The sequence below is a fragment of the Camellia sinensis genome, chromosome 6, assembly GCF_055761805.1.
Source record: "Camellia sinensis isolate YWXY chromosome 6, ASM5576180v1, whole genome shotgun sequence".
Taxonomy (NCBI): Eukaryota; Viridiplantae; Streptophyta; class Magnoliopsida; order Ericales; family Theaceae; genus Camellia; species Camellia sinensis.
This window is the reverse complement of record NC_138966.1, coordinates 185,497,039-185,569,127: the sequence shown is the minus strand read 5'-3', so window position 1 is coordinate 185,569,127 and position 72,089 is coordinate 185,497,039. Positions and strand designations below refer to the sequence as shown.

Here is a 72,089-nt window from a genome sequence, read left to right as displayed (position 1 = left end):
AAACCTGGAGGGGTGTATATGTAATTTGCCCAGTCCAATTTGATTCTAAATTTATTCATTATAGGGCTTGGGCCTGGGGATTGGGGCCCCAAAATAGGGCTAGGCTAAATTTTTAAGCCCAGTAAATGTTTGGACTCGGCTAGGTTCAAATGGTATTTCATTAAAACAAGAATGTTGTTATTAGCATCCCATCAATTATTTTGAACTTTCATTTTTTAGTTTTTTTTTATTATAATAATAACTTCAAGTGAAATTACAAAAAAAGACATTAATAATTTGATACACCCTATCTCAAAATTAAGTTTACATACTCATTACATTATGAGTTAGAGTTTATGAGGGCACTAACATCTATCACTCATCCATTTTCCCACATCTTATCTTCAAAACAAAATCTTTTAGCGGCAATATTCTGGCAACAACAGTAGTAATCATTTGTTTACAAACACTTCTCTAATAATGACAATGAGTGAAAGCGTTTTTAGTAACAACAACTCAATGAGACGAGAAGAGTACAGCAATAAAATCTTAGAAGAAATTCATAACTTCAATGATGTTCTTAACTCAAAGAAGATTGGCATTGTAAGGGTAAATTTTTTGAAATGAATGGCAAATATAATAAAAACTATTCGTTATTTTTTCAGGATTGAACTTCCAAAATTTGGGAACACAGGTCCGGAACATTGTTTATTTGTCTAGGAATAGGTAACCGGACATTTCTTATATGTTCGGGAACAAATAACCGAAGCAGTAGCAAAAAATATGCAAATAAAAGAGGTTGGATCACCCTTGGATAGTTGACCAGTGAGTGACATCCAGCCCAATTTTGCTCACACAGAGAGCAGCATACAAGTACAGTAAGGCCATGGATGAATGATAGAAAATCAACAAAAGAACCACGAAAGTGGATTGTGTTGTGTGTGAAAAGAGGTAATAGAAAGAAAAAAAAAATCAAACAGATTAACAAATTTCGTAATGAAGTAAAAAAAAAAAAATTTTAATCACCACAAATTTTTTCATTGGTTTTGGAAGGTTTCACTTTTATGGATTTTGTTAGGGATTTGAAAAAGAAATTTTTTGGGGTGTGGGGAGTGTGGGATGTGGAGGTGTGCATTTGAATAAGTGAAATGTTTTTACAATGATAATTTTGATATTATTTAAGAGGAGAAAAGAAATTTTAAAGATTTTACAATTTATAAGTGGGGGTCTAAAAAATAAAAAGTCTAAAATAATTAATAAGATACTAATAGCAGCACTCTAAAATAATTATAAGGTTGTTAACAATTTAAGGCAAAAGAAAATTAATCTTTAAAATTATTGTTAAACTCTAAAGTCCATATGAGTGTGATAGTTTAAGGGACAAATGAAATCTTTACATAAATTGTAATTCAGTGTAAATTAGAAAAACTAATTGCAATATCGTGTAAGTGCAACTGCGTTTGTGCCCTAGTTAAAAAAAAAATTTAAAAGAATTAAGGCATGTTTGGTTTAATTTTCAGAATTATTTTTAAAAAATTAAAAATTAATTTAGTAAAAGAAATAAAAAAATAAAAAAATTATTGTTTATATATAATTTTATAGTTTGGAATGCCTGAAATAATTTTTAAAAATTCAAAAAAAAAATTGATATTTGTTTTATCAAATTAGTTTCTATTTTTTTTATTTTAATTTTTTTTTTTTTGAAAAAAAAACCAAACATAGCTTGAGTCCTCTTTTTTTTTCTTTTTTTTCTTTTTTTTGGAACTACGGCTTGAGTCTTGGATCATAATTTTATAATTGTTTTTTTTAAATCTCAATTATTGGGAAAATAATTATTTTTAATTGCTTTTTTAATTTTTTTTAACAAATAAACGTATAAAAATATGGAGAAAATAATTGACTTTTTAGTAATAATTTTTTTGTGGATAAATTACAAATACACCATCTGAGGTTTGATTAAAATACCAGTCATCTCATATGATTTTGGAAATTATATTTCACCCCTGAGGTTTCTAATTTTATAACAAATCATTCATTTTATTAATAAATCATCAACTCACTTAACAGTTTTTAATGATATTATAAATATATTTCAATTAATAATTTAGGTAATTTTATTATTGTACATGAAAGAAATTATGAATTTCTTTTTATAGTTAATTTTGTTAAATAAAAAATTTTAATGAGGAGGTATTTGTAATTTTTCAAACTACATGGAACAATTTATACTTTAAACAAATCTCAAAGAGTATATTTGTAATTTATTCTAAATTTTTATTTTTACACCGTATTAGTGACTCCCCAATTAACAAGCAGTTACTAGTTATTCTTGAAATACAGTCACTTAGGGATATTTTAAAAAGATAGTTAAAAGTTGACTTTTTTATTTTTATTAGCTTTATAATTATTATTTTTTGTGAGAGAATAAGCGAGTTAAAAATTAAGAAATGACTTAATCTACTTTTTAAAATAAGCCTTAATATTTTAAGATAGTGTAATTGATAAAAATAAATAAAATTTATAATTTTATATTAAATGATTAAATAATATAAAAAAATATGTGATGATTAATCTTTGTGCTCGTTTGGTTTTTTCTCTAGGGCCAAAAACTCACAAAAATATAAAATAAAATAAAATAAAAATTATCATTCCAAAATCAAAAGTCAAAAGTCAAAAAATCGAAACAAAAAAATCAAACAATTAAAAAAATTTCTACTAAAACAATCAAAAAAAAACTAAAAAAAAAATTAAAAAATTAAGGGCAAATTACATATACCCCTCGAGATTTAGCAAAATTATAGATACCTCATGAGGTTTGAGAAATTACAGATACCCCTTGAAGGTACTATTTGCATAACAAATTAGGGGGCAAATTATTATGAAAATATAAACCTCATGAGACAATTTGTTATGAAAATATAAATCTCAAAAGAGTATTTGTAATTTCTAAAACCTTAAAAATATCTATAATTTAATTAAATCTTAAAAAATATATATATATAATTTGCCCAAAAATTAATTAAAAAAAATCATTGTCAAGCGACTCCTTCAAATATCCAACTCTTCAGCAAATTGAATAGTAATTTTTTTCAAATAAACTCTAAAATAAAATCTCCATTAAAAGTGGGACAAATACTCCTACATTTCGCGGTAGCCGTCATTCACCTTAAATTGCATAGCTGTCAGAGTATCATTATTTCTTAGTAAAAAACCTCTAATCTCCCCCTTCCTCGCGCTCCCCAATGTACGGCTGCCACTACCGGCGGCGTACGGCTATGATTAATAAAAACTGCATATCCCTACATGTATATATAGATACAGATAAAAAAATATTTAAGAGTATTAATGTTTGGAAAATGTTTGGTAGCTCAAAATTTTGTGGCTTAAATGGTTCAAATTTGTCAAAACGACGTCGTTTTACACTCAAAATCTGTCAAAACAACGTCGTTTTGAGTGATTTGAGCCATTTGAGCCACAAAATTTTGAACTACCTAACATTGTTGTTAATGTTTTAACGAAAGTTTTATTTATGTGACAATAAAATTTATTTATGAATAATTTAATATATGTGTCTTATTTTTTTATTTTATGTCAGATTATTAAACCTATTGTTAGAGTTTTAAATTTAAAATTATTAATCATTGCTCAAATATAGATATATAGAATAAAAGAAGAAATTATTGATTTATTAATTAGTGATGCTACATGTATCAATTAATATATTAATTAATGTATTAACACTAATTATAATATTGTTATTGATCTTACTCATTAATCATATTATAAATACAAAAAATCTTTTAAATTATTTTACATCATTAATTAATCTATTAGTTAATATATTAATTTGTACATATAATATTATGCTTTATTAGTCTGGGGACAACATGACACTCCATCTATAATGGGGCACTCTGGGAAGTTGGGTAAAAAATCAGTTTTTTAGCTTTTTTTTTTTTAATCAAAAAAAAGTCAGTTTTTTTATTCAAAATAATCTGATTTTTTGTTAAAAAATTATTTAAAAAGTCAAAAAATTAAGGGCTCGTTTGGTTTGATTTTCTGAAAAAATTTTGGGAAATTTTCTCTACAAATAAGTTTTCAAAAATAATCAAACCAAACAAATTTTCTCAAAAAAATTTCTCAAAACTTGTAAACCAAACAAGTTTTCCAAACAAATCTCTCTCTCACACATATCAAATCAATCACTTTTTCCAAAACTCTATCTCAAAATAATTTTCCAAAACATCTTTTAAAAAAAACTAAACCAAACATGTTTTCGTACTTTTTATCTCTAAAACACATCTCTCAAACACAAACCAAACATACCCTAAATTTTTACCAACTTCTCAAAACACTACAATATGATCAATGTAGAAAATGAAAATTTTAATTTTATATTAAATAATTTAAAATATAATAATTTGTGATCAGTTCTGAATAAACCTACGTGATAGCTTGCCTCCGTTTGACAAGTTAGGTTAGGAGGTTTTTTTGGCTATTTTAGTCACAAAAAATAAAATAATTTATTTTAATCACAAAAAATAAAACATCACATCTAATCTATAATCATTACACTCTTGTCTCACAAAAAAATCAAAAAATTCAAAAATTCAAAAAACCTTAAAATAACCAAAAAAATCAAAAAAATTAAAAAATCAACCCCTCTCCCAAAACCAAGCCTGAATCACTCAATAATTTTTCCAATGGGGGATACGCACAGCCCCGCTATCTCAACACATAGCCTCACAGCTCTTTTGCCATTGGAATTTGATACAAAAGTACACACACTGTTTGTGTCTCCCTCACTCTCACTCTCACACTCTCTCTCTCTCTCTCTCTCTCTCTCTCTCCTGAATTATTGCAAACTTTTTCACTTTACTCGATTTTCGTTTCCTAGTTAGGTCTCTCTCTCTAGTTTCCACAATGGAGCGTCTGTGATGGTCTACTTACTCTACGCCATTTTTCCTTACAACAATGATTTATTCTATTAATTTGAGAACATTAATTAACCATTAATAATGTAAAAATTTAAAAAAGAAAATTAAAATCAAAAGATCACATAGTGAAACCCATCAATTAATGCTCACGTAATATTCTTACATGAGTGATCTTAAACATTTTTCTTTTTCTTTTCCTTACTATTTTTGCTGAGGGTCCGCTGTGGTTGGTCTTTCACTCAACTTTACGTTCGTTATCAAAAAAAATAAATAAATAAATAAACGGTTTAGATTATTTAAAATAATTTAAATAAATATATTTTTTAATTTTTTATAAAAAATATTTTAAAAAATAAAAAATTAGATGTGACTTAAATAAATATATTTATTTAATTTATGTCAAATAGTACTTTGAACTTATTTATATTCATCTTGTTAAAAATTTATTTAAGATCAATTTATTTTTAAAAAAATAAAATAAGGGGAGATTTATTTATAAGTCTTTTTTCAGACACTATGATAGACTAAGTCCTGTGTAATTTCTTATAGAGTCTCAAGTCCTATTTAGATAAGAATATATTCCATAAGATCCTACATAAACGTAACGTGACGTGACACTTACATAAACGTAACGTAACGTGACACCTACATAAACGTAACGTGACACTTACATAAATGTAACGTAACATGTCACATTATGTTTCGCAAACTTAATGAGTTTTTATTTTTTAAAATTGAATGTGAAAATGTTGCTGGTTTATGTTGGTGTCACGTCACGTTACGTTACGTTACGTTTATATAGATATGATCCATGGTAACATGCAATTTTCTATATAGGAAATTGCATGTTATCATAGATCATAGGTGTCACGTTACGTTTATGCAGGTGTCACGTTTCGTTTATGTAGGTGTCATATTACGTTACGTTTATATAGATATGATCTATGGTAACGTTCAATTTTCTATATATAATTTTACTATTATTTATGATATTAACAACTAATATTTAGGGTAAATGTGCCAACAAATTTTCCACAAAATTTATGGGAACATAAATTTTTTAATAGAACTATATATAGCATAAATCACCCTAATAGGACTTATAAATAATCTTCTCTTAAATGGAATAAAATTTGGCCATTTTTGGCCATTTTTATGTTGTTCTGTACTCAAAACGACGTCGTTTTGGCCATTTGAGCTACTTTTGAGCCACAAAATTTAAATTACGTAGCATTGTCGAATTTACAAATAAATGAGAATATTTGTGGGTGCAACTTTATAATTTGTTTAAAAATGCACCCCCATTTTTGTAATAAAATATTTAGGGGTGGTTTGGCATCCCCTATATAATTCATCTTTTTATCTTTTTTTCATCGCATCACCTCTCTATTTTTCTGCACATCTTTTCATAAAAAACAAAAAATGTACTTATTTATATCATCCCAAACAATCCCTTGCTCTTTTATATAAAAATTAAAATGTTTTTCTCCCTTCTTTTTCATCCCTCCTTGTTTGCCTTTCATTTATTTATTTATTATTATTATTATTTTCTCATACTTGCCTTTCAAGGTGCAACTTGCAAGTCACAGCCTCTCAGGTGATAAATTAATGGGACAATTTGTCACTGTTTGTGGCAAAATTTTGTGGATCCAGGATCTTTGGAAAATGAAGCTATATCTTTATATCTCTAAGTGTTTAGTTTGCTTATTATTTATGCATGAGAGTGAAAGATGTTTACATATCTATCTCATTTACTACTACCAATTGTGGTGATGTGGTCCTCTCACTCTGTTGGTAATTGATTGGAAGACGACTCAACTCATGTTTCATGAGTTTGATGGTGGTATGGTGACCCCTCTAGGTGGACCCCATCAATTTTTTTAAGGGCAAATTACATATACACCCCTCAAGGTTTGGCTAAATTACAGATACCCCTGAGGTTTGAGAAATTACGAATTCCCCCCTGAATGCTATATTTGCATAAGAAATTAGGGGGTAATTTGTTATGAAATATAAACCTCAGGGAGTAAATTGTTATGAAAATACAAACCTCAGGGGGCGGGATGTAATTTCCGAAACCTCAGGGGGTATCTGTAATTTAACCAAACCTCGAGGGGTGTATATGTAATTTGCCCTTTTTTTAACCATGCCTTAAACTCTGCATTACATTGTGATTGTATTAATTATAAGAGAGACTCTCACAAAATACAGTTTTCATAATTTTTAAAATAATTTGAATTATTCATGTCACTGACAAACAAAACTCTTTAAAAAAATTCAAACGCATCAATAGTCAACACATTCGTGAGGGTTGTGAGAGTCCTCTTTTGTGGGAGTCCCAAACATTTTCCGTGATTGTATTATGATAACTCTTATTGGGCTAATTTGAAATTTTTAATCTATTTTAAGTTATATCATTTCTCTATTTTTTTATATAATTATTTTTTAAAAAAATTAAAAATTAATTTTTAACCAATTTTTTAAAGAAAAATGATTTTTTCCCACAAATTTGCCCCCCAAACAGCCCGAAATTTAGAAGAGAAAGAGAAAGAGAAGAGAGGGGAAAAGGAGGAGATGGCAGCTACGACAGCCCTCTGCCCGCCGTTACCTCCGCCCGATCGTCGCCCGTTGTCGCCTCGTCGCAGCAGCTCGTCGCAGTCCCGCCGTCGCCTCCACCTCTGCCTCGCAGCCCCCGCCTCCGCCTCCGCCCCTGCCTCTGCCTCCGTCCCCCGCCCTCGCCTCCAGCCCGATTTTGTTGGCCCCTCCAGTCCAATTCTTCTTCTTCCTCCTTCTCTTCTTCTGATTTTCTTCTTCTGAAAAAAAAAAAAAAAAAAAAAAAAAAAAAAACAACAACAACAACAACAACAACAACATTTTTAAATTCGGGAGGATTCGAGAGCCTCTCTTTCGAGCTACCAATCACTTCTTCTTTTTAAAATAACCCATTGTAATGTAATCATGATTTTCAGGTATAATGCTTGTTACACATAACATATGATGGTATGGTTGATTTCCACTAGTATAAAAACATCATTACATGACAAATAGCAAAGCTAACTTTTGTCTTAAATAGCAAATTTTAATTTTTGTTTTTATATGTTGATGACAACCCCATAATCTTTACCTTGTAGTATTTTATATGGTTCCACTGTTGTATTAATTTTTTATTTCCTTTATTTTGGATGAATTTTTTTTATTTATTTATAAATATTGATAAGGATCATATTGTTTCTTAAATCAACAACTTCTTATATGTAATACTTTCATAATGTCAATTGAAGATCGTTGTTGACCAAACTCTTGATGTGGTGGTGATAATCAAAGATTCCAATGAGAATGAACAAGAAAAGAAAGAGAAGGGGGATCAAACATCTGGTTAAGTGGATCAAAAGGAGTTCAAAATAGTAGGATTCCTTGTCCTCCACACAATTGTTTGTCCGAACGAAAGTGTTGTTTATGAAGGAAGCTCAGTGGTTCATACATTGCCTTCCATTAAATCATGCTACCCTATTGCCTTAATAGCTCTGTCCCCATCTCATCTTCATCATCATCATCTCCATCTATATTGATTAGTAACCCATTTGGAATTTGTAATTATATTCACAATCACCTCCACTATCCATTATATAATAATTGGCCCCCACATTGACAAGGATTCAACACCCAAACCATGCTCTTCCAGGACCCACTAATACACCTTGATACAGGGGGTCTTTGGATTAAGGTTTTATTAGGGTCTGATATTGTGGAAAAAAATTATTGCCAGAAGTGTTCTATGAGAAATTATAACAATCAAAAAATCAGTTGTACTGTTTTGATATTTCTCACTTAATGCTGTTCATGTTGTTAGATAAAATATTAATATAAAATTATGGAATCCATATCCACCCAATAACTTGTCAATTGTGATTATTATAGCAGAAATGCTACAAACTCAACATATTATATATGTTAAAAAATTACTCAAAATTGAAATTGTGTAGATTAGAGTTATTATTGAGAAGGACCCACAACACATCAAATTCAATCTCCACATACGCTCAATTTTTGAGTAAATTTCTAAACTTTTTTTTTTTTTTTTTTTTGAATCTATATGTTTTCTGTTATTAGAGTAATTGTGATATATGCTTGTTTTGAGAAGTAGGAAAAAAGTTAACTTATTGATTTTTTTGAAAAAAAAATGCAAAAAAGTAAAAAAGTAATGTGATCCGATAAGTCAATAAGTTCATTTTTTTTCCATGTTTCCAAAAGAAGCCATAAAGAGGATAAATTTGCAATATTCCATTTATGGGTTATTTCAAGTTATTTTTAGTAGGTTAGGAGGCATAAAATATATATGAGTCATTTTCTAGTCCAAACTCTAGCGCCAAGCTCAAGAGGTGAGGGTGGTGTTTATGATTTGATAATTGGGGATTCAATTTTGTTCATACACATAAAGTTTTATTAAATAATTAAAATAATGGAATCTTTTTCTTTAAAATAAAATTTATCATATTCTTTTAAACAATTAATGATATATTTTTTGTTCATATGCTTAACAATAAAATAAAAAAAGGTCATCTATAATTGGAAAGGATTTTAGAGGGGAGCGTAGGGGTGTCAAAAAGGAAAGGTATGGTATCTCAACCTTAGTGATGAAAATGAGGGAAAATAAGATCCTTTTGTGTCCAACCCATCCACTCATCCCCACACTTTAATCTCTTCTTTATTACTCTCTCTACCCCTTTCTCTCTTGACATTTAGCTGTGTTTGGTTTTGGGGATTTGAGGAGGGATTGAGAAAGGGAAAGGGAAAAGTTAGGTGAAATGTGAATAAAATATAACTACATTTCACATCGTTTCACACACCTTTTCCATTTCCCTTTCCAAATCCCTCCCCAAATCCTCCAACCAAACACAACATTTAATGAAAAACATTTCTCTCCTCATACTCATTTGTGTGGCTTAAATTTCTAGAAACACACTTCTTTATGTTTATTCTTTGATGGTTGAAAATTTAATTTTTTTGAAAGAAGATTCTCTACATTCCTATTATTAGATGGTTGGACAGTTCAATTCGAACCAGCAGGCATAAATCCCACTTCGATAATTGAATCGGTTAATTTTTACATACTAATCGGATAATATAATTATATTATTTGAAGATATTTATATTTCAAACTATGAATAGTTTGTTTTTTAAATTATATTTATTGTCTCTTTTAAGACAAATTTAATGAAATAATGTAACTAAAAATATGAGATCAATTTAATTTTTTATATGAATACATACCGTGACCTTAAAAATAAACAAAATGAATCATAAAAAATTGAGTCCGTGTTGAGTACATGGGCCAAACAAGATTCATCATCTTATTCTAGTGAATTAAACATAACCTTAGTTAGTGTGCTTAAAGATTAATTGCCCAAGTTCTTTTTTTCGTATTTTGGATTAGTGGATGAATGAAATGAAGCACTAAGGCTTCTTTTGCTGAAAATTTAATAGACATTCTTCCATGGACCTTTTTTTAGATGTCTTGATACCTCTTTACCATGTTTCATAATTTGTAAGCTTAATCATTCCTTTTCAGACCTTTTAAGCTTTGAACTTATAGTTTGTTTCGAAATTACGAGAGAGAACAATAAATAAATGAATAAAACATTTTTTTTAAAACAATACATTTTACGACAAACACAGTCTTAGTTAAAAAATAAATAAATATGTTAGAGAGTGTTCATACCCCGTTTGTTTGGGACTATAGAGAGGGGATTGGCTTTGATAGTGAGGTGGGACTACTATATAGGGTGTTTGTTTTGAGAGATGAGAAAGGGACTCCTAATCCCTTGATATTAGTAAAGGCCTTGGAATGAGGATTAGGAAGGAGGAGATAGAGATGGTATTAGAAAAATAGTGAGGGGATTAGAAAATTTTTTATTTTTTATTTTTTATATATTGGAAATTTTTTTTAAAATATTAATATTTAATTTTTTATATTTTTTTATTTGTTTTATTATTTTATATAAAAATAATTTAACAATTCCTACACTAACAACTATCATCAAAATAAATATAATTTTACTTAATCCCCTCACTATCAACTTCTTTACTAACAATCCAATCACTATAAACCTCTTCCATTCTACATTCAAAAACAAACGCGGCTCAGAGTTCAACACTTCCAAACTGAATCAAAGGTCAACTTGGAGACATGATAGGAAGAATCATTTGTACCCAGCCATTATATCGTTGGAATAATACAGTACATATTTTGTCTTTAGCTTCATATCTTTTCATTTATTTATTTATTTATTTATTTATTTATTCATTCTTCTTACTTTTATATCTTTAAAATAATAATCAACGACACACCTCTATAAACTTTTGTTATATAAATTATCCTTTTTCGACTTCTGTGCAATGTAATAACTTACAAAAACAATTGCACAAGAATTAAATTTTTTCTTCATAATTTTTTTTAAAAGGATTTGTTTGGTAATTAGGTTTTTTTTAGTGATTTTTTTACTTTTTACATAAGACCTGAAAAAATAAATAGAATAAATTGAGTTTTCGTATTGACTTTTTATCTATTTTAATTAATTACCAAACATAACCTCAATATATCATTTTTTTATCACTTTATATATAATTTTAAAAAATTAGTAAAATACAGTCTATTTTATACATAAGCAATGATACAAAATAATAATAATAAATTAATAACATATATTGCCTAGGAAATAGAAACCAAAAAGGAGTTGGTCTAATGCATGTATATAGATGAGTAAAGTACAAACATTCTCTAGTAAAGTTGTGTATAGCCCCATTAATTTGACCGACTAGGACACTTTTGGCCATGTAAAAAAATAATAAAATAAATAAAACCCAACATGATTAAAGAAGAAACAAAAATATTAAAATTTTAAAAAAAATTATCAATTTTTTTTTTTCAAATGCACGGGTGTGAGTTCATGCCCATATGAATGTTGTGTCAAAATTTTGATACTATTTTTTGGTATCGCAAACATTGGTCAAGAAGAAAAGCTGGTGAAAAATGATAAGGACAACATGGGAATATTGAAAGTGAAACAAGTCTGATCAGTGACATATTCATGCAGTAGAAACAAAGGGAGGTAAAAAGGACTTTTAGAGAGAAAAGCAAAAGCTGGATTGTGTGTTTTTGAAACCTTTTTGTTTGTTTTGAAGTTTATGGTTATGGAATTGAATGGAAAGAGAGAGAGGTTGACAGGGCAGAGAAGAAGAAGATATGAAGAAATCAAAAGAGATAGAGAGATATGATACGTAGACAATGGTCAGGGACGCCTCCACGCGCATTTTTGTACAAGTCCTTGTGGACCATTGGAGAGAGAAGTTATTGATTGGTTCAATAGTTGTACCTCAAATTTTATATGTATTATGATTAGTGAAAGGAGTAAGAATTGTAATTTTAAATTGAATTATTGAAAAAAAAGGAGAAACACCCTTGAGATTGGGAGCTATTATTTGCACATATATAAGGCTGTTTTACTATTTTAATATTAAAATTAACTTGATGAGATGTTTTAAAATTTATTTGTGTAAAAAAAATAATTAACATTTTTTGAATATTATTACTCCTTCCGTCCCAAAATATTAGTCCCTTATTCCATTTTTCATTGTCCCAAAATATTAGTCCCTCTTCAAAAATCAAGTACAAAAATAATATAAATTTCCTATTTTACCCTTCTTTTAAATTAATAAACAACATAAAAAGTACAATTATGCATTGATATTCTCAAAAAATGTACTATCAAAAGGATAATTTTGGAAAATCAACTTTTTTCAAATGCAATAATTATACTACCAAAAAAAGTTGGATTCCCCAAAAGGGACCATTATTTTGGGACGGAGGGAGTATCTTTTTATCAAAATAATTTTTAATAATTTACATCTCCTTTTACCACCGCTTTCTCATTCCCACAAGCCATTACTCCTCGTTTTCCCATAAACCCCCAGCTTCCTCAACACCGAATCCGGATCCTCGGCCGCCCTACCCGGCAGCCCTACCCGGCAGCCCCCCAAAACGACGTCGTTTTGGGTTTTTTTTTTTTTTTTTTTTTTTTTTTTTTTCTTTTCTTCTTCTTCGTTCTGGTTTTTCTCTTTCTTCTTCCTTCGTCGCCGTCGCAGGTCGTCGCAGGGGAGGGGAGGGTCGCCGTCGCAGGTCGTCCGATCGTCGCCTCCGCCTCGCCTCGCCTCCGCCGTCGCAGGTCGTCCAGCCGTCTGATCGTCGCCTCGCCTCCGCCTCCGGCCCGCCTCCGCCTCCTCCTCCTCCTCCCCCGGTGATAATGGCCCCCTCCAGTCCGGCCCACCGGCGGCTCCCCTCCCCTCCCCCTCTCTCTCTTCTTCCCCTCCCCTCCCCCCTCTGGTTCGTTCGAACGAATGAGGAAGAAGAAAGGAAAAAAAAAAATCAAAAAAATCAAAAAAAACCCCAAAACGACGTCGTTTTGGGGGGCTGCTGGGACGGCCGCCGACAACGGCGGCCGAGAATCCGGACTCCCTCAACACCTCCCCCTCTCGAAAACTGTAGACATATGAGGGAGACATAAAAGCACTAGGCTTCGTTTGGGAAATGCATTGGCTTTTTAATTTTTTGACTTTTTTTACTATTTTAACTTGGGCTAAAAAGTTTAGTTTGGAAATGATTTTTTGGCTTTTTTGATTTTTTTAAAAAAATAGTATAATGATTATAGATTAGATGTGATGTTTTATTTGTTGTGACTAAAATAACTTATTTTGTCTTTTGTGATTAAAATAGTCAAAAAAGTCACAAACTCATCTTCCCAAACGGTGGCTAACAAGTCGAGAAAAAATAAATAAATAAATAAATAAAGAGAAACAGGAAATGACAAGAAGGGGATGATAGGGGAGTTGGGAGTAAAGGCAGTGTGGAGTAACGATGGGGATGAGAGGTAGTGATAGTCACAAAGAAGAGATGGGAGGAAATGGCCTAGGGAGATGAGTGGTGATAGTGGCAAGGCGAGGAGAGTAGACAAGCGTGGAAATGGAAGGGGCTAAGGGTTGGGGAGCGATTAAGGCCTCGTTTGGGAACCCTCCATTTTAGTCAAAAAGCTAAAAAGTACTAAATTAGCCAAAAAGCCAACAATTCATACAAAAAAGTCAAAGATTCTCTTTTCTCTCTACTTTTTGCACATCTTTTCGTAAAAAGCCAAAAAGTCATCCCAAACATACTAGTTTTTTTTAACTCATATTTTAGCCAAATAGCCAAAAAGTTACTAAATTAGCCTGTTTCCAAACGAGGCCTAAGTGGTGGTAGAAGGTGGTGGTAAAAGAGACAATGACTGTGTTTGGGAAGTTTGTGAGTCAGGTTTTTTTTTATTTTTCACACAAAAAGACAAATTTTTTGTAAAATAAAAAAAAATAAATCTATATAAAATATTACATCCAATCTCATAATCATTTCAATTTTTCTCTCACAAACATCACATCCAACTATAAAAAAACTCAACTATCTTCCCAAACATCAAAAAAAAATTATCCAATAATATCTTACAACTAAAAAACCTACATAAAAACCCACTTCCCAAACACCCACAATGAAAGTAGATTGAGGAAGCGACTCGTTTAGTAAAAAGTCACTAAAAAAATTAAAAAGCTAACAACCCATATTAAAAAGTCAAAAATTCTTTTTTTTCTTTACTTTTTGTACATCTTTTGGTAAAAATTCAAAAAATCATTATAAACATAATAATTTTTTTAAGTACATATTTTAACCAAATAACCAAAAAATTAAACGGGCCTGAGTTAGATTTTAACAAGATAGGATGGTAATAATTTTGAAATTTCGGTCTGCCTATTAAAATAAATTTAATAATTTTAAATGAGTATTTTTAATGTAGTAAACATAAAAAATTTAAGTTAAGTTTGGCATCTTCAAAAAAAGTTAAAAAGTCACTATCCTATTTAAGTCATATCATCTTATTTAAGTCACATCACTTTTCTACCACGTCACATCAAACCCAACTCTTATTTCATAAAAAATCAAAAAGTACATTTATTTAGAACATCTCAAACAACTCCTTATTCAAAATAGAAGTGCGTGTTGACAGAAATGCCCCCTAAAAAATTTATATTTTACTTTATTCATAGGATATTTCTGTCAATTTAACAACCAATTGCCTTGCCCCCAAAAAGAAAAAATCAGATCCCCGATTCGAATCAGGCTGCCCGCACAGATAGCATGTAAATAAATATATATATATATATATATATATGTGTATATTGTTTAGTGCATACATATATCCACCGTATAATACACTGCCAAAAACAAAGTAATGGAAAGAAATAATTGAAGATCGCCATTTGTGAGCGCCTCTTTTGGGTTATGCAGGGTTCAGACGCAGACAGGACCTGTGGGAGGGTGGTCTGGACGCAGGAGGGTTATGTAGTGTTTTGAAAAGATGGCTAAAAATTATTTTTTGATTTTTTAAAATTTTTTTATGAGAAAGAGAAGTGGATTAAAAGTGAGAAGTGGCTTTTAACCTACTTTCTAAAATAGGCCTATGTGGGTGTGTGTGGGTGTTTGGGAAATTATTTTAGTAAGTTATTTTAATCTTTAGCTATTTTACGAGGTTAAAATTTTTATGTTTGGAAAGATAGTTGAATTTTTTTATAGTTAGATGTGATATTTGTGAGAAAAAAATGAAATGATTATAATTTTGATATGACATTTTGTCTTATTAATTATTTTAATCTATTTTGTCCTTTAATGCTATTTTAGTCAAAAAAAGTTTAAAAAAAACTTTATTCCCAAACATGGCCCCGTTTGATGTAGCTATTAAAACATATTATAGATTATATCTTAACAGATTATAGATTATGATTTTAATGAGAAGTTATTAATCTGTTTAATATAACCGTTAGATTATAAATTTAAATTGCTGAGTAGTGTTTGTTAAATAAGTTGTGAAGTAGTTTTTTCAATTAATTTTTATTTTTTGTTATTCACTACTTGTTTACATTTCTCATAAAAAATAATAATAATATTTTATAGTTTATTTGGGTCTTTTTCTATTTTTTTTTTAAAAAAAATAAAAAAAAAATTAAGAGTATAACAATAAATTAACATGTCCACAACATAAACTGATAATTAGAAGTAAAGGATCGACAGCTTCTCAGAATCAGCTTTTCTAGAATCAGAAACTGTTTGAAATAAATTTAACTAAATAGTTCATAATAACTTTTCAAAAGCCAAAAGTCATAAGTTCACTCAAAAAAATCCAAACAAACACTCCCATAATATGGTAGACATTGAGAGGGATGGAACTAAGATTCTATTATTAAAGGGTTAAAAGAAAACTAATTTTTTTTTACCATATACACAAAATGTATATATGCATAATATGATATATACAAATTATATATACATAAAAAAAATTAAATACAATAGAAACAATTTCTAATAAGATGAATAAAACTTTTTTGGTATAAAATATATAGAGAATTTAAGATAAAAGAATAATGACATATATATTTTTTTATACTGGGGAGTCATTTTTTTATGTATAAAATAGGGGTGGTCGTGGGTCGGTTACGGCCACAAAACTTTCAATTCGCCATCTATTTGCCAGATTGATAGATTAAAGAAAATTAACCCGCATTTGTTCGCCAATCCGATGGATATGGATTGGGCGGATTGACAGATAGATGCGAATCGGTTTGGCAGTTTAAAATTTTATAAATTTTCAATATAATTCAACTTGTGCACTTTCTAAAAAAAAAATATTACAGTCAATGACTTAAAAAGGTATTACAATCATTGCATGCCTCATCCAAAGAAAGAAAGTTTAAAACTTTGGCATATTAGAGCATCACTAGCAGTCTCCCTAAACCCACCCCTTACCTATTTTAAGGGATTAAAATCCCAAAATACACCTCCATCAGCTCTTCTGAACAACCCCCAAATATAAGTGTTGCTACAGTGACTCCCTATTTGTGGGAAGTCACTGTAACTCCCTATTTGTGGGCAGTCACTGTAACTCCCTATTTGTGGGCAGTCACTGTAACTCTCTTATATCTGATAAAAGACGTAAAAGGATGTCTTCCCGGACGTCCCCCTAGACGTCCGCCCGGATGTCCTGTGATTGCCTTATAGCTGAAGAAAAAATAAAAAAACACATAATTGCCTTGCCCAGTAGACTGCTCTGCTTTGCTGTTACTTTTCATGTGCTGCTGCTTTGCTTTCATAACAATTAAAAATATTATTTTAATAAAATAGAGAAAGAATACGGAGTTTGTTGAGGGTAGATAAAAAAGTGATTTCTAAAATAGGGAATAAATTTTTTAATAATATTTTAGGATAAAATTTAAGTAAACTGCTGGGGATGCTCTTACAATTAGAAATGGCAATCGGAACCCGACCCGACGAGGACCCGATCCCCTGACTCCGAATTGAGTGGTGATTCCTCGAAAAATACCCCCAACGGGCCGGGGTGGTAATAAAAATTAAATCCCCGATGATATACGGGCCGATGAGGGGAATACATGTTTCAGCCCCGGACCCACCCCGACCCTAATCCCCACCCCGTTTTCCCCGATGTAAAATTACTGTTTTTCCCTTGTATATATATATAACATATGTGTGTAGGGTTTGGTTAAACCAAACCTCAATCTCATTTCAGTCCCTTCTATATTCCTCGTTGTCTCTTCTCTCTCTTTCTCTCTTTTCTCTCTCTCTCTCTCTCTCTCTCTCCCTCTCTCTTCTACTCTCACTCTCGCACCTCTCCGCGACGCTGATCACCTCCTCCGTCGTCCTCCTCTGCCGTTCATCCTCCTCCGCCGATCGCCCTCCTCCGACGCCGATCGCCCTCCTCCAACGCTGATCGTCCTCCTCCGCCGTCCTCCTCTCCCGATCGTCCTCCTCCGACACAGATCTCAATTGTTTTGAAACAGATTTTGTGTATGTATACAGATTTTTTTTTTTTGTTGAAACATTTGTTTTTAAAATTTTTTTTGAACGAATACAGATCTGTTTGTGTGCATATAGATTGTTTTTTTAAAAATTTTTTTTGAACGAATACAGAACAGATCTGTTTGTGTGTATGCAGATTTTTTTTTTTATTTTTTTTGAACGAAAACAGATCTGCTGTTGAAACAAATCTATTTGTGTGTAATACATGTATGGTGGTGAAGTTGTTGTTGAACAAAACAAATCTGTTATTCTTTTTTTATCTGTTATTGATTTTTTGATCTGTTGATGATGATCTGTAATTTTTTTTTTGATCTATTGATGATGATCTGTAATTTTTTTGTTTTTGATCTCTGTTGATGATGATGAGCTTCATCTGTTTTTTTATTTATTTGTTGATCTGTTGTGTTTTTGATCTGTTGATAAGGATCGGGGAATTTCGGGGTCGGGGAAACCCGATCCCCGTTGAGGACGAGGATGGGGACTGTGATTGGTTCCCCTTCGGGGATCGGGGCCGGGGACGGGGAAGTTTTGGCCATCGGGGATCAGGGACGGGGAGGGTGATCCCCGGCCCCGCCCCGCCCCGTTGCCATTCCTACTTACAATCTTGCCTCATTCATATATTACAATCACAGTATGTCTCATCCACATAAAGTATTACAATATGTAATTATTAAAGTATAAAAACAATTCAAACTCTTTTTTAATTGAAAATACAAACAGAATATCTAAATAAATTGAAAACATAAAATCTTATAAATTACTAGGAGTACTCGGGGTTTGACAGTTCGGTTACGGTCAACTGAATCTCAAATCCGTCATCCGTTCAAAATTAGGCAGATTGAAAAAAATCAATCCGCGACTGTCCACTCGTAATCGCGCATCCGTCCAAAATGCGACGGATCAGTTCGATTCGGTCGATTTGGACAAATCAATATATTCACTACTCACTCTTAATATAAAATGATATATATATATATATATTTAAAATTTTATGACAAATAATAATTTTCACAAAAATAAAGGGTCCTCGCTCCATAATCTTTTCTTTAATTTCATCCCTGTCCACTGACCCAATGGTTCGCCGAGCCAAATGAGTTGAATCGGGACTTCCCTCCATCTTTGACCCTCTACAATGCCTATAGTTGCTCAAAAAGGCTAGGGTCCCATATTTGGGATCCTACATATACCCGAATTAGATTTAGGTAATAGAGATTAAATTAATAAAATATAAATATTATATATAAAATGAGTCTGAGTTATTGATATAAAATTTTAAATAAATTTTAAATATTTATATCTGAATCCGTAATATTACGAATAGTTGCTACTGGATTGGATTGTACAATTGGCCCAACTCTGATGTGGACTAGCCCCGCATTGGTCGTAGTAGATTGATAAATATTGAGAAGATTTGTTTGATAATTGATTATTTCAATTGATTATTTAATTTTTTATAAAAAAATTGTCAAAAAAAAATGGCATGAAGATTTATAATGATTTTTTTTAAAATTATTTTAATCAATCTCCAATTAAGAAGAATTGTTCGTGTTATGAGATTTGTCCCCTCTACCATTCTAATTTTTATTTGTCAATTTTTTTTCTTGGAAAAAATTATTTTTAAATGTTTCCATCATTATAAAATAATTAAATAAAGGAAATATGTAATTTGTCTATAATATTTTTCAAATACAAATATTTACTAAAACAATATTATATATAATATAATTTCTCATCATAGTTTTTCAGTTCTAAACATAAATAGTTTAATTTACTTTAATGTATATATACTTCAAACTTATTAATTTTTGTCCACCAGTGAAAAATATTGTCTAACATTTACCAAATATATTAACGTGCCAAACACAAAATTGTTATCATTCCATACCCCAAAGATGGGTTTTTTAGTTGTTTGGCGAAATTTATTTTTAACTTAAAAAAATCTCAAACTCAATTTTAAAAATAAAATTTTTCCCTCACTTGGAAAAAAAAAAAAAAAAAAAAAAGAGGAGAGAAGAGAAGAGATAAAAGCATAAAAATTTTAGTAATATGATTTAATCTTATGCATTGAAGTGAAAATTTTCAATCCAATCATATAATGAAGTGATCTAAATCAGCATTGCTATTCTTAAACAGAATTTGCATGGAAGACTATATTGTGCAGTACTAATTGCTATGATTGCATAGTTATAACCAACCTTATACTAATTTTCAATGGCAGAGACATTCATTCAAGGGTTGATTGGCACTTCTAATTAATTTTGAGACAAATGGAAGTGCCATGTGCCCCCACATATTGTACAATAAATCAATTTTGATAATCAATGATTGATTGACACCAAACAAGTCCCAAAATCATAAGCCCCTCAAGCGTTGCATTTTAATGAGGGAGGAGGGTATGCTTTCAAATCATTGACACGTTCACCACTACTTTTTGGAGGGTTATAGCTCTTTCTTAGGTTCCTCAAGAGCCATGACCAATCCTAATTGTGGATACAGTTCACAGGATGTGGGTCGGGTTTGTGTAGGGTCCATTTTGCCAGCTTGATTTGTTTTTCAGATATTATCTAATAGTCCTTCTAGCTTTCTTCCTTGTGTGTTCGCACATGGTGTGTGTAAATCTACTTAGAAGACTAGGCATGCTGCCGTGTGCAATTGAAATTATATTTTGAAAATTGTGGGGAAGTGCAGAGAGGAATTTGTGTGGTGCTTAAATTTTAAAAATAAATTATAGATTAAAAAAAATTACAAAAAAAATAATTGTTAAATCCAGCTTAATTAGTAATCTTGAAAGAAAATATAACCTACTGGTAATTTTTTCTTTTTAAGTATGTTTGTTTAGAATTAAAAAGTAAAAATTGTAGAAAATAAAGTAAAAAAGGAAAATGAAGTGAAAAAAATACATTTATAGGATTGTTTGAAAGGATCTAAATAAGTGTACATTTTGACGTTTTACGAAAAGATATACAAAAAAAATAAAAAAGTAATGTGACTTAAAAAAATAAAAAGATAAAAACTGTGTTATTTTAGGGAATGCCAAATAATCCATTAATTTACCCAAATATATATATATATATATATATATATAACCAATCACAATATACATACAAGTTTTTTAGGAAGAAGAATTTCTTTCTAACATTTGCTATCACTTTCATTATAATCAAGCATAGCATTAAGAAAATGACATCTCGTTTTGAGCTAAAACTACGATGATGTATCATTTGATTTACTCCAAGTAAAAATGATACCAACAGCCAAGTGAGAGGAATAATCCGGCAGCTAAAGCTAGAAATGTGGCGAAGAAAATTTATTCAATAGTATTGAAACATTACTCCATTGTATTTATTTATAATTGAGAGAATTGCATATCAATTGTGTTTAGAAAATGATGATGTCATAGTTTCAACAGAAGATGGGCCAAGCTGATCTACACTTCCAATAGCTTTGCTGGTCTTGAAGCCCACAGAACATTCCTACAAAAAGGTCCAAAGGGGGAGGTAAATCCCCTGGCGGACCTTCTGACGATCAAGTTAGAATGGGATATGTTGTCTGTGTTGAGAAAAAAAGAGGGAATAAAGAAAAACTGACCTATTGTGTGTCTAGGAAACTTTATTATATCATTTGCTCATCATTTCCTTGTCCACTCCAGATTGTCGTTTTGGTCGAAAGTTTATATTCTAACTTGTATCATTCGTGGTGAGTCTGTGTATTCCGACGTAAAGGTGTTATCGTATTTAATGTTGTGAGAACCTTATTAATGGCAGATATATGAGTGCAATAACTTTGCAGGATTTTTGTCTGCTTATGTGGCTAGACCTTTGCTTGACAGGTGTTTTAATGCTATTGGTCCTAGTCCATCATTGATTTCTCAAGACTACTGGGCCTTGATATCAAATCTGCGGACTAAACTCTTTTGTGGGCCCACCGATATCAGTAGTCCCTTATTCTTAAGTGCAACTTTAGTCCAACGAAAGGAATAAGTAAGAAGCCAATTGGGAGGAGGCCCAACCGCGAAAGGGGCCGAGTGAGAGGACCGATCGTGAGAAGGGTCGACCGCAAAGGGAGCCGAGTGGGAGGACCGATCGTGAGGAGGGCCGACCGCGAAAGGGGCCCAACGGGATGACCGATCGTGAGGAAGGCCGACCGTGAAAGAGACCAAGTGGGATGACCAATCATGAGAAAGGCTGAATAGACAATGACGGCGCACAGGGCTCGAGGAACAACGACGCACGTGATAATGTGAAGTGGAATAGACAGGGGAGAGGAAATTGGAGGGATGGGTGGATGAACGAATCGTGGACATACACGTGGGGTAATCAAGGGCAGTGGTAGGGAATGTGATGCGTTAGTAGGAAGCGAAGGGTTAGTATAAGACGTGAAAAAGGCGGGGGTTTTAACTTAGGGAAATTTTCAAACTGGCGAATTTTAACCGCGATCCTTGGAGAATAGGTAAACCCTGGGCCTTTGAAGTAATACGCTTTACTTACTTGATTGCAAAAAATCACCGTATTCCAAACCTAAGTTCCTTCGTCGTAGTGGACTCTCCCCTCTTGCAAATCGCGGAATTCCTATAGCCCAGGGTTGGCAAGGATGATGTAGTAAAGTTGGCAGAGCAGTATAGGACGGGAAGGGGTGTGGAGCGGTCGGCGGGATCCGTGTCAATGATGTTGATGGCAGCGGTCCAGCCCATTAGCCAAGTGGTGCCCGACCATTGACACATGAAGGCGGACAAATCTGTGTTAATGGTAGAAGATCTTGAGGAGATTCGGAGTAGATATCAAATTCCGAAAGAGGTGGAGTTGAGAATCCCGACAGCGAAGAAGAGGGCGTCAGATGCGCGGCCGATGGAGTTCACCTTGTACGAAGAGGCGTTGCATAGGGGCCTGAGGTTACCCCTCCTACAGTTAGTTGTGGATGTGCTAAACCGTCTAGAGGTAGTCCTAAGGCAATTGATGCCGAACGCGTAGAAGATAATATTCGCCTACGCGATCACGTGGCCACGGGTGACTGGGGGGGAAGCAATGACTGTGGATGAATTTTTTTCATGCTGTAAAGTCTCAGGACAGTAAGAGACCTGGGTGACGCTGCAAGCAGTGGCAAGGAGAGGACTGGTGGCGTGGTTGCCCTCGTTGGTGAAGAGTTGGAGGCCAAGATGATTTTATGTGTCGGCGAATGGTGGGAGGAGGGTGTACATAAGTTGGAAGATGCCCACGAAGTCGCTGGAGCTAAAGTTGGGGGTGGCGGCGTAGAGTAAAGTGAAACAGGTGAAGGAGTGAAGGGAAAATGAAGGACTGAAGTGGGACGATCTTGTCCAACCTTCAGCCCTCTTTGCCTTGAACCTGGGGCCCAAACCGAATGAATAAGACCCTACTCCAGAAGAGGTAGAAATAAGGAGGAAGCTGGAGGACAAGCTTGTGTTCGCAAAGGCCAAAAAATACAAGGAGCAACAATTAGGCCCAAAGCCAAAGTTAGTCGTGAAGAGGCCTATCTGACCATGACCAAAGCCCTTGGACGAAAAGGACTTAACCAATTTCGTGTCATTGTAAGCGCCAGTGGACCCGCTAAAAGAGAGAAGTGATAAAGAGGTGGAGTAGGTACTGAAGAGGAAGAGGAGGAGAGTGGTTGCAAAATGCGATGAAGAAGAGCCCGTGGTGAAGAAGGTAAAAGAAGGAGTGACGGAGGGGCCCTCAAAAGCAGGGGAAGAGGAAAGCAGGGTTGGGGGAGATGAGGTAGTGGATGAGCAGAAAAGGGTGACGAAGAGTGATCGGGTGACAGACTTGCCCCCCAAGGATGTGCCCTGCAAAGAAGCGCGGCCAAGGCAAGAGGTGGGTATAGGACGGTCGGGCAGAGCAGAGGAAGGTGTCGCGTTGAATACCGCCATGCACCATGTTTGCACAGTGGTTGGTTGCCTAGGAGGTGATAGAGGTGAAGCGAAAGTGGCCGCAGACCGTCTGTTGGGAATTATGGAGGATGCGGCGGTGTGAAGTGTGGCGCGATTTACAGAGGTCGACCTCCTTAGAGGGTTTTGCTCAGTGCAGATGGAAGTGGCGACACTGGCTGCAGTCCTTCTAAGCAAGGCAGTGGAAGTGGAGCTGTTGAAGGCTAAACTAGAAAAGGCAAGGGTGCAAGTCCAAAACTTAAGGGGAGAGGTAGCTGGCTTGAGAAAAACGACACGGAGTGACTATGCGAAAAGTCTGGCCTATGCTCAGAGGGCCAAAAAGATGGAGGTGTTGGCAGTGGTGCAAGGTTATTTGACCAAGCGCGCCAGGATGAGTCAGGGTGAGGTTGCGTCCCAGCTGTTAGCCGCCAAGTCTGAGTTGGAAGTGGTACGCTATAGGGTGATATCACTAGAGATTGAGCTAGCGAGCGAGCAGAAGAGGACTGACAAGGCCCAACAAGCCTGTGCTACTGCTAAGGAAAGGTTGGAAGAGGCCCTGGTGAATAATGAGGAGTTGCGTGATTCAGCCGTGAAAGATAAAGAAGATGTGGATGTACGCATCGCTGATTTGGGAAGGACCTTGAAAGAAGAGAAGGCCAAGACAACAGAGTTGGCCAGAAGGATGGAATCCAAGAAGGCTGCCTATCTAGATTTGTGTGCGGCGGCAATGGAGCAGTTTAAGTTATCCTCAGAGTTCCAAATGGTTATGGACGCAGCGGTGGCAAGAAGTTTGTCCAGAAAGGGGGATGGTGGGGCTGGACCACCGAACGTCGCCACCGCGGAGTTGGTGGAAAGGGAAACCAAAGAAGAGATAATTCGATGGTTTCAGCAGTCGGATTATTACAAACATGAGATGAGTGTGTACTGGGATAGTGGCTGGACAAGCTTCAACTATAAGGTGAATGAGCTCTTCCCAGGCACGGATTTTATAATGGTGAGGCCATAAGAGAGAGACATTGCCCAAACCCCGCTGGATGAGGGTGTTGAAAAAGAAGACCTGGTATCCAGCGAGGGCGAGGAACGGGGAGCCTAGGCCTGAGGGTTGTTCGTGTTGTAACTTGTTTATTATTATGTTTTCGTTGTTGTTTGTTTGTTTGTTTGTTTGTTTTTTTTGGCATTGTTTTGGTGTAGAGATGTAATTTCTGTAATGAGATGTATGGTTTTACAAGATGCTAATAAATAAAAATTGGAATATCTTTTGTTTTTTGTTTTGGTGTTTGTATTGTGTGAGGATGATTATGGTAAGAATGGATAAATAATTTAACTTAAGTAAAAATGGCTTTGGATAGAAATAAACTTAGATTTAACTAAGTGTGGAAATTTTGGTTGGCATGTTTGAATGGACATGTGAATAGGACCAAGCATTGTACAGTTTAACTTAGCCTGGGTGAGCTTTTCATGCTCAGTTTGACTGAGACTTTGGAGGGCTCAGTCTAGCAGAGCTCTTCATGCTCAGTCTGGCTAAGGATTTGGAGGGCTCAGTCTAGCTGAGGCTTGGTTGACTCAGTTTGGTTGAGCTCTTCGTGCTCAGTCTGACTGAGGCTTTGGAGGGCTCAGTCTAGCTGAGGCTTGGTTGACTCAGTTTGGCTGAGCTATTCGTGCTCAATCTGGCTGAGACTTTAGAGGGCTCAGTCTGGCTGAACTCTTCATGCTCTTAGTTTGGCACTCAGTCGGGCTGAGCTCTTCGTGCTCAGTCTGGCTGAGGCTTTGGAGGGCTTAGCCTGGCCGAGGTTTTGTGTACTGTTTGGATTAAGGCACAACATGGATAATGGAAATCTTGAATTATTGTCGTAGTCCTGCGATCGTAAATACATGCGTGGCATGGCAAGAGCCAAAATGGACAAATGTTCCGATCACCAAAATGAAACATACAACAATTTAAATAAAAAAAGAATCAAGAACTGCCGCTTTACTGGAAGTAACGTTTCAAGTGTTCGGCATTCCATGAATGAGGAAGGTCTCTACCCTCCATGTCTTGGAAACGGTATGTGTCTGGGCGGGGTCTTGCTTTGACGATATAAAGGCTTTCCCACCTAGCTGCTAACTTTCCCTTAGTTGTGTTTTTGGCAGCGAGAGTGGCTTTGCGTAAGACGAGGTCTCCTATTGTAAACGCCCTCAGTTGGACTCTGTGGTTATAGTGCTTCCTGACTTGCTGTTAATATAAGGCCAGTCGGACAGCAGCCGTTTCTCGCAATTTCTTAATGAGGTCTAGGTCGGCTCTCTGAAGGTTTTCCACAGGGATGACCCTCTTGATACCGTATATTAGGCGAAATGGGGTCTCCCCAGTTGGAGTCCAGGTGGTCATCCGATAGGCCTAGAGGACGTTGGGCAATTCCTCTGCCCAGAGGCCCTTGGCGGCCTCCAACTTGGTGTAGACGTCCCCGAACAGCCCGGGAGGGAAATCCCGTTCTGTTCCTTTGGGATCACTACAGTTCGGACTTAAAAGTCATGGTCCTGTATCTAATCTTGCAGAGTGCAATGCAAAACCGATGAATCACCAAAGAGTCCAAATCCGGCAAATCGTTTTTGAAAACAGATTTTTTTTTGAAAGAAGTGCCAAACATGGACTGTTTTGCCAGATACAGAGTCGCCACCTAAATATTTTATTTTGGAGAATTTAGGAAACCCTGACTCGTTTGCCTAAGGCCACGTGTCCGTCATCACCAAAATTACCTCGGCTCGGGAACTTGGGTACGATTGGGGAAGGTCACATCGTGAGCACGCCTGCTCGCCCGATCAAAGATCGGCCTCTACTAACTATGATATCGAGTTTTGAAAACACTATGCATTCTTATTCCGGTTATTAGCCTAGATTTACTATGTGATGTGCACAGCATACAAGTGTAGACTGGATCGCCCGAATTGGAACAAAACATTTCATGTTTGTTTTTGAAACCGGTTTACTACTTGCAAGTAGGCTTAAAATGCAGATTTTGCCATCCTCGAGTGGGCTTAGAAAAGATGGTTTTGCCACTAGGTAGTGGACTTAAAGCTCACAGTTAATGCATTATTCCAATTCAGATAACCCAACCTTCACCCACAAGCATTCAGGCAGTTATATCACATAAGCAGTTAGTCTCATGGTAAGCATGCTATCATGGCAGTCACTCACACGCATGTAAGGATGCTAAAGCATAAAACTTACCGAGTACTCCAAGCCAAAACAAAAGTTATGTTAGAAATCCATGCATGATCCTAACTATGCTGAAATGTCTAATGCAACACATGCAGAAATGCAACTACAATAGGCCCGGCAATTCTAAAGATGGCATGTGAAATGCTACAACTAACAAGTATTCAACTCGGAATTGTAATACAATGCAATTAGTATGATGCGCCGAGCCCGGTGCATGCAGGACAGATGAATGAATGCAAACATGTGAGTATAAGTATGCTAATTGAAACATGCCCTAATCTAACCATCACAAGCTGATAAATAAAAAGGAGAAAGACGTGGGGTTGGAAGACATACATCACACACACGCACACTTATTACAGTTGTGCCCTTGCTCAGAGGGTCCGAATAAATAACACACAACCAAAATGGATAATAACTCACAGCTAATTATTATACAATTCTAGCTAATTAACAAATCAACTAAGTAAGCAATAAACTAGCATGCAAACTATGTAGAATGGACTGCCTCGGCTCTATTTTGGATGACAATGGATGCATGCATGCTCGAGTCGCCTCGTCGGGAAATTCCATTGCGATGCCTCGTCTCGCCTTTATTTGTAATTGATTTTCGAAAGTTACACAAGGCTCCAAAAGGCTGAAACTCCACCCTGGGAGGACTGCCGACCAGCTATTCGCTTGGGAAACACCTGCCGACCACCCTTTGTGGTGAATACCAAAAAAGGTGGTCGGCCTGCCAGAAAACCTGGTCGGCCGACCACTTTCTGCCCCTAGATCCTGGTTTTCTGTAACACAAAGCAAGAGAGAGACATGGCAAGGTATTTTTAACAAATGTGTGCACGACCACACTCTTCGTCCTTACATAAGCTCAAGGGAGTGTAGACCTCAATCCTTGTGCCACCAATCACGCATCTCGATGCATGATGGTCGAGGAATCGAATTGCACGACTCAATATAAAATGAATGCACATACAAGCAAGTAAAGCCAACGACTCTATCATGGACAGTCAAGAGTGTCGGTGACCGAGAATCGAGGTACGTTTCGTCACTTGGAGTACGAAACGTCCCTCGTTTCTCGTGTTTGGACTAACTCCTACTCCAAACACAATGCAATATGCATGACATGCACAAATGCAACTAGCATGCAATCCTAATGCAATGTGGCCTAACCATGCAAACATGCAAGGATGAGATGCAAACATGCTACTAGCATACACAATGCTATGAACCATATGGCATACACAATGCGACTAACAACCTAGCATACGCAATGCAAGAAAATGAGATGGCATACACAATGCCTAAAACAACATGGCATGCACAATGCACTAACATGCAACCTAGCATACGCAATGCTATGGACTAAAATGGCATACATAATGCACGATGGACTTACACCAATATGAGTGGACCTCAGCCACACTCAAATCAGTGGCCATTTGATGGAAATGAGACAACCGAAACACAAGCAAACATGCACGGTGCAAGGGACCGATCCTAAGGCATCAAATGCCACTCTACCAAAGCATGGCAACGGATGAAAGATGGTATACAAACATGCAATTTTCAGTTCTGAAATAAGATGCTCAATGATCCCGAATCATGGAAACATGTCACCCGATGCATGAAATAGGCCCCGAAACTCAAAATTAGGCAAATGCATTGAACCACAAGTATGCAAAACAAGCATTATTTGACCATGAGGCATGAAAACAGAGCCAAGGCAGTCCTAAACATACACCAAATCAGTTCTAAGCATGGCCAAAAAGTGCTAACATAAAGGGCTAAAACAAAATGCAACATAAGCTAGTAAGCATGGTTTACATGGCATGTATATGAAGCACAAGAGAGGTCACCAAACCAGCCACAAATAGGAACATGGTATGCTAAAATATGCTCAAATAACCACTGAAATGTATCCAATGTATGCAAAAATAATGGGCTCCTTTGGAGGGCCATGAGGTAGATTACTCAACACATACAAGATAGACATGTGAAATGACAAAACCAACTCTGGAAATCAGTTTTGACAACCCTAAAACTCACCAAAAAGGCCCTGAAATGGGTCAATGAAACATGCAATGAAAGGTCCCCTTGAAAGGCCTTGAGGAGGATTGCTCCACACATGCATGAGGTACACAAAATATGGCCAAAAGGGCCCCGGGCAGAGCTAAGGCAGACCTCAAAACTCACATAATAGGGCCTGAAACAAAACTTCAAAGCATGCAAGATGGAGCCCCTTTGGAAGACCAAAAGGGCCAACAAACAAGACAAGGAGAGAGAGGGTCACCCCCCTCTGATTTTGGCTCTCAAAACAGTGTGTTAGCTACTAAAAATCCACTGGATTTCAGTGGCTAGAAGGCCAAACAAAGCATGCAACAAAGGCCTAGATGCAAGGCTCAAAACAAGAGGCAAACAAGCATACAAGGAAGTAAATGACCTCAAATAGAAAAATGCCCTTAATTAAACATCAAGAGAGGCTCAAAATAAGAATCTTTTCAATTTATGACAAATCTCGAAAATGCTCATAAGTAGGGCTAAGATATGAAGCAAAATAAGCCTACAAAGAGGGATAGGGCATACAAGGAGGTATACGACCTCAAACAGAAAAGTGTCCTTAATCAAACTTCAAGAGGAGCTCAAAATAAGACACTTTTCAGTTTATAACAAAACCTAGAAATGCTTGTAAATAGGGCTAAGTTATGAAGCAAAATAATGCAAAAAAGAGAGAAATGAGGACTTACCCTTGTAGCACAGCAATGCAGCAAGTTCTGGACCAAGAAGGTGAGTCTTCAACCTCTAAAAAACAGCTCCAAGATGATTTAATGGATGGTAGAGGTGGTAGGCTATGAGGTGTGGTGTAATGGCCAAGAACAATGAGGTATTTGAGCTTAGATGAGAGAGATATGGAGGGTGGAGTGTATATGCCTTGGCTGGTTTTTCTAACCCTTGCAAATGGAGGGGGAGTGTTGGTTTTATAGAGGAGAAGAGCCAAGACTTCTTGGAGAAGACTCAAGAGAGGATCAAAGCTTCTCAAAGAAGCTTAACCAAAATGGGTCAAGCTTCTTGAGGAAGCTAGACCAAAAAGGGCCAAGCTTTCTCAAGAAGCTTGACAAAAGAGTCAAGCTTCTCTAAGAAGCTAAGCAAAAGGGTCAAAACCAACTTAAAAAGACCAACAAAAGGTTTAAAATCTCGGACAGTGGGACTAGTGCTACACAGTTGGCACAGTTGTATTGCACTCAAGAAGGCCAAAAAGTAGAAGGCTGGCAGACCAGCCAAGGTGGTCGGCCGACCACTTCCCCCGGTCGGCCGACCAGGGGTCAAAAGGGTCAAGGTGAAATGCTGGTCGGCCATACCAGAAAGGTGGCCTTCCAGATGAGTAGAATACAGCTGTATGGTGGGAGATCAGAAAATGTGACCCAAGAGAGAGAAAAATCAGCTTTCTAGCAAGGTTCAAAAGGGTCAGAAAGACAAGCTGGTCGGCCTACCCATATTGGTGGCCTCCCAGATGAGTACAACACAATGGTGGTATAGGAGACCAGAAATTATGGCTCAAAAGTGAGGAAAACCAGCTTTCTGTCAAGAAAACCGGCTGGAGGAGAGAAAAAATAATTTTCAAAAGAATTGCTGGTCTCCCACCATCCTACCACCTTCTTAACAATGAAAATAGGGTCTATACCAAAAATGAACCCTAACCGATGCAAAACGAGGGTTCAGGGGCCAAAACACGCGGCCTGGGGCCCCGAAAACAGGCTGTTAGGTACCGGAAGTGGCGTGTGACCACGGAGGTGGTCTCTCCAGCCACAGTGTCCCTCTAGGGAGAGGAAACAAGGTGTGTGCTAAAAATCGGAGCAAACGGAAGTAGTTAAGCGGTCCCAAACCGAGGCACACGGCCGACGGCTCCGAAAATCGAAAATTGGTCTCCAAACGGAAAAAATGGCCTACGACCACGAAACGTAGCTTACGGCCACTGAGAGATGGTCTACGAGACCTCTTCCTCCCTTTGGGAAGAGAAAACAGAGAAAACAGGACCTAATTCGCAAACCAAGGCAAGGCACAAAAGGTTCCAATGCCCGGAGGCAAGGCTCTCAGCCGAGACTTTGCAACCTCAGAACGAGCACAATATGCAACATCACCGAGCGCTCAGTTGGTGACGTCTGAGTCTTAAGTTCGGTCAAAAATGGGGTGTCTATACTTGGTCTTGATGATTTTCAGCAGGGAGCGGTTAGTAACCTCCACCTGGCCGTTGGCTTGAGGATGGCCTGGGGAGGAAAAACAGGTCTTCATGTTGAGTTCTATGCAAAAATCCCTGAATTTGGTGTTGTCGAATTGTTTGCCGTTGTCAGAGATGATGGCTTGGGGAATCCCAAAACAACACACAATGGACTACTAGATGAACCTAGTGGTATTCCATTTAGTAATCTTGGCGAGAGGTTTCGCTTCGACCCATTTGGTGAAGTAATCGATGGCCACGACGGCAAACTTTACATGACCCCTGCCGGTCGGCAAGGGACCCAAGAGATCGATTTCCCATTTAGCGAAGGGACAAAGGCTGCTAAGGGTGATCAACTTCGTTGGAGGGGCGTGGGGGATGTTAGCAAACTGCTGGCATTTTTCGCATTTCATCACAAAATCAGCGACGTCCTGACTGAGTGTGGGCCAAAATGTCACGAGCCAAACCCGTCCCTATGGGTTTAGTACTGTAACCGGTCAGTAATCCAAGATTACTGAAGGCTTGCTTAACAGTAATACAGTAATACAGAGTATAGAGGCTGGCAGAAGCCAAAACAGTAATTAAGAGATGTCCAATGAGCTGTGACAGTCTGTATGCAAAAAAACTTTTCATATAATATACACATATACAATCAGTACCAAAATAGTATGTACAATATATACAATCATTTAGGATGGGGACTTAATCCCTATTTAAAATAGTACAGTACAAAAACATTCAGTCTATACAGAACATAACCAAGAAAGGGGAAAACTAAAACACCCCCAAAGCCCTAGCTTGACAGGCTCGGAACCTAGCAGTGAGGCACAGTGGTTGGCTTTGACAAAAGGGAGTCTAACCCACGCTCCTAGCTCCGGTCTGGTGCCTGAATACCTACATATATATATGAGCAGTGAGCTAAAGCCCAGTGAATAACATAATGCGTAAAGAGGTTAAGAATGAATGTCTTTTCAGTATTAAAAACAGTCAATTGATTCAGTGTATCAGTCATTCAATCATAACAATCATATGTGGTACATCCATTAGCAGAACAGTACAGTAAACAGTAGATCTTGAAAGACCGAACAGTCAATGATGACCATCATAACAGTAAACATAAGTTCCAAAACAAGAACTGACAAAGATCTCTGTAACAGTAGCAATAACAGTAACAATAGTTGCTAGGGATGCCACAATACAATTCAGAATGGAGGACAAACATTCATTCAGTTAACAGTAAACAGTTTAGAAAACAGTTCAGTTGATCAATCAAAAAATATTCATTTTCGAACATATCTTTACAACATTGTTACTCACAGAGTTTTGGGCTACAGATAAGCTAGTACGCGTCTTCGGATGCCAACCCTACACAGTTGCAGAATGAACACACACTAAGCTACACAGTTGGAAAAATAATAACTTAATCCCTAGTTTGCCTCAGTGTGGTTCTACATCAATATCCTCATTAAAATGCCTTAAACTAGGCCTAGAAATGCCTAGGATGGAATGAGGATGCAAAGATGCACTTTAAAAACATTTTCAGAATTTTTAGAAAAACAGAAGTTACGCTCGAGCATGTCTATATTCGCTCGAGCGAAAATGTAAACAAGGGTCTCCGCTCGAGCGTGAATCAATCCACTTGAGTGGACTGCAAGCTACAGTAAAAGTACTGGATGTGTGAAAATCACGCTCGATTTGGCGCTTGATACCCGCTCGAGCGTGTGACACAAGTCCTTGCTCGAGCGTCCAATACCCTGCTCGAGCGGACTGTAAAACAGTATAAAGTGCTGGATGCACAAATTTCACGCTAGAGCGCCAGTCACTCCGCTCGAGCGTGAGTCCAAAATTTGGAATTTTCAGATTTGAACCTCAAGCTCAAAAACAAGTTTCAATGTACCAAATACGATCATTTTAGGTTAATTTTTTGGAAAACATTTCAAAACTCATAATATAACATGTTTCAAAGATCAATTTGAGAAATCAAAGCCCAAAGGTAGTTCAATTAAACTCAGTTTCAAACCAATTTCCAAGAACATAACTCAAACATGACATGCATGAGTTTAAACCAATTCAAAGCTTCAATTACATGCTCTAATGAGCTGATTCTTCCAAAAACATGGTAAAATCATGAACTATACTCAAAATATGAACATGCATGTAACAAATTTCCATGAAAACAACTTTAAACTCATCAATATAGGCATGCATGCAGGATATATGCTATAATTCAACATCACAAGACCAAATCTTGACTTTAAACTCCAATATGACAAGAGCCATGCAAGAACTAACTCAATTACATGAACAAGAAGGTGAAGACTCTACCTTAAGTCTTGAATTATAGGAAGGGAAGCTCAATTTGCCAAATTCTCCTCAAAACTACTAGGTTTCCAAGCAATGCAAGATGAAGACAAGTTTCTCCTAGCCCCCTCTCTCTCTAGTCAATTGAGTCTAAGGAAATGGCTGACAAAATATTTTGCCTAAGTGTATTCAAGCCTCAATATGTGTAAGGAAGTGGGCCACTAAGTGGCAAAGTTGCAAATAAGGCCAACTCTTGTAATTTAACTTATTTTAATCTATTTAATCATACCAAATCACATTTCAAATAAATATGCCATAAAATCACATAAATTATGATTAACACATATCACTAATCAATTTTAGATTCGGCCGCCGATAAGGCCTTCAATTTGCAGTTTAAAACATAAACATGAACAGATAGTTTAACAGTCGAACAGAGATGCATTTAAACAGATACAAACAATCAATCAGTTCCAGATTTCAGTCAGTCAGTCAATTAACATGTTTAGTTTCAGTTTAGCAGTAATTAGTGGTTAATCAGTAAACAGTGGTGAGGGTTGTCACACAAAAGTAACATGTTCGAAGAATTTTATGGGCCAGAGATCATCCCCCGAAGTGATTCCTACAAACTCCCTCATGTATTTCTCTCATTACATAAGTTGCTTGGTCATTATTGAGGCATTTGAGATATGGTCATGCGAATCTCTTTTTATACAACGTGCCATTGATAATGACATAATTCGGCGACCGAGCCCTGACTTTGGCGGCTTCGAGTTTGTCTGCTGGAAGTGTTCCCTACTCGAGGAATGCGATAATGTCCTGGGCCCATGGGATAGGCTTGTCCTGAAGCAGGTGAATTTCTCGTCGATCTAGTGAGACTGCTGAATGGGTCAGGTACTCGACCCGAACGCCATGGCAGAGGTCTGATTGTTCTGTTGAGGCTAACTAGGCTATTTCGTCTGCTTAGGAGTTTTTGAACCTTGGGACATGTCGGATATGAAAGCTATTAAAGAGGCAGGTCAGAGGGAGAGCAATGTCCCTGTATAATCGCATGGTTTCTTCCATGGCATCAAACTCACTCGTTACCTGGCCGACTACCAATCGAGAGTCGTTAAGTACTTGGAGATGATCAACTCCGATATTTTTAGCCAGTCAGAGACCTGCTATGAGAGCTTCATATTTGGCTTGGTTGTTGCTTGCTGCAAATAGGAATCAGAGGGCGCATTTGAAGTATTCTCCTTCGAGGGTGGTGAGGATTAAACTAACTCCGCTACCCTCTTTGCGGGATAAATCGTTGACACAAAGAGTGTAGGAATGGGGATCTTCTTCTTTGACAGTGCCGTGTGTTGGTGAAGGGAGCGCTGGCGGGGTAAGATTTGTGAATTCCAAGATAAAGTTGGTGACAACCTAGCCTTTGATGGTTGTTCGTGGTTTGTAAGAGATGTTGTATTGGCTTAGTTCAACGGACCATTGCATGAGTCGGCCTGATGATTCTGGTTGTTGAATGATCTTTTTCAAAGGCTGATTAGTGAGAATCACAATGGAATGAGCTTGAAAATAAGGTCGGAGGCGCCTGGAGGCAATGAACAAGGCAAGAGCCATTTTTTCTAATAGAGGGTAGTTCTGTTCGGCTCCCTTGAGTGCACGACTGATGTAGTAAACTGGGCACTATACAGATCCATCTTGCCTGATGAGGGCAACACTGACAGCGGTGTAGGACACATCTAAGTAGAGAAAGAGGGTTTCACCTGGCAATGCTTGAGAGAGGAAATGGGGCTTGACCATGCATTGTTTCAGTTACTGGAAGGCCTTCTCAAACTCAGTGTTCCATTCGAAAGTCAGCCGAAGGACTTTGAAGAATGGAAGACATTTGTCAATCGCTCGTGAAATGAAGCGGTTGAGGGGGGTAACTCTATCTTTTAGCCGCTGAACTTCCTTGACCGTTCTGGGAGACCGTATTTCTATCAAGGCCTTAATCTTTTCTAGGTTGGCCTCAATACCTCTTTGGCTGACTATGAACCCCAAAAACTTACTAGACCCAATGCTGAAGGCATACTTTTCCGAATTTAGCTTCATCTGATACTAGCGCAATGTTTGGAAAGTTTCGCACAGGTCTGCCAAGTGGTCGGAGGAGAGTTTGCTCTTGACGAGCATGTCGTCGACGTAGACTTCCATATTCTGACCTATCTAGTGTTGGAAACCATGTGTTGGTAAGTGACCCTGGCGTTCTTCAAACCGAACAGCATGACACAGTAGTAATAAGTCCCCCTGTCAATGATGAAAGAGGTGTGCTCCTAGTCGGCTGCGTACATTAAGATCTGATTATAGCCGAAGAAAGTATCCATGAAGCTAAGCATTTGATGTCCCGCAGTTGCGTTGACCAATAGATTTATCTTGGAAATAGGGTAGCTGTCTTTGGGGCAGGCTTGGTTGAGGTTGGAATAGTCAACGCAGAGTCGCCGTTTTTTGTTGTTTTTGCGAACCAAGACCACGTTGGACAACCATCTTGGGTAGTCCACATTTCCGATGAACTATGCCTTCAGCAGCTTGTCCACCTTAATGGCGATGAGGTTGTTGCGTTCAGAATGAAAAATACACTGCTTTTGGCAGAACGGTCAGAATCAGAGTTCAATGCTAAGACGATGGGTAATAAAAGAGGGGTCGATACCTAGCATGTCTAAATGGGTCCAAGCAAAGACATCGTTGTGCTCGGCTAGGAGGGCTGTGAGATCGGCCTTGGCCTGAGAGGACAATTGGCTGCCAATTTTAGCCGTCTTCGTTGGATTAGTGGGATCGACAGGTACTTCGACAAGTTCCTCTACTTGTTCCCCCCTAACTAGCTCTTCCTCGTCTCTGACATCAAGGCCTTAAATGATCATAGCTTCTTTCATTTTGACTTTCTTCAATGAGGCGACATAGCACTCCTAGGCTATCGTCTATTCACCCCTCACAGTGCCGACCCTCTAGTGAGTGGGAAACTTCATGGCCAGATGGTACGTGGACGTTGTGGCTTGAAGGACATTAAAGGCGGTGCGCCCTAATATGATGTTGTAAGCAAAATGACAGTTGACGACGAGGAAAGTAAAGAGTTTGGTAGACTGCCGTGGATATTCACCGATGGTGATAGGGAGGTCGATGGAGCCTATGGATGTGACTCGATCGCCGGTGAAACCAACCAGAGGGGTTTGTAGAGGTGACAACTTCTTTTCCCCGACCTTTAGTTAGCGGTAGGCGTTGAGGAAGATGATGTCTAAGGAGCTGCCGTTGTCGACCAGAACTGGCCTGACTTTGTAGTTTGATAAAAGAGCAAAGATGACCAGGGGATCGTCATGGGGATAGCGAACGCCTGTGCAATCTGTCGTCGTAAAGGTGACCGGTTCGGACCATTGCTTGGGTTGCTTATAAGGTCGGTCCATCATGGCTACTTTCTGTCAGATCCTTGTTGAATTTTTCGGAGCTCAGCTCGCTGTGCCGATTACGACGGTCCATCGCACACGAGGCCGCTAGCAATGGCCCATATTTCACCTCGGTAGAGGGGACGGTCACCGTGAGCTCGGGGTTGGTGTTAGGGCCAGTCATCATTCCATTCGGGTTATGTGGTTGTCGAGGGGGATGTGTTGGCAATTATCGTTTGGGGGTCCAGTTCTAGACCTTTGCGGGGGATAGGCTGCTGTGAAACGACTGAGGCATCCTTGGCGGACCAAATCCTCGACCTGGTATATAAGGTTGACACATTTATCAATGTTGTGGCCACGGTCTTGATGGAAGCGACAATACTTGGATTGATCCCTTCGGTTCGAGAGATATTTGGATGGTTGAGGCTATTTCAAGTTATAGTCTAGTTGAATTGGTTTCAGAACTTGCTCTATGGTTGAATTGAGAGGGGTGTACCGCTCAAACCGACCATGTGGGCGGGTCGGTGTCGGTCGATCCGAGCGTGTAGGTCGATCTGGGTGTGGTGGGGATCGGTATGTGTATTGCGAGGGTTGGGGATCGGTGTAGCGACCCTAATTTCTTCGTAAATCTTAATTTATTTATTATTACTTGATTTTATTTCTGGCTTTATTAATTGCGTAGTATATAAGAATTTAACTTGGTATTTAATTAATTTAATGTGTGTGTTAATTATATATAATTAATCTGAATATTTATATATATATATATATATATATTAAAAAAGAAATTATTGATATAAATTTTATAGAAGATATTTATATTTATGTATGTGATTTATTTGTATAATATAATATAATAGGAAATTAGGTTATTATATATATAATATAATATAAGTAGCCAACTAGGTCTAATCACTTTTTGGTGAAAGATTTTTTATCAGCAGTCGTAGGAGGGGAAGAGAGAGAGAGAGAGAGAGAGAGAGAGAGAGAGAGAGAGAGAGAGAGATTAATCAAAGAAATTGAGAGAGAGCAGAGAGATGATGGCAAGAAAAGAAAGGGGAGAGCAAATAAAAAGAAAGGGTTAGGGTTTTGTTTTGGTGACTCTATTAATTCTCCAAATACTTCTTTGATCTTCAAAAAAATATTGTGAGTACAAAATCCACTTTCTTTGATTTATGTTAAATTTGTTGTTTTTGTTTATTTACTTTTATTTATTTGATGATGAATTGATTTCATAATAGCATGTAAATGATTGATCGATTTTAATTATTTTGATTAATTATGTAGGTAAGGTTTAGGATTTTTAGATGATTGATTGATTTTAATTATTTTGATTAGTTGTGTATGCAAGGTATAGGGGTTTTTTTTTATGGATTTATGTTATGGTTGTAATCACACTCATGGGTATATGAAATTAAAATTAATTAGGAATCCATTGATAAATTTCTTATACTCCACCATGACTTCACAGATTGTTGTTTTATTTGAGTGTTGGTGAAAAAGAGTGTATAAAAAAAAAGGTGAGGATTATGAGATTTATTTGAATGCCTTAGGATTGGCATTGTTATGTTCGTTCTCATGAGTGAGATGTTTTGTATATATATATATATTGTTGCCTCGTTCTCATGAGTAGACAAGTGTTTTGATTTATGCGCGTACGTATATGTTAACCATCTGAGGAGTGTGAGTCAAACTCGGGACGATATCTCCATGCAAGTTTGGCTTCGGAGCGATGTTAGGTATATAGGAGGCACATGAGATATATGTGTAGTTATGAGTTTATTGGTATAGTGTGAATTGTATTGATTTGTACATATTGAAAAATAGTGAACGACCTCGATCAATTATGAAATTTGGGTAAAGGCATGTGTACGTAATTTTAGACAACTTTTGTATTTAAACTTTTTACTAGAAATATCGATTAGAACTTATAATCAGATGATCTTTGTTTCAATAGTTTTGTTTATTTTAGTATTACAGATTTTAGATGTTGTTTTAACCCACGAAACGAGCTCATTTTTATTGGTTTTGCGAAAACTGAAGTAAAACACTATTCTACACACTTTTTGTGTTTTGAATTTTTCTGAAAAAATCATCTTAAGGCAGTTTCGGTTCGTTTTCAGCTTCAGATTTTTCGGTTGAATTTCGTCTAGGTTCTTCTATCAAATTTTTCTCTCAACCTGTTCAGATTCTACTAAATTCGTCCGCACTGTCTTTTAAGAAATTAATTATGTACAACTTTTGTTCTTTGAGTTTTGATTAATTCGAATTATTTAAGTATGAAACGATACATTTTTATACTTCTTTAGCAAGTTACTTATAAATAAATTTTACTAACTTTTTTTTTTTCCAAGATGGTGGGTCTTACTAACTTTTTATGCAGGGCTGACTCACCATATTTTTATTTATATTTTGTTTCTTTTATACTCAATTTATATTTCGTTGTGTACGGGTAAGAAACTAAATGCCACCATATCTCGAAAAACTACCCATTCATCTCGGTGCGGATGGAACTACTTGTCTTATCCTGTAACAAGAATTAAATATATTTTTGTTTGTGTCTAGTAGACACGTGGGTGTTAAATCTTGTACTCATACCAGTATACCTGTATACTGACCCGTTTTGTCTCTTGGCAACTCGAGTGCGTTCTGTTTGAGTGCAGTCGAACTTCCTTTGCAGGATTAGTTGAGGCTACAATGGTGACATGGAATTACTATAGTTGTTGGACTTGTCGTTTGGACTTCTTTTGTTTTCTTGAGCTTAGGGTTGATATTAGTTTATGTATTTATTTTTTTTTTTATAACTTTAGTATTGAGATAATATGGCATGGTTTGTAACCGTACATTATTTAAGTTGTTTTGATTATTTATTGTTACTTTAATGTTAGAGGTATTGGATAGTTATGAGATTATGGTGGATGATTTGGTTGGCGTTTAGTTTTTTTTTTTATTTTTTATTTCACCCCTATGATTTGGATGATGGAATATTGATTGGGGTTTAGTCCTAATTTAATATTTAATTGTCTAAATTTTGGGCGCGTGACACTCGAGCTCTTTTCTTTTGTCCTTGGGGGGTGGGGCTTTAGGTGTGGAGTCTTGGCGAGCTGCCAGAGAATCTTCGGCGTTCATGTATTTTTGGGCTTTGGCGAGAAGGGAAACCATGTTGGTTGTGGAATTTTTGGAGAAGGAGAAGAGAGAATTGGACGGGCACAGACCGACCATGAAGGCTGTGAGAATCACCTTGTCGTCGTTTTCCTCCACTTGTAGGGTTTCGGTGTTGAAGTAGGTGACATAGCTGCGTAACGACTCTCTTTTTGTCTACCGGATATTTAGCAATTGTGTGGTTGGATGTCACTGTCGCTGAGCACCAATAAAATGGCTTAAGAAGGACTCGTTGAGCTGGAAAAATGAAGTGACTGAGTCTGGGGGGAACTGACTGAACCAAAGGCGTGCCGACCCTTTCAACGTGATAGGGAAAGCGCGACACATGATTTCATCTAGAAAAGACATGTAAGATCATGAGCGTCTGATATGCTTTTGCATGGTCGACGAGATCGGTGGTACCATAAAAGGTGTTGATTGATGGCATTTTGAACTTGAAAGGGAGAGCTTTATCTCGGATGGACGCGGCAAAAGGAGAGTTGACGTTGGAGGAAGTCTTGTGTTGTATGTTCTACATGATCCCTTATAGTTGGAGTTTTATGGCCCGTAGTTCTTCATCTCAGACGGGAGCATTATCCCCATAAACAGGGATCGGGGGCTGAACACTGCTAGCCTCACCTTCATGGATAATTGCATGGTGTGGTAAGGGGTGGTTATGGAAAGGTGGTGACATATCTGGACGTGGCTGTGAGCTTGACGGGGGAGGGTATAGACCGTCAAGATTCGACGGTTAAGGCCATGGGGCAAAAGGCAGAAATGTTTCTTGAGGGACATATGGTGGGAATTGATGGTGATGGTGGGCTTGTTCATGATGCGGGGGAACTATTGGTTGTGGTGGAGGTGGGATAGGCAGGTCACGTTGCAGTAAGGCATTGATCAGGGTCTGGTTCTACTCGGTCAATCGGTTAATACTGTTGGTGAGTTCTGCAAAATATGTTACCAGTATTATGTTGGGAAGCCATGGATCTAGTCGTGACTATCCACCATGATATAGGGGGTGAGTGATTACGAGGTTCCTTCCGGCGACAATAAACACAACTGTCTTTCTAAAATGGTGTTCCCACAGACGACGCCAACTAATGATGTCATGGTTTCAATGGAAAATGGACCAAGCTGATCTACACTTCCAACGGCTTTGCTAGTCTTGAAGCCCATAGAACATTCTTGCAAAAGGTCCAAAGAGGGAGGTAAATTCCCAGGCGGATCCTCCGACGATCGAGTTAGAATGGGATATGTTATTTGTGTCGAGAAAGAAAGAGGGAACAAAGAAAAACTGACCTTTTGTGCATCTTGAAAACTTCTTTATATCCTTTGCTCATCATTTTCTTGTCCGCTCCATACTGTTGTTTTGGCCAAAAGTCTATGTTCTAGCTTGCATCGTTTGTGGTGAGTTTGTGTATTCCGACGTGAATGAGTTGTTCTATTTAATGCTTTGAGAGCCTCATTAATGATAGATATATGGGTGCAATAAGTTTGCAGGATCTTTGTTTGCTTATGTGGCTAGACCTTTGCTTGACAGGTGATTAATGCTATTGGTCTTGATCCATCATTGATTTTTCAAGACTACTAAGCCTTGATATCTGGTCTGCGGGCTGGGTCCTAAGTTGTCGGCTGGACTCTTTTGTGGGCTCACCGATCAAAAAAAATATTTACAAAAAAAATAATAAAGATTATAAATATTAATAATTAAAATTATATACTATTTCACCATTGTATAATAATTTTTCAAAACACATCTCGAATAGTAATTTCCCGTTTATAATTTGTCACCTCACAACTTAAGGCTATTTTGAAAAGATGGTTATAATCATCTTTTTGATTAAAAGATACTTATAAGTCGTTTTTTTATGATAGAAGAAATTAGTAATAATCTGATAACTGGATTATAACTTACTTTCCAAAAGAAATCTTATTTTTTTAAATTCAACGCAAATGTCATAAATTTCACTATCTTAACCGATCACCACTATATCGGACATCACGTGGAAATGCCCTGAAATCACTCAATAACTTCTCGGAGGTCTTTGTTTACCACTCAACTAACTCCGTACTTGTCAAAGTTCAAAAACCTCGTTAACAAAATCGTACCCTCATATTCCATTTTGCTTCTCACACTCACATTAACTCCGCCGTGTCTTTTAATTTCCCCCGACATTTCTCAAAAAAAAATTTATTAAATATTTTAAAAATATTAGGTGATGTTATTCTTGTGATATTTTCGGCATTAACAAAAGCTTGCTTTGATTTAGTTTAATTTTAAAATTATATTTTAATTGTAAAATTATATTTTAAGTTGAATTTTGGAAAGAGAATTTTTCTTTCGTTTTTAGTTTTACAAAGAGTTTTAAGTTGCATTTTAGAATTATTTTTTAAAATATTTAAAAAATTTCTTAATTTTATGTTTTTAGAGTAAATATTTTTATTATAAATATATATTTTTTAATGTACACTGTATTTACTATATGTGTGCATTGTATTTTTTTTATTGCAAATATATAATTTTTATTTTAAAAATATTTTTAATTTTTAAAAAAAAATTAAAAATTAAAATTTTTTTTGGATCCCCCACATATATCTAAATCATAACAAATTATTTGGCCAATACTTAAAACAATAACAAAATATTTTTTTCAAAAAAAATAAACAAAATATTTTTTGAAATTTTATACTTTTTAAAAAATATGCAAACTAAAAAAATAATTTTAAAAAACAAAAATATTAAAAATTTTGATTTTTTTAAAATAAAGTTTTGAAAAGAATTTTTAAAAAGAATTTGGTTATGAGTTTTGAAAAAAAAAATGAATTAAGTTTGAATTTGTGTTTTGTTATGAGTTTTGAATTTTTTTGATTGGAATCACGATTCAAAAACGAAACACTACCGTAAATTTTTTGACTAAAAAAACTTGAAACCTAATTTGGTAGAAATATTATTTAAAAAATTAGTATTTTCATCAAATAAGTTTATATATTTTGAAAAAATAACAAATTTCAAAAATTTAACCAAACAGATTCATTGTTTCAATTGATTAAACTGTAACCAAAAGCTTTACCTTAATGACAATACCAACTCGAGTAACATGAGAACATGGGGAGTTTTTTTTTATTTTATTTTTTATATTTTATTATTTTAAATATAGCTTAATATAATTAAATTACAATTAAAAGGGTTTACTATTATTCTATCAGTTCAAATTATAGCCTTCTCTCTCACTACATTTTAAGATATGACTATAAAACTATTAAGCTAAACTCAAAGATTAATATAGACGGTTCAAGCCTTATCAAAAGTGAAATTTTCAATCAAATGAGATGACGAACTAAAATTTTTTACTCTTTTGCACAATATCGTATGCTCTCTTTGAATGCGATTGAATGGCAAATGTGTTAAAGAGTATGAACCCTAGCGGGTGTACATTTTACATATAGTAGAATCCTTCCCATCACAGGCTCCAAGAAATTAGAGAATATCGCAATTAAGTGAGATATTCTTAGAATAATTGTAAATTAGTGAAATACTTTATCAATTTTATTAATTACCTAAACTTTTGATGAATTTTCAATTATTTTGAGAATATTCCACTGATTGTAAATTCTTTAATAAATAACTACTATTCACTTCGTTTGGTTTGAGTTTTCTAAAAATATTTTTTAAAAAATTCTATTTTATTGTACACTTAAAAAGTATAATTTTTGTGAAGAATCTTTAAAAAATTCACTAAATACCAAAAATTAAAAAAAATATGAAAATTCAGTACATTTAACATATTTTTGCGTATTTATTAATTTTTTAAAATATTTTTTCACAAATATTTTACTTTTTAAGCACATCTAAGTAAGATGCATCTAAAAAATTTTAAAAAAAATTCTTAAATTTTTAAAAATATTCACTAAAAATAAAAAAAAATACGAAAAATAAAAAATTAATTTTTAAAAAACTTAATTCAAATAACTCAAACCAAACAGACTGATTAGAATGATTCATTTGTATCTTGTACTTGACTATGATGTACCTTAATTTGGTGTAAATCAATAGCTAGTCGCTTGATGGAATCATTAATATAATTTATGGAGCAACAACTAATTCGGTTTCTACCTAGAAAATTTTAACCCCCAAGAAAAATGTTATCTTGATACGTTGTTTGAACCATGAATTTATATGCCCAATTCGGTTAATAAGGCATATAAACTTCATGAGAAAGATTATGCTATACATTTTTTAAAAGATGTGTACCATATATATTTTAAAATTATAAAAAAAATGATATAATTTTATACTTTTTAAGTCATAACTAAAAAAACAAAAACAAAATCGTAACTAAAATCTGAAAAGAATGTCATAAGTAAAAAATAAAATTGGTTATAACTAAAGAATAAAATGACATAATTAAAAGGTGAATATGATATAAGATGTATATAATAGAATTCTCCAAACTTCATTTTGATTTGATTTTTATAAAAACATGTTAAAAATTAACTTTAGAATGCCATTTTAGTACACTTAGGAATTTTATTTAAAAATATTAATTTATAACTCATATTTATACTATAGGAAACCCCACATAATACCCCTTCAATCTCTATCACACAAACAAATTCTGAGAATTTTTTTTTAGATAATGTCCAATGTCCAAATTTAAGATAATATCCAAATTTGGGGGAAATTTCCAATTATCAAATGCTCAAATTTTAATAGTTAAATTGTCACTTGACCTTAATTTTTTTAGAATGTACGTAAACTTTATTGAACTAAGAAATATTTCAGTCACATATTAAAAATTGTTAAAAATGTTGAGTACTTGTTAAAATGATTATTTGGGAAGGTGGGTTGGAGGCTTTTTTGGCTATTTTAGCCACAAAAAACAAAATAGGCTATTTTAGTCATAACAAACAAAACATCACATCCAACCCATAATCATTACATTCTTCTCTCACAAAAAACTCAAAAAAGCCAAAAAGCCAAAAAGCCCTTCCCAAACCAAGCTTTTAAGCCCAGGCTAAAATAGCCAAAAAAGCCAAAAAGCCAAAAAGCCAACCCACTTCCCAAACGGAGGCTTATTAGAGTGTATTATAATAAGGGACATGCACCAATACATCCCAAACTCTTATCTTTTGACCCATTTGGTCCTATTTTTAATCTTATAATCTAATTAGTCCTACTTTAGTGTTAATGACAACATTACTCGTGTTTGACTCTGTTGACCACCTTCTAGTAAGGGTAATTGAGGAATACTCCAATGTGGATTATACTAAAATGCCCAAAGTTCTTAATTTGTTGATGTTTGTTCTCCCTCCAAGCATATCAGAAACGAAGAGACATGGATGGAAATTTGCATAGTACGCCAATGTTAATGGCGTAATGTTAGGCGTTGCAGTTGAAGATTCTTTATTGGCAATGTGAAATCCTTGTGGATTGGGATAATAGAATAGGAAATTGCATTTCACTCGAAACCCTAACGAATACCCAACCAAATCCCCTGTTCATACGTCGATACCAGCGAAGTGGGCAGCGTTCGGAAAACCTTCGTAATCCGGTAGAAGTGACTGTGGTTGGAAATAATGACTCCAGGTATGTTAATCGTTGCTTTCGTTAGTGTTTGTGCGGTTGGGTTTTGCGCAAAATGTGATGTGTGTATTATCTGGCGAACTGCAGAGTATTGTGTGTTTGATATAGAGTTGTTAGTATGGAGGATTTTGTGAAATGCATGCTTGTTGTGTAGAGTAGTTTGTCAATGTTGTTGGGACGTTATGGGTTCTCAGTTTGTCGCGTTATGCTGGTTGTGTGCTCATGTTAGTTTGTTCAATGTAAATTTGATGTTAATGAAATTTCGTGATCGGGTTTGTCCTGGATTTTTGCTATTTTTGTTGGTGGTGCATATGGTCCTGCATTTGTGAGGGTATTTTGAATGGACTTGTGGGTTTTTTACATTGATCGAGATAGTCGCATATTTTATATGGGGGGGTTTTCCAACGGAACATTGTGACGAGGTCACCACAAACATCGACACGGCTGGCCGCAAAAAAACAATCCAGGTTGCCATTCAAAAAACAAAAAGGGCCGGCTGACAATGTTAAGAAAGCTGATGTTGATCTGTCAAAGTTGATGTACCGATCGAACATTTCAAGACTGATTAGCACAATGCTTGAATTAGATTTACGTGATGGACACATTAGACAACTGCAGAAAACCCCGTTTTGAGTTATGATTGATGCTATTCGTGTTCACGAGCTTGATCCGAAAGCGTTCAAGAAGTGTGATGCAACTGTCTGTCGAATTATTCAATGTTACAACCCAAAAGATGAGAAGTTCCACGTTGGTGGAGCGAAGTTACCATTGAGGAATAACGATATTAGGCTGATATTTGGGGTCCAGTGTGGGCAGGAGAAGTTAGATTTGGCACAAGGTGGCAAAGGGCCCTCCAATTTCATGCAACGACGTTGTCCAAATGTTAGCCGGATCTCTTCAAAAGTTATAAAGGATTTGCTGGCAGAAGCAATCTGTGGTCGTACAGAGTGTGACGAATAAGACGTGGCGAAGTTGCTGTGTCTCTATGTTTGTGCGAAGTTATTTTTCGCAACCATCGGTGAGCATATTGGTTGGGCGTTTGTTTGTGTGATTGACAAGCTGGACACATTAAGACAGTATAACTGGACTGCAACATTAAGGAACACGTTGATTGGCTCACTAAATGAGATGTACCACAGGCCAGAGAAAGTGACTGGTTGTGTCGTAGCGTTGCTGGTATGTACAATACGAACGTGCCAAAATCGCATACATGATATAATAAAAATAAGATCAAAGTTTGTCATAGTCACATGTATATTTGATGGTGGTTTCATGTTTTGATTTCAGTTTCTAATTTATGAACATTCGAACATAATCATCCTGGAACGGCCTAACGTCACTCTGCGGTTTTGTCGATGGAACATTGGAGCAGCTGTGGTGAAACTGAAAGTACTAAATTTGACGGAAGAAGGTTCCATTGAGGTATGGAATAAAATAGTTTCCATGTTTTTAATTTGTTTGCCCAAATCATACACAGATTTTTTTTTCCTTAAATGTTCTGTATCCCCAGGTGCAATGTGCAAAACTTGTTGGGACAATTAGTGAGTGTCATATTCTGAAACTGGCTGTTACTACGAATGAGCCAAACGAATGTCGTACAAGTAGGATGGATGTGGATCGCGAGGGGAGTAGGGCTGCTGTTGGGACGGATAATGTGGACATCGTCGAGCCTAGTTTGAATTGTTGGCAGGTGGATACACCAAATGCTGGTAACATCAAAAAGAAAGGTGGAGACGATTATGAGAATAAAAATACTGGTACACCAACCAGCAAGGTAAAAGTGTGTGGGAGGATAGTGGCAGGTGGGGAAGTGTGGCCAGTCTTGTTCCCGGATCTTCTAGAATTGTCCAGCACTCCAGATGGTGAAGCCGTGGGTGAAGAACAAGTGGGGGGTGAACGATGAGTTGAGATCATGTAATGTCAGAAATGCTGAGTTGGAGAGCCAAATACAGAGTAAAGACGCACGGGTGCGTGAACTGGAGTAGCGTGTCAAAATGATGGAGCAACTGTTAGGGAGGCATGCTGGTAATTTGTTTGTAGACTTAAATAGTGTGATTGTGGAAAAAGATTCTGAAATTGATCGACTCAGTAAGGTGGTTGATCGATTGGAGTCAAAGATAAGCAATTTGCAAGATAGTCTTGATGATTTTAAGGTGCACGAGGTGACGCAATGTGTTGTCAATGATGGATCAAATCAGCGAACACCGAGCACTAGTCTTTCAGGTAAAGTAAGTGGTTCTGGCCACATCAAGAGTGTAGAAAGTGCACAGCACTTTGCGTGTCCTGTAGGCCAACCCAAATACGTTGACACCACCGAATTACAGATTGTTGAGAACGATGGTGGGATTGAATATTTAACGGCTGACTTTGCCCATGGGAATGTACATCCGACTGTAGCGCGGGTGGAGGGTAGTTGCAGTCCCCGAAATGAGCAGCCAGCGTCAGGTGGAAATGTAAATGTTGGCACAACTGTCGTTGGCGTGGGTACTGCTTGTGAACACACAAATGCTAAAACAAATTCTGGGCCGAAAATGACGTCGCTGGTCAGACTGGTGAAGACCAAACTAAGACGGGAATTTAGGCTGTCTGACTATGAATAGCCTGCCATATTTGGGTGACAACAAGTAAATGCGAACATGAGACTAGGTAAATCATTCGAGCCCGGGGTCATTTACAGTGTTGAGGACCTCGAAGTGGAGCGGAAAACTTGGCATGGTTTTGGTATGAACAGAAGGCACACTGTGTGGAACATGTTGAAGGATGAAGATAGGCAACTACTAGAGAGAATGTACAGTTTAGAGGGGGACGGGTAGGTTGTTTGTATGGAATGTTGTACTTTTTGACATGTAGAAGCTGTAAATGCTGTTATATGGTTGTTCTTAATTTTGGTTTATGATATGTAGGTTAATAGTGTGGGACGGTGGACACAATGGAATACAAGTACATTTCACAGACATCAAAGATCTGGTGCAGCAGAACTCTATTCATAGGAATGTAAGCTGGTGTCATATAATCTGCCGTTTATTTAAATATTTATTTCCACAGGGAAAAACCCTACATGGACATGTAAACATTGTGTCATTCATATCGTGGTTGATGTGCCTGTGATGAAATGACAGATGAATTTAATAACACACAATTACGTATATGTAAATACATGCACTCTCACCTGATGGTGCAAAAATGGTAGTAGCACATACTGGACATTCATTTACAAAATGTTATTAATAGTGCACTGTGATTGTAATGGGTAACATATGGTGTAGGTAATTGATGCATGTGCTGTTATGTTGACTGAAATGCGTAAGACGGTGTTTGGAAGAGCAGAATTTGTGGGCACGACATACGTTTACACTAGTGTGTATTCGGTATGTAGCACAACTAGCGTTCATTTGCACAAAATCTGAAAATAATATTTTCTGTAATGAAATCTGACACGAATTTGGTGGCTTTGGAAAATTGTGCAGGATATGATGCGGAACAGCAGCGCAATGTCGCGAACGAAGTACTTGAACGTACACATGAAGACTGCGTGAGGGTGCAGATACACACTATTCCCGATCTACAATGCCAACCATTGGACAGTCATGGCACACGATTCAGAAAGTGAGAATTGGAAACATTACAACTCCATGAGGCCAAGACGTGGAGTGCGTGATGAGCATTACAATGAAGCTCTAAAAGTTGTAAGTACATCAACACAGGCAGTAGTTCATATATGATTTTTTGTCGATTTGTAGTGGTGGTGCAATGGTAGATTAACAGATTGAGTTCTGAATGTGCATGGTTGATGAATTGTAATGTTTGTTGGTTTCAAAGTCACACAGTACATATCTAAACAAACATGTGAGAAATCAACAGAAACAATGGGTGGCCGACCACCACAACAAGTTTGTGAAACCAAGAGTTACAGCTGACGGCATTGGAGCAGACCTTTTTGATGAGAGTTTTGTATCTGTTGTTGATTGTCCGCAACAAGTTCCAGAGTCGTAAGTAATTGTCATATTAGAATAAGTTCACTGTTTTGATGATGTGTTTGTGTAAGTGACGCTGGTATCGGTTTTTGTGAGTGCAGGTTGGATTGCGGAATTTTCACATGCTTCATTATCAGGCAGCACATTCGTGGGGCAGAAGTCGATACTACGATGGACGGTCTCACACCAACTGGGCTACGAGCTGCGATGGTGGACATATTCTTGAGTGACCCGGGCAGAGGACTCCGTGGTAGGACATTGTAAGAGGTGTTCACGTTGCTCATTTCAGAAGGTGCAAGAACGTGGTTACGATGTTTTCTCCTTGGGTTTCATGGACATACATATATGTTTTGTAATTCTGTAAGAACAGAACGTTAGCAAGGAAATTTTAAATTGGGTAGTTGTCCTATGTTGCTTTATTATCATGGCAAATGGTGCACCAACGGTTTAAGCGTTGGTTAGAATTGGTTTTTTTGGGGGACGTAAATGTTGATATTATTTTTTAAGCAATTAAAATAGTTTCTTGGATTCCATATTAGCAGCTTTGAACCTTACGTGCGAAAAAATTATTTCTTACACGTCTACTAGTATGCCATTGTCATTTTATTATCGTATGGTGGAGATGTGATGGTAATGTCCTTAACAATGTGAATTGTATGTTTACGTTTTCATGTGCATAGGCATGACATTGTCTCTTAATGCCAGATGGTCCTTGGTATATATATATGGTATGATCTACACAGGAGGTTACATTTTAACAATGAGTTGGGGGAAATCTGTTTTGCCACTATGGGAGTAAACGTGGTTTGATCTCTGCGTAAGTTGACATGCGCACATCGGCTACGTGGTTAATATGGCATGAGAGTAGAATAATTGGCCATTGCCATTTTAAGTATCATTGTAAGAACAATATTTCATTATAAACGTAATATTACACTGCACTCATATTTTTTTAAAACAGTGGGTTTGTGGTGCATATTGTGTATGACGTACAGTGAATTGCAAACATACACCCAAACATTAAAAACCATTAGCCTTCCATTATTTGAAACAGTGGGTTGTGGGTGACTGACTGGTATGATGTGCACAGATATGAAAACAAACGACACACATTACTGTTACGGTATAGCAACATGAAAGTGATGTCGTAATGTAATGTCCACGGTGGTTGGTTGTTAAGGGTGCAGTATGTGATTGTTCAACAGTGGCCATCGAAATTAAACCCATAACAGAAAGAGAAGTGTATATTCTACCAATTTGAATAAACCCATAACAAAAAGTAAATGAGTGATTATAAAACAATGTCAAAAACATTTCAGAAAATAGAATAAAAGTCCAACTGAACCCCAATTTGTGGGAGAAAGAAAATTAAACCACATGGCAGGCCGTCTGTAACGTCTCTTTGCATGTCTTCCTATTGTGATTGCCCAATTTTTCGCAATGCCCGCAACGTATACGTTACACTACCTCGCTCTTGGAGGGAATTCTCTTCCGTTTGGGCCTACCGGGAGGACGCTTGACTGTCAGCGGTGTTATAAAATATTCATTTGGGTTAAACGTCGGCCTCTCTACTGTTGGAATGGGGTATATAGTTCCGCTATAAGTAGCTCGAAATGTCTCGATGTAGAATCCAGAGTCTATTGAATCATAAATGTTTCTCCCACTATTACGGAATGCAACAACAGCATGGGAACACGAGAACCCATTAATCTGCCACTGAAAACAGGAACATGTCTGCTTGACGACGTCAACCAACACCGACGGGTGGGAATGAACCTCATACACATCATCGATAATAAATCCTCCCTTGAGGTTTTTGTTTGATACAGATTTCTCTCTCATGTTTAAAAAATTGCATTCTTTCTCTGAGATTTGTAATCTCATTATAAATTGCCACATGGATAACTAATGTCATACCCTAAACTTTTTAAATGACTATTTTGCCTTTTTTTGTACCATTGCTTCTTCCTACCAGCATGATTACATTCTATAATTTTTCGTCATTAAATTCTATTTGAACATATTTTTATTGAGTGATGATATACAAACATAAATTTTAGAATAATATTATATGCACCAATTAGTGTACTAACTAATATACTAGGCACCGTTTGGGAAGAAGAATATGTGGCTTTTTTGGCTATTTTAGCTATTTTAGCCACAAAAGACAAAATAGGCTATTTTAGCCACAAAAAATAAAACATCACAATCAATCCATAATCATTACACTATTCTCTCACAAAAAAAGTCAAAAAAGCCAAAAAATCAAAAAGCCCTTCCCAAACCAAACTTTTTAGCCCAGGCTAAAATAGCAAAAAAAGTCAAAAAGCCAAAAAGCCAACCTACTTCCCAAACCAACCCTAATTGATGATGTGACATAGTTTAAGAGATTTTTGAGATTTATAATGTGATTAATGAATGGCGTCAATAATAATATTATAACCAGTGTTGGTATACTAATTAGTGCACTAATTGGTGCATGTAGCACTACCGTAAATTTTATATAAAATTTTCAAACACAATGATATAGTTTAATGGTAAGCTTTCATTTTAAAACAAAATACTCATAAACATGATTTATATTTACAACAAAATCACTATCATAATATTTTTATAATATTTTTTGTATAAATTTTATTATATAAATATAATTTTTTATTTTTATTTCAGCAATCATTTTTTTTTCTCGTCTATTTACCCACATTTATTAGAGTATTACCAAATATCGTCATTCACATTTATTACGGTATTACTAAATTTTTGCATTTTTTTTTGTGTTTGGTGAATTTTAAAAAAAATACAAAATATTATATTTCTTATATATATCTAGATTAAGTAAATTTTAAAACATAAAAATATTACTTAAAATATTAAAAAAAATCAATTTTTTGTGTGAGTTAAACTAAAGAAGATGATTGTTATTTCTCTTAAAATGATATGAATAAAATATCAACATCATTATATTATTTTATATATATAGAGAGGTTAAAGGGTAAATATGCCATTTTAATTTGATATTGGATAAGCGTAATTTTTTAAATGTGACGAAGGGATTTGTATTAAACAAAAATCTGAAGGTGTGTTAGTGTAATTTATCCCCAAAAAATAAGGTTCATATATAAAACCAATCTGAATTATTAATGTGAAATTTTAAATTTTTATGTCCGAATTAGTAGTAGGGTTGTGCAAAATACAGTCAAATTTCTTAAAATTATATTGATTTGTATCAATCTGCATTGCTCCATTCGTTAATCACGGATTAAATTTTAAATTTTATAATCTACATTCAAAATAGCTCCGCTCTGCTATAGTTAATGTGTATATATATATATTTTAATTCTAATAAAATATCAAAATAAAAATGAACGTGAAAGAAATTTAAAATAGTGTAAAATTTATTACAAATTAATAATTATATATATAAAAAATATTATATAAAATTAATTTATATTATATATTATGTAAACATTTAATAATTGATTAAAATATTTTTTAATTTTTTAATTTATTTAAAATCGTACAAATGATATCCCCACTCTTATTAGTAAGAGTAATAATTCATAGTTTTAAATTTAAAACTTTAACGACGACTTTAATAATATGACATAAAACCAAAAAAAAGAGAAAAAACAAAATATATACATCAAATTATTTATGAATAAAATCTACTACCACATAAATAAAATCTTCATTAAAGCTCTATATTTAATTCTTTAATATTGTATTTAGTTAAAAAATATAAAGAGAGATATTAAAAAAAAATTCTTTTTATACTTCTTCTTAAACCTCTCAATCAAATGCAGCGTTAAACATCTTCGTATCAGTAATATGCATTACTGTTTACAAAAAGTGCGAGGCTGTGAGGATTAGCGTACCACTTGGCATTTTGGCTCTTTGTCTAGCACCGACCCTCCTTCAATAAATACAAACGCCAAATCTGACTTCAATCTCTATTCTTACACTCTCTCTCTCTCTCTCTCTCTCTCTCTCTCTCTCTATCTATCTAATTGCGTAGTTGTAGTATTGAAGAAGACATGGACCCAGTACGACAAGCGTTGTTCAGGCCACCGGAGACCCCGCGCGAGCCAATGGAGTTTCTGTCTCGTTCTTGGAGTGTGTCTGCTATGGAAGTCTCCAAAGCTCTCTCCCCTGCACAGATGCTATCCAAGACCTTCAGCGGTGGTGGTGGTGAAGCCATCACGGAGGACATCGCCGGAGAGGTGGAGGAGGCGGCCACTGTCTCCGGCAACGCTTTCTCGTTTGCTTCTTCTGAGACTTCTCAGCTCGTTATGGAACGCATAATGTCACAGTCTGTGAGTATATTAACAGAGTCATCAAAGCCATGTATATATATATACAATTTGTGAGTAATTTGTTTGTTGGGTCTGTGCCAAACTGTCTCTCTTTCTAAAATGGTTCCTATATTATGGACAATCAGATGTTAATTTGGTGATATTTCATTGTATTTGCTTGTGGGTTCTTCAAATCTTGTCAAAAATTTGTAGTTTAAAAATAGGCAGCTGCACTATCCTATTTTTTTGATTCTGTGTTTTTGGGGTTGAAGTTCATGGGAAAACGAAGTGTTTCTTGGAACTTCCAAAGCGTTTTTGGATATTTATTTAAGTAGAGCAGTGGCTTTCTATCTTCTCGAGAAAACATTAGTGAAACAGGCCACTCACTTTTCCTCTGGGTTTTGCATGCTTCATTTTCTCATTTTTTGTTTCTCTATCTATCTCCTCACTCTTCTAGGACAATTTTTAATCATAAACACTGACAATCTTGGCAATTTGTCTCTCTCTTCAAAACCCAATTGCTACTCTGTTTTCTCAATAATTTATTCACTTTCAACTAATCAACAAGCCTCAATGATGTCTATTTGTATTTACAGTGTATATATATATATATAATAACACGAAATGATCGGTGGTGTACAGCAGGATGTATCACCGCGAACTTCTGGAAGACTCTCTCACAGCAGTGGCCCTTTGAACGGTGGCTCTCTCACCGACAGCCCCCCAGTCTCCCCCTCCGAAATCGACGACAAGGTCTCTCTCTCTCTCTCTCTATATATATATATATTTCTATATATCTGTATATACAAATATGACACACCCTAGTGTTTGTTTTCTTTTTTTGTTATAAGCACGAATTCTGAAACCAGAGGAGAGAGAGAGAGAGGGGGGGGGGGGGGAAGGAGGGAACAATATTTCAGCTTTCTCAGTAACCAAAAATGTCCGTAATTACACTTATATACCTCAGATATATAGATAGTATTTATATAGCTGTTTCGCTTTCTTCTATACATAAAGCTGTAATCACCTGTTGGGTATGTTTTCGTGATGAAAAATGTTTGGTGGTCCGAATTGATGTGGCTCGAATATGTCAAAATGACGTCGTTTTGGATGTTTTGAGCTATGTTTTTTTTTTTTTTTGTATTTGTATGAATTTAAAAAATAAAATAAAATCTGGCTACACTTTTTCCACTCCTCTCTTCTCCCTGATTTGATAAAAGTGTGTAGTAAAAGAACCCCCTTGAGGAAAGCTGGATTTTTTGGGTCTGAAATTCACCATTGTATATTTGTATGTGTGTATAGGCATATGTTCACATGTTTCTCTTAAATTAATGGCTATTTAATGCTTTGTTTGGATCTTTTATTTCTCATTTTATGTATTTACTGTTTTATTTCCACAAATTCACTATTGGAATAGCCTTCATGCAGACCAAGTGTTGGTCCAGCAGATGAGTCGCTCACTTACCCGATTTGATATCTGGGTTCGAGTCTTATTGTTGTGCTAAATATTTTCTCATTACTCTATTCCCCTCTTATTGATTGTAGAAAAAGAGTTTAAATGCGTATCTGCACACATATATACGTACACATTGTTCCATCCACTGGGGGGTTAAGATATAGTATATGGGTGAATGCCAATTTTCAGTGTGAAATTCTAAAATTCTATCTAGTGATGTCAAATTGTGGACACATTTATGAATAAGGACAGCCAAACCACACAGTGGGTGGGGTGTTTATGGCGAACCACCCGCCTACTTTAGAAATTCAATGCTTATGATCGTTAAATTGCACTGTTAACATCTACTAGGCGTGTTAAACATGACCTGTACAGATGACTGATGTGGATTTGTTTTTTCAGCTTGCTCGTCTCAACAACCCAATAAACACCCAGTATAGTTGGGCCACAGGCGGCGGCGGTGCCGCCACCAGTGGTGGAGGGAAGACGGTGGGGAGGTGGTTAAAGGACAGGAGAGAGAAGAAGAAAGAAGAAACTAGAGCTCACAATGCACAGCTCCATGCTGCTGTTTCAGTTGCTGGGGTGGCCGCTGCTGTGGCGGCGATTGCCGCTGCCACAGCGGCCTCTTCTGGGTCAGGAAAAGACGAGCATATGACAAAAACCGATATGGCAGTTGCCTCTGCTGCCACTTTGGTGGCTGCCCAATGCGTCGAGGCGGCCGAGGTCATGGGTGCTGAACGCGAGCACCTCACCTCTGTTGTTAGTTCTGCTGTTAATGTCCGGTCTGCTGGAGATATCATGACTTTAACTGCTGCAGCTGCCACAGGTTTGTACGTTTAACGGTTATTTTCGTCTGCATTATGTAAACATATTTTTGTTTCTGACAAAATGTTTATCTGAATTTGGTAATGTTGGTATATTGTTAACTTTTCTCGGAACTATGTTTATGGCTGTTAATTATATTCCTATGTAATGTACTACTATGCATTTTGGAATTGTTGTTGTGTGCATTAATTGTGGTGGGGGATGTAGCTCTGCGTGGGGCAGCCACATTGAAGGCAAGGGCATTGAAGGAGGTCTGGAATATAGCGGCAGTGATTCCTGTGGAGAAAGGAATGGCAGTTAGTGGCGGGGTTGGTAATGGCAGTAATGGTAGTTCAAACGGTAGTTTCAGTGGTGAGCTTGTGCCCGAAGAGAATTTCCTTGGCATTTGCAGTCGGGAGTTACTAGCCCGAGGTTGTGAACTCCTAAAGCGAACTCGCAAAGGTCTGTCTTTCTATTTTTCTCAACTCTTAGAACATATGATCTTGTTGGACTGGTTGTCATGTCTATTATAAACACAAAAATGGGAGGATAATATTGGTTCATTTGTTGATGCAGGCGATCTTCATTGGAAAATAGTGTCGGTTTATATCAACAGAATGGGTCAGGTTTGTTTGCTTTCTCCTTCAACCCCCAATTTTAGTGTTCTAAAAACAGGTGGAGTTTTGTTTTTTGTTCTGTTTTTTTACTTAAAAACTTCAGACAATGAATTCTTTTTGTTTGCTTCCAAACAATGAAACCTCTTTCAAGGTTCAAAAATGAAATTTTTGGCTCTTTCTACATCTTTAAGGTGTAGCAAATGTAAATGACAATAAAGCATTAATTTTGAAATATGCGATAGATGAGGGATCCAAACTTTGATTTTGCGTGTTTCATAGCCCACCATTGGATTTTATTGGGTTCCCTTGGATGGGTCCACCACACAATATATGTACGCCTTGATTATATTTGTAGAGATAATGTGGGGCTAATGTGGGGCTAGTTGCTGTTACCGATTCAGTACAAAAGTTGAAATTATGCATAACGGAACAAAATTTTATTATGCATAATAATAAACCAAATGAATCAACTTTTTTGCCTTTAATCGCTGTCTTTAGTTTCTGAAAGCTGCTTCTGGATTTGCAGGTGATGCTGAAGATGAAGAGTAGACATGTTGCTGGGACCATCACAAAAAAGAAAAAGAGTGAGTCTATTGCTTTTGTCTTTCTTTGAAACCTGAAATGGTGAGGTGGGTCTTCTATATAGGGATTTGATAAAGGAATGTGCCTCCACTAAAGTAGAAAAAGGATCAAAAGATGGCTTCTTTAATTTTTGTCTGTTTATTTATTAATTTTTTACATGAGGAAAGATGTTAGGTGATTAGCATAGCGGATTAGCATGCTCCCTAAACTTGAAATTGAGAGGTACAATCATTCGAGCTATGCTAAAGTTTTTTTTGTTTTTTTGGTTTGAATTTACAGATGTGGTGGTGGAAGTATGTAAAGATGTCCCAGCGTGGCCTGGCCGCCACTTGCTTGAGGGTGGTGAACACCGTCGATACTTTGGATTGAAGACCATCACTCGCGGTGTCGTTGAGTTCGAGTGTCGGAACCAGAGGGAGTATGATGTGTGGACTCAGGGTGTCTCAAGGCTGCTCTCGATTGCAGCTGAGAGGAACAATAGACAGAATTTGAAGTTGAAGTAGAAAGTGTGAGGGGGTAGGAAGGGCAGAATGGGAAATTTGGTATAGAATATATGGGCCTTGTTTGGACTAAACCAAAATATGTATTGGAAATTGGGTGGGCAATCTCTTGATGTTCCTATTTTGTGAAAAAGAGAATTAAAGTGTAGGTTATCCAAATGGGCCTCTTTTGCTTTAATGCATATGTTTTGGTCTTTTGTTTTTTGAACTGTTAAAGTGATATTATTCATGTGAATGAAGGCCAAGGTAACCACGTGATCAAGGCTTTGTTTACCTTTTGTTTTTTAGCACTGTTAGGACTGAAAAAGTAGTATCTTGGACTAGGATAGTCAAAAAGAGAATGAAACAAATTCCATTTTGGGTGAAGGGTATGGTCAACTATATTAACCTCTTCCCTCTTTTGAGCTTTGAAAAAATAAGGAAAATTTTAATAATTAAATTTAATTGTTATTAAGTCTTCGGTTGGTATTAATTTTTTTAGTTGATTTTTTTATATTAAGACTTTTAGTTTGGTTTTTTTAGTCTTGTTTGATTTTTTTTGATTTTTGTGAGAGAAAAAATATAATGATTATGATTTAAATGTGTTATTTTGTTTTATTGGTTTATGTATAGTTATTTTTGTTTTTTTGTACTTTTTTAACTAAAAATCAAATGCCAAACGAAACTCAAGTCTTATTAAAAATAAGTAGTAAAATTGTCAATATAAATAATTTTTTAAAATTGTCAATATAAATAATTTTTTGTGATGATTTTTTTGCATGTCAAAAATTGATAGTGATTTTTTTTGTGATAATTTTTATAAATTATCTTTCAAATTAACAATTAATGATTTTTTTTTGTAATGAATTTTTTAAATTGTTGTTGAAAATAAAAAATTAGTGATATTTTTTTTTGATAATTTTTTTGAACTGTCATTAAAATTTATAATTAACAACATTTTTTATAATAAAATTTTCAAACTGTTGTAGTTGAAAAGTAATAACTAGTAACGTTTTTTAATAGTATTTGATATATATATTTTCATGAAATCTTTAAACAATAAATTTACTTATTAAGATTTGCATGTAAATTTCTTAAAAAAAAAATAAAATATATAAAGCATTGTGAGATTTATGTTGTATTTTTTAACATTGTAGTTCATATATTAATTTATTTTATTTTTATTGAGTCGTTTGTGAGTCTTATATATGAAAAAACAAAAGATATCCATTACATTGAAATAAGTATTTTTTGTTTTTAATTATTTTCATGTCTATGCATTATTTATATATCTATATTTGTTTTGTTTATCTTAATTCAATTTTACGGAAAAACATATATTAATGTAATGATGTTAAGGGGTTGTTTGGGATGTCTTAAATAAGTGCACTTTTTGATTTTTTAGACTAAAAAGTTGAGGAAAAAAATATAGTTGTTTGGGTTAACTTTTTGACTTTTTATAGAAAAATGTGTATTAAAAAATTGTATAAATTAGTGTGTAAGAAAAAATTAAGATTGAAAATTGTGCAGTTATACTTTTTGACTTTTAATAAATAGTGATAATTTTTTAATTTTTTGAATAATTTTTTAACTTTTTGACTTTTTGAACACGTATCAAACTTAGCTTAAATTTATAAAATTTATTATATTATATTTTTCAAAGTTGGTAAAATAGGCATATGCCTAGGATGCTATGAGCTCTCTTGATCCATGTGGTCTTCTGTCTTAAAAGGTTATTATTGGAGATCGGACGGTTCTTTATTTTGTGAAAGCAGAATTTACAATAATGTTTGAGGCTATTAATTAGTAGGAAAATGAGCTATCAGGCTCGAAAATGGCTTGAGAGAAAGAGAGGGAGAGGAAGAGGGAGAGAAAGAGAGGGAGAGGAGAAAGAGAAGGGAGGGAGAGGAAGAAGGTCGGCGTCGCAGCTCCCCACCCCGCCGTCGTCGCAGCTCCCGCCGCCGCCTCTGCTTTCTCCTCCGTCGCAGCCCCACCGATGTCGCCCCAGCCTCCCCTCCTCCTCAAACCGGTTTTTATGGCCCCCTCCCCTTCCTCCTCCTCCTCCTCCTCCTCCTCCTCCTCCCTTCTCTTCTTCCCCCTTCTTCTTCTACTTCTTCTTCTTCGTTCTGCAAAACCAGGGAAGAAAGAAAAAAAAAAAAAAAAAACAAAATCGACACCAAAACTATGTCGTTTTTGGTGTCGAGCCGCGTTTCGAGCCGCGACATTCGAGCTACGTAGCATGATCGTAATTGGTATTATCATTAATGATGTGATATTGAGTCTCATATACTGTCACTATTTTTTTTTTTTTTTTTATCACTTCACTAGTAATGGATTTAGAGCCCTAAATTATTTCTGCAGAATTTATCTTCATAAGCAAGAATTTTTGTAATATTTTAATCATAAAATAAAGTGGTATGTGTAGCACTTTATCTGTGGGATATAGATGCGCTAAAAATTGTTAAATTTTGTTTCTGAGAATACTTTTTTAAAAAATATTCTAATTTTTTTCCAACTTTGGTACCTTAAAATAAAAATTAATAGAAAATATTTTCTATAATCAATGAAAATAAATTTATTTGAGTAAAAAATATTTTTATGGACCAAAATTTTACCAAAGTTTTGTTTGACATTGACTACAATAGTCAACTTTTTTAGTCTCGTTTAGTTTTTGTTTTGAGATTTTTTTTGATTTTTGTAAGAGAAAAATTGTAATAATTATGGTTTGAATGTAAGATTTTGTCTTATTGACTTATATAGCCTATTTTGTCTTTTTGTACTTTTTTAATCCCAAAATATTTACCAAACGAGGACTAATACTACTAGTACATTGAAGTTGCAAATGCTAACCATGCAACTTCAGGAGGGCCTCATTTGAGACAACCATGGCATGGCTTTCTGTAGATATATAGGCAGTCCAACTTAACTGTAGAATTGTGGCTCTCAACAATAGTTTGAAACTGACTCTTGATCTGGGGCTCATACCTATTGAAATTGAATTTGCTGCTTAGATTCTTGTAAATTTGATAAGGAACAACTGTAATGAACAACACCATCTCAGCAATATTGTTTTTGATTGCGGGTTCCTCCTAGACAGCCTCGAATGGTCAACTGTTAAATAAAAGTGCGAATATGTTAGCAAATCATGAGATGCTCATTGAGAGGGAAATTCATAAATTGACATTAGGCCGAGCTAAGTTCATGCGGACATTGTGTGCGCGCTAAGCCGAGACCTCGGTCCGATCAAGTAGGAGTAACCACAAACTGCTAGCCCGGTGTAGATATGTGCTCTGCTGAGTTAGACGGGTTTAGTCCTCTAAAGATTAGATTGGCCGAGCAGGAGCTCAGTCATAGCTGAAGAAGCTCGGCTAAGCCACGATGTGGAATTATCAAAGAAACTGGACAAGTAGGACGGTCGTGAGGTGATGCGTGGCGTCGTGCTATGCGTAACTCAATGGATGCAGAAGCACGCGCAGAAACTATATAGGCAGTGCTGCGCTCCTATACTCAGGTCTGAAACATTCTCTAATCAGAGCTTACCTACCACTCTGTCTCAATGGATGCAGAAGCACGCGCAGAAACCATATAAGCAGTATTGTGCCCCCATACTCAGGTCTGGAACATCCTCTAATCAGAGCTCACTGTAGACACCCCATTTTTGACCGACCTTAAGACTCAGACGTCATCGATTGAGTGCTCGGTGATGGTGCATGTTGTACTCGTTCTGAGGTTTCGGAGTTTTGGCTGAGAGCCTTGTCTTCGGGCCTCTGAACTCTTTGTGCTTTGGCTCGGTTTGTGGACTGAATCTTGTTTTCTCTTCCCGGAGGGAGGGAGAGGTCTTGTATACCATCTCTTTGTGGTCGTAGACCATTTTTCATGGTCGTAGGTTACTTTTCCCATTTGGAGACTAGTTTCCGATTTTTGGAGCCTTTGGCTGCGCACCTTGTCTCAGGACCGCTTAACGTTCTCCGTTTGGCATGGTTTTTGAACCACACCTTGTTGCCTCTGCCTAAAGGAACACTGTGGTCCGGGAGACCACTTTTGTGGTTGTATACCACTTTTGGTGCTCGACAGCTAGTTTTCGGGGCTTTCGGCCGCGTGCTTTGTCTCCCGATCTCTTGTCTTGCATTCGCTTTGGTTTGTTTTTGGTACAAACCTTGTTTTCCTTGTTTTGAAGGTGATACAAGGGTGGGAGACCACTTTTTCTCCTTGGAGACCACTTTTCCTTCTGCCAGCCAGTTTTCTGGTTGGATAATTAGCTTGCTTGGTCTTTGGGCCACATTTTTTGGTCGGCCACCACACCATTGCATTGTTTTCACGCTCTAGACCTCTCCCACCTATGGCCGACCAGTTGTTGCTCTCAGAGATCACTTAAAGTTGTCGATCGACCACTTTAAGTAGCAGGCCGACCACTTCAAGTGGTCGGCTGCTTTTTAACACCTTTTTGGAGATATTTTCCTCCAGCTGGCACAACTGGAGGACATTTGGGCTATCCTCCATACACGTGTATGGAGGGATTGCCTTGGTGCTTAGTTTCTCCCAGAAGCTTTGCCTTTTCTCTTCTATAAGAGGAAGGCCCCTCCTCCCTCCTCTAGGTTCAGAAAAACCAGCTGAGAGGGATAAATATAGTGTTGTATCTGTATCTCCTTGGTTCTTCATTTTTGTCCTTCAAAAGTGTAGATTTGTCTTAGTTTAACACACAAACACACACTCAAAAACCATCCTTGGGTAGCTGAGGTGCTAAGGAATTGTTTTTGGTGCTCTTGGAATGATTTAAGCTCAAAGAATTTGCTAGAGTTGCAGTAGTAAAGAAGGTCTTCAAGGGTGAGTCTTTGACCTTTAAAATCTCCATTCTTGCTTAAGCTTTTGAGCCTATTTGCATGCTGTTTTGAGCTTGACTTATAACTGAAAAAAGTTCCATTTTTAAGTGCTTAAAATAGTTGTTTTAGGTCACTTTTTCGTTTGGGGTGATTTACCTCCTTTTAGGCCTTGTTATGCCTTATTTTGAGCCATCCCTTTAGGCTCTTGTTGAACCCTTTGCATGACCTTTCTACCGTTGAAATCCAGAGAATTTTCAGTGGTGGAAAGGTGGTTTTGGTGTCCTAAATAGGAGAGGGTCATTCCCTCTCCTTGTATTATGTTCACTAGCTTCATATGCCTCATGTTTGAGCATGTCTTTCTAGCTTGTTTTGGAGCTATCTCAGTGGATTTTTGGTGTTGTTTTAACATGCCTTAGATCTATTTTGGATTGGTTTGGTTGGCTCTTGCATTCCTAATACACTTGTAGTGTAAATCCCTTAAACTAGCTTTGTATGCTTCATGAAGTAGCATGTCATTTTAGCTTGGTTTGAGTCTATTTCAGCATGTCTTTGGTGATATTTTACCATGTCATACCTCTATTTAGGTTTGGTTTGGTTGGCCCTTGCATGCTCCATGCCCTTGTAGTGCAATCCCATGAAATAGCCTAACATGCATCATGTTGTGGCATGTCATTTTAGCATGTTTTTGGCTTAGCTCTGAGAAGATTTTGTTCATGTTTTAGCATGTTTAAGGTCTGATTTGTGTTGTATTGGTCATCCATGACTTGCTTTGTATAGCCTTGGTTCACTCTAGCTTGTTAGCTTTGTGTATTGAGTCCACTAGCATGCTTTACTTGGACTATTTGAATGATTTGGCATCATTTATTATGTGATTTCAGTCCATGTTTCATGACCATGCACTTGCATTTGTCACTTATTCAATGCGTGGGAGGGTTAGCCCCTTTATGCTTTAACATGGATCATTGCGTATGCCTTCATGCCATAGCTTGTGAGCCATCATTTCAATATGTTTTTGGGGTTATTATGCCATGATATAACTCTAATTTTTATTAGTCAAGTCATCCCATACTTGGCCTTAATAGGTGTAGTGTAATCCACCTCATTTGCCTTGTATGCATCATGCCTTATGCCGCTCATGCTAGCTTGTTTTGGCTTCCTTCCATGCATGTTTTAGATTCATTTTGACATGTTCTAAGATTGTTTTGGGTTGCCTTGATCACATGCTTCATGTTTTGTATACTTGTAGTATAAATGCTCTTGCTTGCCTCAAGCTTTGAGCACCATTGCATGCTTCATTTGTGTTGTGTACATGATTTGGAATCATCTAACATGACATTTCAGAGCATTTAGCGTTGCCATGTTCCTACCTCAATCATGCTTTAAGTGCCTTTGAGTGTTATGCATTGTTACCTAGTTCATGCCTTAGCTCGTATGCCATCTTGCCTAGGCCTTCGAGCCCTCGTCTCAGCATGTTTTGGTCCTTATTTAGACCTACTTGAGCTCTGTCCATGCTTAGTTCATGCATTTGTGCCATGTATTGCATGCCTCCTTTGTAGTCCTCTTTGCTTGTCTTAAGCTTTAAGGACCTTTGTATGCCATATTTGGGTTGTTTGAATGATTTGGCATCATTTCTTGTCTAATTTCAGTGCCTTTAGTGTTGCTACACTTCCATGCTTTTCACTCTTTAAGTGCTCTTGAGAGTTGCACCTTGGTGCCTCAATTGGTGAACCAATTGGCATGCATGCTTGTATGTGCTTTTGATGCCTTCATTTTAGCATTATGGCCACTGTTTTGGCATGGCTGAGGTCTGTCCATTTCGATTTAAGTCCATTGAGTATATGGTTTGCATGTTGTTGCATGCTTGGTGTATTGCATATTGTTACCCTTGTCGCATTGCATTGCGCATGCATGCATTACATTGTGTTGAGAACCTCATTGATTGCCTTGCATTGAGTATGCCATCTAGTTCTTAGCATTTAGTATTGTGTATGCCCTGTTATTCCTTGCATTGTGTATGCTAGGTTGCTAGTTGTATTGTGTATGCCATGTAGATCATCGCATTGTGTATGCCATGTTCATCGCATTGTGTATGCCTTATACCTTGCATTGTGTATGTTTAGGTTATATCATGGCATTGTGCATGCTAATTGATATTTGCATTGTGCATGCTAGTTGTTACATGCATGAGTATTGTGCATGCCATTAGCCTTGTTAGGTTGTTCAAGTTGCATTCCATGCTTGAATGCTCGAGTTGCATTGTGTATGCCATGCTTGTGTTGCATTGTGTTTGGAATAGGTGTTAGTCCAAACACGGGAAACGAGGGACGTTTCATACTTCAAGTGATGAAACGTGCCTTAATTCCCGGTCGCCGACGCTCTTGATCATACATGATAGAGTTTTAGGCTTTATGTGTTTACTTGTGCATTCATTTTCATATTGAATTGTGCAACTTCGCCTTTCCGCCATCATGCATGGAAATGCGTGATTGGTTGCCCGAGGGTCGAGAACCACACTCCCTTGAGTTCATGACATGATAGGGAGGGTGGTTGTGCACACATATCTTGCAAATACATTGCCATGCCCTTTCTTGCTCTCTGTTGCAAAAAACTGGGATTCAGCAGCAACAACTGGCCGGCTAGCCAAAAAAAGTAGCTGGCCGACCACTTTTTTTGGTTTTTCAATAACCAAAAGTGGTCGGCAGGTGTTTCTAGAGACCAAAAGTGGTCGGCCACCCTCCCACAGGATTCCTAAGGTGGAGTTTCAGCTTTCTGGAGTTTGGTGCAGAGTTCTGAGAACAAATGAAAACAGAGGCAAATCGGGACATCGCATTGGATTTTCGAACGAGGCGACCGAGCATGCATCCAGTCTTCTCCCTCCAAGAACCTCCTGTTTTATTTCTTTCCTTAGTTGCCATGCTTAGATAGCTTGCTTTTGCTTTAGTTTGTACCTTAATTAGTTAATGCGTTAGCTATTCAATTCATTTTGTAATAATTAGTTTAATTAGCTTAGATTAGCTAGTTAGCTTCTTATTTGGTCCCTCCTTCGAGAGGGCGCATTGTTGTAATAAGTGTGCGTGTGTGTGATGCATGTCTTCTAACATCCATTTCTTTCTCTTTTTTACTTAACCGCTTACGATGGTTAGTTTTAAGGCATATTTTGTTTAGCATATCTTATGCTTCGCATGCGTGCATCCATTCATCTGTTTTGCATGCACTGGGCTTGGCACATCATACTAACTGCATTGTATTTTCAATACATTACTTGAATACGTGTTTAACAACATGTGTATCAAGTTGCATTTCATATGTCATTCTAGAATAGCCGAGCCTATTTTAGTTGCATTTTCGCATGTATTGCATTAGCCATCTTAACATGAACTAGGATCATGCATGATTTCTATCTAGTTCTCTGTTTTGGCTCGGAGTACACTGTGAGTGTTTATGCTTTAGCATACTGCATGTGTGTTATTGACTGCCATGAAAGTATGCTTGCCATGAGGCTAATTGCTTATTTTCTATAACTGCCTGAATGCTATGGGTGAAGGTTAGATTACTTGAATTGGAACAATTCATTGAAATCCGCATTTTAGCCTACTTGCGAGTAGTAAACTTCAAAAACCATTTTCCAAACAAACGGATATGCGATGTTTTGTTCCAAATTAGGCGATCTAGTCTATACTTGTTTACTGTGCGCATCACATAGTAAGATTAGCTAATTGACAGGAATAAGAGCACATGTGTTTTCAAAAACAAGATATCATGTTTAGTACAGGCCGATTTTTGATCGGGCGAGCGGGGGTGCTCATTAAATGACCTTCCCCAATTGTAACCAAGTTCCCGAGCCGAGGCAACTTTGGTGATGACGGACACGTGGCCTTAGATACGAGTCAGGGTTTCCTAAATTTCTTCAAAATAAAATATTTAGGTGGCGATTCTGTATCTGGAAAAATAGTCCATGTTTAGCACTTCTTTATAAAAATTAGTTTTCCAAAACGATTTGTCGGATTTGGACTCTTTGGTGATTTATCGATCTCACATCGCACATTGTGAGATTAGATTCAGAATCGTGACATTTGAGTCCGAACTGTAGTAGCTAGAGAACAAAATGAGATTTTCTTAGGAGTTCCCCCGGCGCGTCTACAGTTTCTGACGACTCTGCTGGGGATTTAGAGAACTTGACTCGAACTCATGATATCTTGTTTTGTTTACACTTATATGTCTCTTTGCATTGCATTTGCATTGGTGTGCCTAGGACACCGTGTTTGCCGTATGCTATTCCTGAACGGTTTGTCGGAGGCTCGCTTTAAGAAGCGTACCATAAGGCTGACCGGTTGCGGGCTCTGCCATGACGGGAACACAAACCCCAGTTTTTACCGGGGCACCCTTTTGGACCATTTGACCTAGTGCATATTCGGAATCCATAGTGACTATTCCAAACTAGGACAGGTTGCTTACCCGATTTTAGGTTGTTTGAAACCGCTGTGTGCATAGTGAAACCCTACCTCCTGACAAAATAGGACAGGGAAACCCTACCCTAACATAGGGGTGTTTTGGCTCTCATTTGCTTGCTATGTGCTGTTAGAGTGTGCTTCTACAGGGTTATGTATATCAGTTTGCAAGACTGGGTATCAGGCCTGAGGGTATCAGTATTTTGAGAATCAGTTTTACTTGAGGGTATCAGATTCAGTTTTGGGTGCTGCAATTTGGGGCACAGTGATCAGAGTTAAGGACAGTGTGTTCAGCTTACAAATACCGACTGTGTGTTGTTATGCCGATTGTGTGTTGTTATGCCGACTGTGTGTTGCCTTTAATTTATTCAGTTCATAACATAGCACACTGCGCGTTTTGGTTGTTTATTTCCTTATTATGCTTTATTTAACTTTTTGCAAGGTAGTTTAGCACAATTGCATCCGACCAGACAGATATTCCCTGAGCACTCTGGGTCAAAGGTCGAAGACTTAATCGATCTAGGGATCTGATAGACGGACAAGCAATGTTTCTTTCTTTACCCCCGGTTACTAGGCGGAGGTCAAAAAGGCGCAGTGTATCAGTACAGAGGTCGCTAGATAAGTGGTCCTTGAATAGTCAGGCTGAGGTCTCAGTTTCTATTGCAAAGTCAGATATACCGGTTGTTTAGATAGACCAGCACAACATGGCAGGCTTGGAAGAGATGACGCGTCAACTCCAGGAAAGTATGAAACCATGCAGCAGGATGCTGCCCGTCAAACAGAATTTGTTACACGCCAGGCCGAGGTTATGGCCCAACAGGCAGAGGTAATTACCAGGCTACAGCAGCAAACTGGAGCGTCTGCTTCATACACACCTCCTCCCCCACCAAGAGTTCCAATACTCGGGGAGACAGCTAATGTCCAGGAAGATACGGACATCCCAACGGGGTCAGCTCCGCCCCTAATCCTACCCCAGCTATCTAAAGCACTCACCAACCTTGTGGATTCACCGTTCGAGTTTGAGGTGGATCCAACGGCGTTAAAAGTAAGCAAGCTGGAAAAGCTTTTCAAGAAGTCTCAGGGTGTGAAGTCCATTCCAGATATAGAGGATGGATATACCGACTCGGCTGTGACTTTGCCGGACCGATTTAAAATGCCGCACATAGACCGCTTCGATGGGTCTGGAGATCCTATGGTGCACTTGCGGCTTTTTTCAGATATCTTACGGCCGATGGGCCTCTCCAGATTACAGAAGCTTTCCCTGTTTGGCCAGACCCTATCAGGTGTAGCGGCTATTTGGTATGCAAAACTGGAGGACTCCGTTAAAAGGAATTGGGAGGAGATGGCTGCGGCCTTCATAGCTCAATACTCCTATAATACACAGATCGAGGTCATAACCCGTGATCTTGAGACGACTAGGCAAGAATCGAAGGAGAGCTTCTCCGACTTCGTAACCCGTTGGAGGGCCAAAGCCTCGATGATGACCATTAAGCCTATGGACAAAGATCAGATTCGAATGATTGTGCGCAACCTCCAGCCCAAGCTCATGCAAAAGATGATCGTCCTCCCCCTACCCACCTTTGCAGATCTACATGAGATTGGGGTGCAAATAGAGGACGCCATGAAACAAGGCCTCATTGATAATGAGAGAGAGCAGCCCAGGAGGGCATTCAACCGCGGTACAAATGCAAGCACAAGTAGTGCTGCAGCTGGCAGAACTTCAGATGTTGGGATGGTCACCACCACCACTCCAAAAACCCTCACAGCTGCCCCATTCACCGTTATGTCCGGTAGTAGCTCACAAACAGCTAGATATGCACCCAGAGGCCAAAGAACCTTCACCCCACTATACATTGGGGGTTTTGATCAAGAAAGGGCACCTGAAGCATCTAGAGCTGCGGCCCTTGCCAGAAAAACTTCCTCCTCTCATAACCCAGCTAAGTACTATGCCTATCACCAACAGCATGGTCACGACATTGACCAGTGCTTTAGACTGCGTCACGATATCCAAGATCTCGTTGACAATAAAGTGATCGCACCTCCGGAAAAACCAAACATCACAACCAACCCACTCACACCACATAACCAAGCTCCACCTCCCAAACACCTGAACCTCATCCAAACCTCGGTCATCCCATATGACCTGAGCATATATATCACCCCTTCTCACCTACCCAAGCCGGAGGTGTTCATTCCTGAAAGCACGGATTTGTGTATGCTAGACATCTCCCAAACTCAACCTGAGCCGGTGGTGGTGACTATCGAAGATAGAACCAGGATGACTGCGGGAGCAGATGGAAATGATTATTCAGAGCCTGAGGGGTTTGTGAGCGTTGAATACAACCCGAGTGGTTACATTACATCAACAAGGCAGATTAAGTCGATGTAGAACTGTCGGTTAGGCCAGAGATCAGTGTAGTTCAAGAGGACGGACCTAATCAGGGGCTAGATGACCTAGCGGAACTAGAAGAGGACATTGCGAATCTGCAATTCTTTGAAGAACAAGATTTAGGAGACGTGACTGTCAACTGGTTCGATCTGGAAGGGTCAGCGGAAGCTACTGGATGGCTCAGCGACGAGCCGGATGTTTTTGAGATACATCAGTCAGAGCAAGGTCTGTCAGACATGGGGACATCGGTAGTGGCCGGAGTGGCCGGAGATCAGAATGAACCGCCGGGGAGCACCGGTGTTAAGAATTTTGCTCAGGATCAGAACAGTTTGAGTACAGAGGATGCTGAGCAGCAGGCTGCACTGAAACAGCTTGAGCAAGAGAAGATCGAAGATCTGGAGAGGGCTAGAAAGGCCAAAGCCCCCGTGGAGTTAGAATGTGCTGTGGGCACGGGAATGGAATGTGCTGTGCCCACAGAAATAGTTGTGACAAAACCGGATAGCTGCCTATCGATGGCCGATGGCATGTGGTGGGAAGATGACGACCTATGTCTTGCCCACACAGATGAGGATTGGGGAACAACCGACCGAATGATACTTGGTATATTGGAGAGATTGACCACATGACTAGAAGTGGGCGGTATTTCAAGCCCCCACACCTAGATCAACTAGAGGCGTCCGGAAAGGACAATGAGGCGGGAAGGCAGAAGGAGAAACTACTCAAAGAGGAGGCTGTGCTGAAATAGCTTAAGAAGATACAAGCTGATATCTCCATCTGGGGACTGCTTATGGCTTCAAAAGTACACAGACAAGCTGTCCTCTCTGCAATGGACAGGGCTAAACTTTCGATCGATACCACGCCTGAGCAGCTGGTAGGATTAGTTTTTCCGGGAGGAGCTTCCCCGACGTTAACCTTCACTGGCAAAAAGTTGCCGCCTGAGGGCTCAAACCATAACAAACCACTCTACATCTCTGTGGAGTGTAGAGACAAATAGATACCAGTGGTTCTTGTCGACACATAATCCACCATTAACGTGTGCCCGTCGAGGACGGCATATGCAATCGTGTTGAAGCTCGTGGACTTTGTACCTACTGCCCAGGTGATTCGGGCATATGACAATACTAGCAAAGAAGTGATGGGGATTGTGCAGATTCGGACTAAGGTTGGTCCAGGACAACATAATATTGACTTTCATGTCTTAGACGTTCTCGCGACCTTCAATCTACTCCTAGGGCGACTGTGGCTGCACCAGGTGAAGGCGGTCTCTTCCACCTTACACCAGATATTGAAATACCCCCATAGAAAGGGGGTGGCCATTGTTTTTAGGAATTCTTTGATCCATCCGCCACCAGAGGTTCCTACACCAGTCCTGGAAATCGAACATGGCGCAGAGGATGTGTTCTTATCAGGATTTAGCCTAGCTGAGGCTCGGGTCGTACAGAACATACTAGCTATCGACGAGGGGTTATATGTCAGTGCATAGTCTGTGTACCGCATGAACAAACTCCAGCACATCCCCGAGATGGGATTAGGGAAAAGTGACTGGAAAGGCGTTGCAGCATCGGCTGAAATACCGCATAACCCACATACCTTTGGTTTAGGTTGCCTGCCTACCAAGGAGGACTGGGTCAGGAAAGGGAAAGAAATGGCCGGAAAGGCCAGAGCTAAGCAGGCGGGGAAGCATTTTGAGTTGATGCACCGACCTATTCAGGATACCCTGAATGGACGCTTTGTCCGGGAGGGGGAGGACTTCCCATTCTGCGGCTTCCCAGAGCCATGGTTGAATGCAGAGAGGAGATGCTTGCCGGGGTTCGAGATCTTGTTTGACTTGCAATTTTCTGAGGATGATGTTGCTGAGGAACGAACAGACCTGATAGTTGAGGCTCAACAGTACAAAGAAGGGGTTTCCGAGGGCGTAGAGATTGAAATGTGGGTAGCACTAGCTTGTCTACTTTCAGATCGTCCGATCTTACATAAATGCTTGGGAGATGACCTCTTCGTGTCCATGATTGGGAATGAAATGATTGCGAACCCACCTTCAAACATTTTGGATGCATCTATTGCACCTTCCCTCATCTGGCAATACGAGGAAGGCTTCTTATCAAGTAGCATCGGGTGAGGTAGTGAGTCAGAATCTAATTCCACTGAGTCTTGTGAGTCGGAATCAGGTTCCAGCTCATCTGAGTCTGAGTCCGGTATTCCTGGGAGTGATAACCCAGATGCCACAGTCCTGTCTAGGTCGTCTTTTTCTTTTTCCTTTGAGTCTGTTGTAACAGAGGAACCTGGCGATTTGGAAGTACTTAATGAGAATTGTGCGGCTGTGGCCTTCGATTACTTTTCTGTGCCCTTAATTTATTGCATTAATCAGGATTTTCAAAATTTTGATGAAAACGACGAGGAAGAAATTCCTCCGGTTTTGCAATATTTGTTTGATCAAGAGCATGAGAGGTTTGTTAAACCCTTGGTTGACGAAATCACCCAAATTAACGTTGGTACTGAGAAGGACTTGCGGTTAGTCCAGATTGGATCCACGTTGTCTTTTGAGGAGCGTGAGCGCTTAATCGCTTTGTTAAAAGATTTCAAAGATGTTTTCGCGTGGTCCTACGAAGACATGCCTGGAATCGATCCTGAGATTGTACAGCACCGGATCCCTCTTGACCC

The 72,089-nt window shown here is 37.2% G+C and overlaps 1 protein-coding gene across 3 annotated transcripts; it reads left to right on the top strand.

Annotated features, from left to right (window-relative positions):
* The first annotated feature begins 53,244 nt into the window (after positions 1-53,244).
* LOC114260030 (VAN3-binding protein) lies at positions 53,245-58,065 on the top strand. 3 transcript variants are annotated; one of them, XM_028200080.2, is made up of 7 exons: positions 53,245-53,854; positions 54,476-54,586; positions 55,692-56,115; positions 56,322-56,555; positions 56,670-56,719; positions 57,237-57,294; positions 57,572-58,065. In XM_028200080.2, exons 1-7 carry the CDS (start codon positions 53,576-53,578, stop codon positions 57,793-57,795), a joined length of 1,380 nt encoding a protein of 459 aa, XP_028055881.2. In that variant the 5' UTR covers positions 53,245-53,575; the 3' UTR covers positions 57,796-58,065. The 3 variants fall into 3 exon arrangements, with proteins under 3 accessions (XP_028055881.2, XP_028055884.2, XP_028055882.2); XM_028200083.2 differs by having other exon boundaries at positions 56,670-56,768; XM_028200081.2 differs by having other exon boundaries at positions 53,337-53,854; positions 54,479-54,586.
* Positions 58,066-72,089: the final 14,024 nt, after the last annotated feature.

What these genes read in the sequence shown, in the direction of transcription:
- LOC114260030 (XM_028200080.2), top strand. Translation starts at nt 53,576, where the DNA reads ATGGACCCAGTACGACAAGCGTTGTTCAGGCCACCGGAGACCCCGCGC. An exon ending in CCTCCGAAATCGACGACAAG is followed by an intron (nt 54,587 to 55,691) that starts GTCTCTCTCTCT and finishes TTGTTTTTTCAG; the next exon opens with CTTGCTCGTCTCAACAACCC. An exon ending in AACTGCTGCAGCTGCCACAG is followed by an intron (nt 56,116 to 56,321) that starts GTTTGTACGTTT and finishes TGGGGGATGTAG; the next exon opens with CTCTGCGTGGGGCAGCCACA.